The 72,089-nt window shown below is 40.1% G+C and overlaps 3 protein-coding genes across 3 annotated transcripts; 2 read left to right on the forward strand and 1 right to left on the reverse strand.

Moving 5' to 3' along the window:
- The first annotated feature begins 2,905 nt into the window (after nt 1-2,905).
- siah2.L (siah E3 ubiquitin protein ligase 2 L homeolog) lies at nt 2,906-6,259 on the forward strand. Its single transcript, NM_001085620.1, is given in 2 exon segments — nt 2,906-3,341; nt 5,192-6,259. Coding segments are annotated over 2 exon segments (942 nt in total). The 5' UTR covers nt 2,906-2,957; the 3' UTR covers nt 5,750-6,259.
- Nucleotides 6,260-12,733: 6,474 nt separating this feature from the next.
- On the forward strand, nt 12,734-54,145 carry erich6.L (glutamate rich 6 L homeolog). The gene is made up of 14 exons (XM_018263801.2): nt 12,734-12,961; nt 17,288-17,378; nt 18,620-18,729; nt 19,410-19,475; nt 19,549-19,607; nt 19,694-19,819; nt 25,093-25,194; nt 26,581-26,741; nt 30,805-30,872; nt 38,117-38,274; nt 40,495-40,577; nt 43,384-43,539; nt 47,156-47,396; nt 53,598-54,145. Exons 1-14 carry the CDS (start codon nt 12,928-12,930, stop codon nt 53,904-53,906), a joined length of 1,764 nt encoding a protein of 587 aa, XP_018119290.1. The 5' UTR covers nt 12,734-12,927; the 3' UTR covers nt 53,907-54,145.
- A 1,149-nt stretch (nt 54,146-55,294) lies between these two features.
- On the reverse strand, nt 55,295-56,395 carry LOC108717061 (glucose-dependent insulinotropic receptor). Its single transcript, XM_018263802.2, has one exon. The coding sequence runs from the start codon at nt 56,393-56,395 to the stop codon at nt 55,295-55,297; it is 1,101 nt and encodes a 366-aa protein (XP_018119291.1).
- Between the last annotated feature and the right edge of the window lie 15,694 nt (nt 56,396-72,089).

Below are 72,089 nucleotides of genomic sequence, written 5' to 3' on the forward strand. Positions count from 1 at the left end.
AAATAACCCCCAAATTCCTCAACTTAAATCATTCCTTAACCATCTGCATCTGCACCTCTAGTAGTGATGCTTCTTTGCCAACTTTACCTTTAGACTGACATTTTGTCTTCAAACCATCTCACAGTACCCTAGCAGAGGCTTCTCATCCACAATACTCTAAAAATAATGCCCATATATTAGATAGCTTTAACAAAGGGTTACAAGCCTTTTTAGCATGGGACATGTCCGATTGCGCTTTGGGAGTCAGGAAGGAATTTTTCCCCCTCTGAGGCAAATTGGCTCTGGCTGGGATTTTTCACCTTCCTGGATCAACTACTAAATAGGTTTCATTTACACTAAAATCATGTCCAAAGCCTGGAAGGACAATTTTAACACAAATGATTTATAGCATATATAAACATATTATTGGGGTAAGTCAATCCTTAGTTGGGTTTAGGAGATACTGATTTCTTAACATGTTATTACCCTTAGGACATTTTGGACCTAGCAGGGACATCCCATAAACACGAGACTGCCATTAGTATCCACTTCGAGAGACTGACCAATAAACATTTCTCTTAGTATACAGTCATTAGGCCTAGAATTCAGTGACCAAACATTTATCTGTGATTAATACATTTTAGGACTAGGAGACATTAACCCAAAAACATGTCATTGTCATTAAAATATTTTTGTTCTAGAAGAGACTCATAAATATTCCATAGCCATTAGTATTATTTGGGCATATGCATGAATTAAAATTGCTGCTTGCCTTACCAAAGTAGTAGCGCAAAAAGGTGACAGAAGGCATTTTTATGCAATTATGCAGCTATTTTTGCATGCACTTTATACAGGTGGAAAAGCATTTTTTGGCACTTTGTTGCCCTAAGAATAGGTGATTTCATGTGATTTCAAGCCTTAGGGAAGATTTTAGGAGCACTGAGCCAAAAGAAGAGTCAAAGGAAGAGTGTAATTTCTCTATTTTCTCTTGATATAAATATATAATACCCATCTTTGTGTTATTATTTATATGTTAGCTTTGTACCCTGCTCCCCAGGGATGCACAGCCCATCCGTGTTTATCTGGTAAAATAGAAAGAGGATCGCACCCCACCTGCGAAACCAGGGAGGATTGTTCTGTTAAAAGAGGTATGGAACCTTACCAATGTCTGTTGGACACGTGAAGCAAAAAAAAGCAGCCTTGTGCCCTAATATTAATCCATAAAATGTATGATTATTCCAGGTTTTACATGCCCTTTAAGGAGAGGCAGTGTGGGAGGGGAAGAGGCAGAGCTCCCATGCCACTTTGTTTTAACTGACCCCAGGTGTCCCTTGCACTGGTTTACACTGGGTGCAGTTGTAGTACAGTAAGCTCCCAAGATGTATTTTAGTGAGTTAGCGCAGCACAAGAGATACCTGGCACCAGGCCCGGACTGGCAATCTGTGGGTTCTGGCAAATGGGCTGCTATAAGGTGCCATAAAAAGTCTCTATTTAGTGGGCTGGTGGGGGCTGTTTGGGCCTCTGTGTGGGCTACTTGGGCCTCAGTGTAACTGAAATGCCAGGGCCTATTTTAATTCTCAGTCCAGGCCTTCCTGGCACCAGTGGACACATGATTGCACTGTGCTCTGGAGATAAGTACCCAGGCCTTTGAAAATAGCTGGGAACTATGAGAGCCACCGACCCAGGACCTAAATAATCCAAAAGATAGTGATGTGGGGCCGGCCCGATACCCGCGAGACCTGAGGGTTGCGTGGGTTCGGGCAGACCTCGCACGCTTCTTTGTGTCAAATGCCGGCTTCCGGGTTCGTCTTTTATAGACGCTGCGCCTGTTCGCCCCGACCCTTATGTGACATCATCAGTGGGGCAGCGCGGGTATATAAAAGCAACCCAAAAGTGTAGATGCGGGCGGGCCGGGGACTAAGGGAGGGCGGGTTAGGGTCGGGTCAGGTTGGGGAAATCCTGACTCGCATATCACTACCATAACAGCTTTCTGCATTGGAATCTGTAGGGTGGGAGTCAGTGACAGGGTCCTGTAGGGCAGGGGTCCCCAACCTCTTTTGGACCGAGGACCAGCGTGGTCGGGGGTTGGCAGCAAGTTTGGACGCACCGCTTCCAATTTGGGCACGCCTTGTTTCTGTGCGCTGAGCTCGGCGGCCCAGTGCAGGCGTGTCTGCGGCCCCGCAGTTGCTGTAGGGTTTCCAACTGGCCAGTATTTTACCACTAATAATGATGTTTGATGCCAATGTTATTGATAAGGAAAAAGGCAGTAATATAGGAAGGTTAGTATTTTTTTTCCAGAAAACGCGGCAACCATAGCTGCCCGTGCTGTGCTTTAACCCTTTCCCTGCCAGGGACCTTTAATTGACGTTGCTGGGTAGAAAGTAGATTCTGCATTAATTCAATAAAAGGACAAATATGTTGCTCAGCAGTGGCCTGTCCAGAAGTGTCACTAGCAGCTGCTAGAGAAAGGCTCAAACCCCTTCACACTCTATCGTATTCCATAACTGATATTTATAAGCGAATACTTGCTTTACTTCTCTTCATTCCTGCCGTTTGCTACGTACACATGAGTAGGTTCTATTTTATGGCGCCACCAGTGTGTATTTATAAGCATTACTCACACACACACAAAATCAACAAACCACGGTGCCAGTCTTGTTAAAAAGAAATCTACTGACATCATAAAGTTCCACGCAACATCCCCGAGCTCCAGCCTATGACCTTAGAAAATGCTTTCGAGCGGCCTAATGTGACGCATGTGCCAGGCCACGCCTCCTGTCAGTGTATGACGTAGCGCAATGTTCCAGAAGGTGGGCGGAGCTCCGGTTCTGAGGGCGCTGTGTTTAGGAACGCGGCGCTGGGAAGGGGCTACGTCATTGACACCGTGACTGCTGTATTCTTGAGCGGTTTCTCTGGGCCGGAGGAAGTTCCACCTCCCCGTGTCTCTCCTCGAAGTTCCATGGTTCAGCAGAAGCGCGATGAGCCGCCCGTCCTCTGCCGGACCCTGCGCTAGCAAACCCTGTGGCAAGCAAAAGCAGCCGCCGCCACCACCACCTCACGCTCCGTCGTTGCCCGCCACGATTTCCGGCGGACCTGGTGCGTCTGCCCCTCCAGCCCCGACGGCAGCAGCAATCACGGGCCCACTGTCCCAGCAGCACCAGGAGCTGACGTCGCTGTTTGAGTGTCCGGTCTGTTTCGACTATGTCCTGCCTCCTATCCTGCAGTGCCAGGCCGGACACCTGGTGTGTAATCAATGCCGCCAGAAGCTGAGCTGTTGCCCGACTTGCAGGGCCTCCCTCACCCCGAGTATTCGGAACCTGGCAATGGAGAAAGTGGCCTCCGCTGTCCTCTTCCCCTGCAAGGTACCTTCCTGCCTCTTGCTACTGTCACTTCCACCTCTGTCACTTCCCACCTCTGTCACTGTCACCTCTGTCACTTCCACCTCTGTTACTTCCACCTCTGTTACTTCCACCTCTTTTACTTCCACCTCTGTAACTTCCACCTCTGTCACTTCCCACCTCTGTTACTTCCTCCTCTGTTACTTCCCACCTCTGTCACCTCCACCTCTGTCACTTCCACTTCTGTCACTTCCCACCTCTGTAACTTCCACCTCAGTAACTTCCCACCTCTGTTACTTCCCACCTCTGCAATTTCCACATACATACAGTAGGACTATCCCAAAAGTCACTTGAATCTGTTAGGAGTGGGCTATAGACAGTAACACAGACTTATATGGGTCTATTCAGGAGCTACAGAACAGACCACTATTGAGAATTTTTAGTATTACCATGGATGAATTATGTCACTGTGATGTCACTTTGGAACTCAGTGCTCCACAGAGGGAAAGGCCAGATGGGTGACATTCCTGTGGTGTTTAATAACCTCTGGGGCTCATAGAAAATAGCCTGAATTCCTCTAATAGCTCATGGCTAGCAAACACACAATGTGTCTTTCAGATGATCGACTTATGTCGGACAAATATTTTTGCCCTAAGTGGAGAATACACAACTGCCGCTGAACCTTGAGACTCTTAGCAATGCCAGGAATGGCAACTGCCTGTGTGAACACTGCTCAGATTTTGGCCTGAAAACACTTGTGCATTTTAAGGCCAAAATCCATCCCATGTGCTCAGTTCCATTCCTGGCCAAGCCCCTATCAGCTATTTATCTGTGGACTACGTTTCCCCAGCTAAATTCCCCAAGACTGCATTCTCTACCTTTTTGTTTTTTTTGTATTCAAATCTCTAACATTATCTTGTCCTGTATGCTGTTGAGGGTTAGAGGTTTGACACCCCTGTTCTGTGGGGTGTAGGAATAATATTGGGAGTGTTCTGTGAATGCTGAGGATTTGTTGCAGACTCAAAATTTTAATTTAGCTCTACTGTTGTTGTGAGTTGCAACTTCCTGTGCAAAGAGCAGGTCCGCCCTAGTAATATAGTGCTATTACTTGTTCATAGCAAAATTGCAGACACCTACACTAATTTTACAGTTTGTATTAACAGCATTGTGAAACACTGATTTTTTTAGTCACCATGCTATTAGTGCATGAACTGCCAGTATGTTGGGGAACTGGTTTACTGGATCATTTTGTCAACAGTGACATTTTCGGGTTGACTCAGCATTAAATTAAAATTGCCTCATGGCTATTAAAGGGCACTTATAGTAAAAAACAGAGGCGTGGGCTAATAGAGACTGCACTTGGTTAGATGAAACATTATTATCATATAAAAAAGAAACTCCCCTTGTAAGTGCTGTGCAGCCCACGCTAAAGTTCCCTTTAATTGGTTTGCATGTTATCCACCCCCTTAAATTGTAAGCTCTAGTTCAACAGTAACTTCTAGTATGTTGCAAACTGAAGTAATTAATCATTTTAGAGTTGTTTTTTTTTTTTAATTTTTTACCCCCTCTTGCCAAAGTTAAAGTTAACATGCCATCTGGTTTCTGGGGTCAAAGATTTCAACAGCCAGAAAGCTGATTGATGGAGAAGCTCGATTTTTTTATCATCATTTTTATTGCTTTACTCTTAGGTTAAGCAATGGGCAAAGCTGTTTTTAAGAACAGTTGACATTCCAGTTGGGAGAGCTGCAGAATGGAAATTGGCTTACAAATATAAAAGAAGACCCAATAAAACATGACATAAAACATTATTGCCTGTAACTCTGATACTAAAAATGTAACTGTAAGCTCTAAAATGTGTTTGTTTTCAATTGTAGTATGCCTCTACTGGATGCTCCCTATCTCTCCATCACACTGAGAAGCCAGAGCACGAGGACATCTGTGAATACCGGCCATACTCCTGCCCTTGTCCTGGAGCCTCGTGTAAATGGCAGGGATCATTGGAAAATGTTATGCAGCACCTTACACACTCCCACAAGAGCATCACCACCCTTCAGGGAGAAGACATCGTTTTCCTTGCAACCGATATAAACCTGCCCGGTGCTGTTGACTGGGTGATGATGCAGTACTGTTTTAACCATCATTTTATGTTGGTGCTTGAGAAACAGGAGAAGTATGAGGGACACCAGCAGTTCTTTGCCATCGTCCTCCTAATCGGCACACGAAAGCAAGCCGAAAACTATGCCTACAGACTTGAACTTAATGGAAACCGGAGACGCTTGACATGGGAAGCCACCCCAAGGTCTATCCATGATGGGGTAGCTGCAGCAATCATGAACAGTGATTGCTTAGTTTTTGATACTGCAATTGCACACTTGTTTGCAGACAATGGAAACTTGGGCATCAATGTAACCATTTCCACATGTTGTCCATAAAGCCTGTTTTGTGATTTCTGTAAAAAAAAAAGTTAGTTATTTAAATGGCTGTATTTGAATATAGTACAGTTGGCTTTTTTTTTTTTTTTTTGTCTAAAAATTGATTTAAAGCATTGTTTTGTAAAGACCCTACATATTCCCTTCAATATATTTTTTAACTTTGGGAGTGCCAGATGGGTGTTCATTACCTTACCTTGCACACTCCTCTTGCACTTTAAGAGTTCAAGGCTCTATGAACGTGTGAAACATTGTAAGATGACATCATACAAATATTTGTTCTATTTTCTTATAAAATGGTTAATGACAGCTTTGATTGTGTAGCGCTGATGTATAGCATAGTCAGAAATCATAAGCTTCAAATATTGCTCATTGTCTTAAAACAATCAAAATTTGACAAATAAGCATTTTCGTGCTTTCTTCTTGCACTGACTAAAAATATTATTTTCCCCATAGACTGACTATGGGTAGAGCTCATTGTGTACACAGAGGTCTCCCTTTTTACTAATTGGCATCTCTGCATGGGCAGTGCGAGCTGCCATTTTGCTGGGGAGTAATCTGCACTTCTCCCATTGCCATATTTATTCAATAAAATTTAGGGATGCACCGAATCCACTATTTTTGGATTTCGGCCGAACCCCCGAATCTTTCACGAGAGATTTGGCCGAATACTGAACGGAATCTGAATCCTGATTTGCATATGCAGATTAGAGGTGGGATAGGGGAAAACGTTTTTTAATGCCTTGTTTTGTGACAAAAAGTCACGCGATTTCCCTACCCGACCCTAATTTGCATATGCGGATTCAGTTCGGCCGGGCAGAAGGATTTGGCCGAATCCTGCTTAAAAGGGCAGAATCCTGGATTTGGTGCATCCCTAATAAAATTTCAAGAACTTTCTTACCTCCAAAATAATCTATTGATTGTTGTAAGAATGATTGTTGTTTTTTAAACTATATGGACTTTAGTGCTAAATCTGACAGTTTACAGGGAGTTCTGGCAGGTTAGTTCTGGCCAATCTGGCAGGTTAGTGTACTTGGCAAATGCTTCTACCCACGCTGTTGCTTTAATTTAGTGGTGTGTGCTGTACACTTTCCAGGCTTGTATTCTCCATTGACACAATGAAACGGTGCCCATAACTGCCGTACAGGTATATACTGTAGATAATGGTGCTACTCTTTATGTCTATGGAGAGTCTTCCTTCAGAGACTTGCAACAATGCAGCTTTTAGGCAGTGTAAATACACAGTCCTTGTTGTAATGTACACTCCAGAAGATATGCATTTGTAATGCCTGGTTTTTATTGGAGCAGTAATTGTACAAAGTCACACCATTTCCACATTGATAAAATATCACATTTACATTGTGACAGACATTTCCAGTACATAAGGACATTGACGGCAATATGGCATAAATTATATAATCCTTATATCGGGAACCTATTGTTACCACTGTGTAATGCCTTTTTAAAGACTGATTAACCCTTTAGTTCTGTTACAAATGCTCTACAGCATATCTTTGCATGGAAAATAAGTCCTATTTATAATTTGTCCCTGTAAAGGGATGCTATCCTTAGCAGTGCTGTAAACCAAAAGTGAACCCCTGTGCTGTCCACTTAACCGTTTTGAACAATTTTTCAGCACTGTATTTACTGATGTTGCCTAAGGCAAATAATCTGTGCCATTTTAATTTGTTTCTTCATGTGGAACTCTGGTCTTGAGTTTCATGTGTTCTAACTTTCCGAAGAATTGCTACAGCATGTGTCTTTGCCAACAGATAAAAAAAAGTCTGTTTCTGATGCCTGCAGCTAGTCTTAAAGGAACAGTTCAGTATAGAAATAAAAACTGGGTAAATAGATAGGCTGTGCAAAATAAAAAAATGTTTTCAATATAGTTAATTAGCCAAAAATGTAATGTATAAAGGCTGAAGTGACTGTATGTCTAACATAATAGCCAGAACTTCCTGCATTTCAGCTCTCTAACTCTAAGTTAGTCAGTGATTTTAAGGGGGGCCACATGGGGCATAACTGTTCAGTGAGTTTGCAATTAATCAAATCAAAAGTAACAGTTATGACCCATGTGGCCCCCTCAACTCACAATTGGTTACTGCCTGGTAACCAGTGGAAACCAAGAGAGCTGCAAAGCAGGAAGTCTAACTAACTATATTAGAAACATTTTTTATTTTGCACAGCCTCTCACAGCATCTATTTACTCCGTTTTTAGTTTTACATCGAAGATTTCCTTTAATTGGTACTCATTCTTCTGGCTTCAGTGCCTCATAAAAACTAACAAAACACGTTTGTCACGCATGAGGAAAGCACCCCCTTTTATTTATTTGGTTTGGCCTAGTAAACATCCCATGTCACTAGTTCAGTGATATACCTGAGCTGATTTCTGCCGGGGTCTGAACTGATGGACAGAAAGTAATATATCACCTATGTTTCCAGTGGGTCATGGTGCTTTTTTTTTGTGGGGGAAACATGCTGTGGTGAGGCTCCATAGCAGATGCTCCTCTTGCTTTGTTTGTGATGCCAACGTTATAATGTTTTTACTGTTCTATATGTGAATAATATATATTTTATAATAATTTTACTGACGTTGAGTTATGCAGTTGCTACTTTATTTGCTTTGTGTAATTAAAAAAGGAACACACCCACATTGTAGGATGTTGTTTCCTAACATAATGGGTATGTTTCAAACCTTTCTTTAATTCGGAATACGGTACTAAGACGACATCTGCTTCCTCTGGTCAGCAATTCGAGCATGTGAATTTGTAGCTGGTCACGTACAAGCACACGTTTCATTAGTTACTGTCCATGACAGTATACACTGCATGACTGTTCCTTACCTCAGTGTCTACTCATGCTTGGAAGAAAGCAGCCATTCAGCCCAGTCATAGAGACGGCTGAAATCTTTTGCCTGTGCAATGTCAAATATAGTTGGAAAAAGGGGAAAGGGAAGCTTTATATTGTGTAACCATTAATTCACATTGAAAATATGAGCATAAACATTGTACAAACTTGACAGATGTTTTTATTGCCCAAAGTTTCTATTGCTATTTCTGAAATGGTATGACAATATCCACAGTGCATCTTTATCTAAATCAGTTATCTCAGATTATAATCACTGCCAACATAGAAGGTACCTCTGTAACATTACGTTGGCCTACAAATCTTTTGTACCAACCTGAAAAAAAAAATATTTCTAGGTTGAAAACTTGCCTTTTGTAGCTACTGAATCAAAAATGCTTATAAAAATATTTATAGATCAAACGTCTATATATAGGTCAAATGGATTATCCATATTATAATGGATGATTCATGGGATTATGCTCCCTCCTGTAATTTTGTATAGAAAGTATACGTCAATAAGTAGTATCGTTGGCATCTAAATGTAGGCCAAATGTTTTCATAATGCACATGGAATTCCTCTGTGACTTCTGAATCTTCATAATAATCTGTGATGGGAACATTATCGCCTGTGTCATCTGAAAATTACATTTGGTGCATTATTCCTTGTGATTTAGGGGCAGACTTATTATGTGGTGTAAAAAATGGCAGAATAATCATCTCCAGGCATCACCGTTTAAAAATGGCATCATTTTTTTTACGGGCTTTTTCTTTGAGCAACTTCCACCTGAACACAGGTCTGAAGCAGGGTAAAATAATGGCGGCAAATCTGGCGTTCCCGTGGCGGAAAATTAGGGATGCACCAAATCCAGGATTCGGCCATGGATTCTGCATTTTTCAGCAGGATTCGGCCGAATACTTCTGCCAGGGCGAATCTGAATCCTATGGGCAGGGAGGGAAATTGCGTGACTTTTTGTCAAGGAAGTAAAAAATGTTTTTCCCATCCCTAATTTGTATATGCAAATTAGGTTTCGGTTCGGTCTTCAGCTGAATCTTTCGCAAAGGATTCGGGGTTTCGGCTGAATCCAGAATAGTGGATTTGGTGCATTCTTAAGTAAAAAATTATAGTAGCATTATTGGACAGCCCATGATAAGAATATAAACTTGCATTAAGTCCTGTATTATTGCTGATATAAGAAAAGCATCAAATGTTAGAGTGTTATGTACAGTGCTACAGAAAGAGCAGATATGTAAGTATAGTGCAGTGTTCATGTTTAAAAAGAAATCTACGTGGCTTGTGACTTTCTGCAACACAGGTGAAGTGAGTGTAACACACATTTCACAAATTACACAAATGTGAATTACACAAATGTTATCATATGTCTCCCTCCCCTTGCAAAGAGGGTAATGCCTTTATCAATGTAATATATGGGCTCTTTTTTTATAAAGTGCAAATTAGGTTATGTTTAAAAAATCTTTGGCAGTTTATTCCTGTTATGACCATATTTTATCACCTTGTATTTTTTGGGGGTTGGGGCTCAATGAACAGAGCGTGGGTTACATTTGTGTATAGCGCATACAATATATAGACAGCTAGTATGGGGATTGGTATCTTTTTTGTTTTGTATGTGCATATACAGTGTGAGTTTCTAAATGTCAAGCAGATTTCACCCCAATCTGTAATGCCTTTTATTTATTTTTGTCTTAATTCTTTTAAGTTAATTGTTTCTGTTAACGTTGTCTGTAAAGATGAAACGGCCACACAAGTTCTAAAAAAAGGCAAAACGAATTGTATTAATGCTCACCAAATAAGTCTGTATAAGAATTTATGGTTGACATTTGTGCTGGAGTTTGGATCTGTCATCATCTGTTTATTTTGATCTCCTCCGAAGTCACACCCCTGTTAATATTATAAAGGACTTAAACAGGAAAAAAAAACCCCAGCAATTTGTCTGTCCTGTCAGTGCTGTTTTAATAATTGCCATATTTACTATAGTTTTTTAATAAAATCTTTGTCAAGAAAAAAGTGCATTCATTCTTTAATAAATATGTATTTATGTTTTTTATATGTATGTACAGGTATGGGACTTGTTATCCACAATGCTCAGGACCTGGGGTTTTCTGGATAAGGGGTATTTACATAATTTAGATCTCCATACTTTAAGGGGTTATTTATTAAGGTTCGAATTGTGTTTTTCACGAAAATTTAAGGTTAATATTTTGGTCTAAACTCACATTTTTTTTTTTTTTTTAAAAAGCTAAAATTTTAGATAACCCTAGAAATAGCTTGAATCCGAAAATACACCATCTAAAACCTGTCGAGGTTATGAAGGAGTCAAGGCAGAAGTCCTTTGAACCATTTGAAGATGTTAAAAGCCTGCATCATTTTTTTTTTTTTTTTTCAGAGGGTTTTGCCCAAAACCTTGATCAATTCAAGTGATTCGAGTTTTTGGGTTTCGCAACTTGAACTTTTTTTTTTCTTACATAAGAAACCATTCGAGTTCATTTAAGATATAAAAAAAACTGTAAACATTCGACCTTTGATAAATAACCCCCTAGGTCTACTAAAAAATTATTAAAACATTAAAGGGGTGGTTCACCTTAAAGTTAACTTTTAGTATGTTATAGAATGGCTAATTCTAAGCAACTTTTTAATAAGTCTTCATTATTTATATGTTCGAGATTTTGAATTCTTTCCTGCCTTCTGACTCTTTCCAGCTTTCAGATGGGGTTCACTGACCCCATCTAAAAACAAATGCTCTGTAAGGTTACAAATTTATTTTTATTGCTACTTTTTATTACTCCTCTTTCTATTCGGGCCTCTCCTATTCATATTTGAGTCTGTTATTCAATTTGATGCATGGTTGCTAGGGTAATTGGGGCCATAGCAACCAGAGTGCTGAACTTTGCAAACTGGAGCGTTGCTTAATTAAATACCTTATTAACCTACTGTAAGTACTATTACTCTTTTCCTCACTCAACCTCTATTCTTCTAGTCTCTATGCTTTACATATTATAAAATATTCATCTATTTAGCTTCATAGAAATAGGGAATGGCCATGAAATAGGCCAAATTTTTTACAGCATGAGCAGGACCGGAACTAGGGGTAGGCAGAGTAGGCACGTGCCTAGGGCGCAACGGTGGAGGGGCGCCAGGCACGTACTTACTCCTACCCCTAGTCCGGTCCCTTCTCTGCCGACCACCCATCTGTGCGCATACGCGAACGCATGCGTTGATTTGCGCATGCGCAGAATCGTCTCTGCGCTGAAGCGTCTCTTCGCGCATGCGCAGAAGCGCGCAACTAGCCGGCGCAGCAGCCAGGCAGGCTGCCTAGGGCGCCTGCCCGGCTTGGCCCGGCTCTGAGCATGAGGGTCCACTAGGAGTTTTCCTGGTATCCTGGTGGGCCAGTCCGACACTGCCCACAAAGTTGGCTGTGTTCTTAAAGAGGTGGTTTGCATTTAACTTAACTTTTAGCAACCTAAAATGGCCAATAACAAATTATCTCAGAATATCAGTTGCTACATCATACTAAAGGTTAACTCAAAGGCAAACAACCCTCTTAAGGGTCAGGCCACACTGGGCGTTTTGGGGACATTTGGTCGCCTGGCGACTAATCGCCTTCCCTCACTCTATGCGGGCTAAAATGAAAAAACACCGGCGCTAATCACACGCGGCGTTTCGTTTTTGAACGGGCGGCTTCGGAAAACGAATCCGATTTTTCATTTTAGCCGGCGCAGAGGCAGGGAAGGCATTTGGAGAGATTGATTGCCGCAAAAATGATTAGTCGCCAGGTGACCAAATCTGCCCAAAACGCACAGTGTGGCCTGAACTTAAAGGGGTAGTTCATCTTTGAGTGAACTTTTGTACGTTTTAGAATGGCTCATTCTAGGAACTTTTCAGTCTACTTTTTTTTTTATAGTTTGAAAATTGTTATAGAATTAGCCTTTCTATAACGTACAAAAATCAATTTAAAGGTGAACCACCCCTTTGAAGTAATTTTTCAATGGTTGCACTTTGGTAGGATCAACTTCTTGGAGCGATAGTTGCGCTTTACAGCTTTTCAGTATACACTGTGACTAACGTTGCGGTTAAATGAGGGAAGCGTGTAAAGCGCAACAAATTCCCACTAAATGCAAGCTAATGGCACAGCAGCGGCGGCCACTGTCCCACGCCGAAGCTGAATAGTTATTATAAGAAATAAGTTGCGTGTTTTCAGTCAGCGTCTCCTTTCCCAGGATGCACCGGTCTCTTCAGCCCCATCGCGTTACCCGGGAAACCAAGCACAACAACTAGAGCGGCCCGGGAGTCCCATGAAGTGAAAGCGGGAAAGCAGAACATGGAACAGCAGGGTGGGCACAGCGGGGAACGGGGTAAGCGGAACAGCAGTGACTGGAATCCACCGACTGTTACTAATGCAGCTCAAAATCAATATGCTGCAGAAAACAGGTTTTGCGGGAATAGTTGCACACTGTGTAACATGTGTTTTACTGTCTAACATGTGTCTTACTTATCATTTAGAGTTTTAAGCGTGAGTATTCTGTAAATTATGCCCTGTATTAAAACACTTTGCTTTTATTTTGCAAATTGGCGATGGAACTTGGCAGTGACTAATAATTTCCTTATAATTTACAACTGGGGGTACATTATTCACTGTAACAATATTATTTATTTTCTGGAGAAAAATACCGGGCTTTGTGTATTTTTAGCATTCTTCTATATCAGTGCTGTCCAAGTTCTGTGGTACCGAGGGACAAAATGTTACTGGCCTATGTGGAGGAGGGCCGATAATTCAAGTCAGTGTTGGCCACTCCCCCTTTTAAACCACACCCACTGTAAAACACACCCATATTACCACAAGAAATTTTAAGATCATATCCACATTAACAGTGGTACCATACCAAAAAACCAAATGGTTGGTGCTCACTGCAGGCAAATCCCTCATCACTCATATGTGAAAAATTGAAGTTGTGTTAAAAACATACCCTTAAATCCATATGCCTAATCCTCCTCTGTGGATAATACAACAACCCCCCAACACATGATTGAACACTTTAGGGGCCCTTAACAACTATTTCCAAATGCTAATAACCCCAAGAACAAACCCCTAACAGACTTACATTATACAGGTAGTGTAGGGCAAGCAGAGAATGGCACACACAGGGAGGCAGGGCCGGGCCAAGGTATTTTTGCACCCTAGACAAGGGCTTCAATCAGTGCCCCCCCCACCCAGTCCTGCGTTACCATTTCCCACCTTACCAGTCATATAGCCCCCTGTACCTGTGCCAGCACCTATCCTATTGCCTCCATTTGTACCTATGCCAAGATTGCCCCCAGGCCCCAATCTGTACCTGTGCCAGCATCAGGCACGTTTCAGGGGCTGCTGCCGCCTGAGGCAGCAGCCCCAATGCCGCCCCTCCTCCTGCTCCGCTCTTCTAACTACCAGCGTCGGAGCGGGTGGAGGAGGGGCCGCATCGCTAGTGCAGTGAGCGCTATTGCGCTCGCTGCGCTAGAAGAGCCGAATTTCCGTTTTAAAAAACGGAAATTCGGCTCTTAAAGTTACCAGAGGCGGCTTTTTGCCGCCCCTGGTAACTGGCCGCTCCGTGCCGCCTGAGGCAAGATTCTCACCTTGCCTCATGGCCGGAGCGGCCCTGGCCAGCATAAACCAAAACATCCATCATATTTTTACCCCCAATCTGTACCTATGCTAGCGGCAACCAAAAGAATCCATCATATTGCCCCAATTTGTATCTGTTCTAGCAGTAGCCAAACATCCATCATATTGCCCTCAAACATCTGTGTACCTGTGCCAGCAGCCACCATATTGCCCCATGTACCTGAGCCAGCAGCAGCCAATCCCTTATATTGCCCCAATCTGTACCTGTGCCAGCATCAGCCAAAAAATACACACTATTGCCTCTACATATGTACTTGTGCCAGCAGCAGCCAGATATCCATCATATCATCTGTTTACCTGTGCAAATAGCAGCCAAGATATTGCCCACAAATATGTACCTGTTCAAGCAGCTGCCAAAAGGTTTATAAAGTTGAAAAACTATTAAAGGCCAAGCAAATCAGGGTTTAAAAAAGGGAAAGAAAGGAAATTCCCCTTAAAAGTGTGCCCCCCCCATGATTGTACCCTAGGCGGGTGCCTACTCTGGTGTGAACAATGTGGGCAGTTTCAGTCTGGGTCTCAGGTGTGAACAGTACAGGGTTTTAGGATATAAACAATAGAGGTGTCACAAGTGTGAACAATGCAGGGGGATCACAGGTGTGAACAATACAAGGGGTTAGAGTCTGAATTTGAGGTTTAAACAATGCAGGGGCCAGTTTATCTCTGTAGTGATAATTTTTAAATCTTACATATGGTAAACAGATACAGCATCTGGGGGGCCACATAAGGGGGGGTCACGGGCCACCAGTTGGACAGCCCTGTTCTATATTAATAACAATGGCATTCCAAGTAGGGATGCACCAAATCCACTTTTTTGGATTCAGCCGAACCCCTGAATCCTTCATGAAAGATCCGGCCGAATACCTGCTGAAAAATGCTGAATGCCAAACCGAATCCAGGATTCGGTGCATCATTATTTCCAAGCATATTTATTAGGCACCGATTCGTTTTGGGATTCGTCCAGGATTCGTTCTTTTTCAGCAGGATTCGACCGAATCCTTCTGCCTGGCCGAACCTGAACCATAATTTGCATATGCAAATTAGGGACAGGGAGGGAAATCGTTACTTTTTGTCACAAAACAAGGAAGTAAAAAATTTTGCGTATTCAAATTAGGATTCGGTTCAGTATTTAGTCGAATCTTTCGCCAAGGATTTGGGGATTTGGCCAAATCCAAAATAGTGAATTTGGTGCATCCCTAATATTTATTTATTTATATATATATATATATATATATATATATATATATATATATATATATATATATATATATATATATAGGGATCACTTCCACAATACTTTTTGTATTTGTTTGTTTTTTTTTATTTGTTTTTTTTGCTACTGGCTAACACGGTACCACAGTTTTTGTTTTGTACAGAAGTCAATGGAAACTACAGAATGCTATAGACATGACTGGGCAATTCCAGCCAAAGTGGAGTAGAGGGAGGCTAAGGTTAAGGACCTCTTAGCAGCAGTTGTTTTTCTTGAAATAAAGAGAAACCGAACCTGGTTAGGGTGAGCTGGGCTCACATGCAAAGTGAAGCCTTCTGAAATCGGAAGGTATTTACTTGTCTCATGCCATACACATAGCACTGCCTAATAACTTAAAAAATTGAGTTTTAAATTCTCCCATAAGTCATCATGGGCAGAAACATTTAAATCCCTCCTTTATGTTCCTTTGGCAAATTATGCATCCAGAACCACTGCTTTTATAGCACAGATACAGCCGAGTGGTTTAGAGCCATATATCCAAACAGACAGCCTATTTCAATGTTGTTAGACCTCATCAGTGCAAGATATTGGAACATGGCTTCGTAGGGGGTAGGACTTGAAGAGTAGTGAAATAGAAAACTTAACCTGGTTAGGCTGAGATGGGCTAAAAGGAGTCAAAAATGCCCTTCACACGCATTTACATGCAAAGCGAAGACTTCTCAAATCAGAAGGTATTTAGTTGTCTCATGCCATACACATAGCACTGCCTAAATACCAAAAGTTAGAGTTTTTAAATTCTCCCATAAGGCATCATGGGCGGAGACATGCAAATCACTCCTTTATGTCCCTTTGGCCAACTATGCAGCCTAAGGGCTATTCCACACGGGGAGATAGCGACGCGTTTGCGGTCGCCGCGACAAAGCTTTTCAACAGTCGCCTGAAAATGCCTCGCCAGGCTTTTTCAGGCGACTGTTGAAAAGCGCATCGCCTCGTGTGGTTAGCACAGGCGTTTTTACATAGGCGCCCATACAAAACTGTCGCCTGCGCCGGTCGCGGCGACTGTCGCGGCGCTTTGTCGCCGCGACCGCAAACGCGTCGCTATCTCCCCGTGTGGACTAGCCCTAAAGAGGGCAGACCGGGAAACTAATGCTGCTCTACAGTATGTTTGGTTCTGGTAGAAAATTTGATTGCCAGTGCTAAACAGAAATCAGAAGTATATTCATCATAGGTCCTGTTCACTGATCTTATGTTGAACAAGGTGGTATACTGCTCCTTTAACAAATGGGACTGTATATTCAGGAAGAAAAACAGTTAATAGGGTTATAAATGTTGTCTTTATATATTGATTAGGGAAAAACACAATAAAACCAATGGCTTTTCTACCATACTTGTGTCTCTTAGTTATTTATTTGTTTATATTATAATAGAATTTCTTCATTCTACCCAGTGTATTTGAATGGAATACTACCTATAAATCCACCCTGATTACAGAATTTTGTAGTAAGCTTACTGGATCTGCCTTTCATTCGTGAGCAGTTACAAAAGATGCATTTTATAGACCAGCCGTGATTTGAATGGAAAGATCCACTTTAAGAGTAAAGGCTAATAGTGTAGTTTACAGCAGATTTAAAACAGTATCAAGTGCAGCCAGTTGCTTGAAAATTAAAAATAATTAGCAGATTCTACACTGAATCTGTTACTTTTCTCAGTTATAATAAATTGTATAACAAAGCCCCTTACTTGACAATGCAGATTAAACATGGATGTGTTTTTACAGTGCATCTAATACATGATTACACTGAATTATATTTTTAGGTGGTGCCTATTTTCCCAGGGCAATAATGGCAGTGAGACGAGAACAACAGTCAGATCCACATGACAAAACCACAGAAGAAAATCTACTCCAGTAAGATTTAGCCAATATTTGCCTTGTCATCTTGTTTATTCTTAAACTCTGTAGGGAAAATCTGAAGTGTTTTCTTTTCTTAATAGTATTAGAATGTTATCTGATTTAAAAAAAATGTCCTTATACCCCACAATTAACCTGCTACCCAGGCATATACATTTAGGACTTAAATGAGAAGGAAAGGCTATGGGCAGGGGCCCACAAAGCGACTGGGGGAGATTAGTTGCCAAGTGACAAATCAGTTCTTCTTCGGGCAACTAATCTCCCCGAAATGCCTCCCCACCGGTCTCACAAGGAAACTTCGGGCGACTTCAGGAAAACGAAATACTCCAAGTACCATCCCGCCGTCGATTTAGATTCTAGCAAGCGGCAAGGCAGTTTGGGGAGATTATAATATCGTTATATATAATATCAATCATAATTCGTTATAATATCAATCATAATTCGTTATAGTGTGAAGCCTGGCTTTAAAGGGGGTCTAAACTAAAACTAAAAAAGATGAGTTGAAGTTTATGTAGAGTTGCCCTCTTAGTAATTTTGCTTTTCACATTAATTTCTTGCTTTTACTGGTTTCTAAGATATTAACAGTTTTGCCAATAGCAGACAGTGACCTAACTGTCTCTGCACTTTCAATGCGCTTGCTGTATTCAGTCAACCTTAGGGTTGCTGACTTTCAGTTAATAACGGATAATCCTGGCATTGATAGGTTAAAATCTCAGAAACGGCTAAAACAGAATATTTATCTTAATTGCAGAAGTACACAAAGACAAGCCTGAGTGAGCTTACATCAGTGCAAATTTCGATCCCCACTAAAGGGAACCTATCATCCAAAACAATTGTTTTTCCCAAAAACAATGCCCCCCCTCCCCCTAGCGCTATGCCATCCACACCAAGAGGAAGCTCCTGATGCAGGCAGCCATATTGTGGCACTTAGAGTAACGCCACAGCTTTCGCTAGTCACGTCACACATATGCACATAAAGAGCCTCATTACATACATGTACTCACGCACCGGACAGTTAATTTTTTTTCCACAGTCTGGTTTACCAAAAGCAAACCACTCGGCAGGTTTTAGGTGGCAAACTTTTTTTTTTTTTTTTGAAAAATCCCGATCATGGGGAAAAAAATGTGCACAAATAAAAAGCAATTGATTACAGATAGTGCAGGCAAAAATTGTAATACATTTGTTCGGTAGTGTCTTAATGTATAATCATTGTAACATATTTAATTCTTTCCCATTAGGAAAGCAAACACAGCTACATCTTGTTCTTCTTCTAATGTGCCTCTAGGCATTTCAGTACAGTTACAGACTGATAACAGCTGGCTCCATGAGCAAACCCCAGAGATTGACAGTAAGATATTTGCTTTTATGCTATAGGTCATTTTTTATATCTGTATCTGTAGCAGAAATGTTCGCATGGAAATAACGGTTCCTATGTCTTGCAACAATCTTTCTAATGCAGCTTTACCTACCCTCTCATTTTTTTTACAACACATATATAAATATCCTACAAAGGAATCTACTTTAATGATCATTAAAGTAATAGCATTTACATGAGATGTTGCAACAGTAGAAGTTAGGAACAGCAAAGTAACAGCAGTGTCACCCAAGTAATTACCTAATGCAGAAGGACAGAGGCTTGTATTCCAGTGTCTAATAAGTTTCTACTATCCCCTATTTGACTATCTATACTTTGAACAGTTTGTTTTTGAGGGCCCTTAACATGGGTGTTTAAGTTGCTTTTTTATGTGTTTCACCACCACAAGTTAAAAGTTAATTGTATCCTATGATACTAGGAAAGGAATATTCTCTGTAAATATTGAGGTCTAAGGGCCCTCAGTAGTTCAAAAGCATGTAGCACCCATAAACCCTGGGATTGAAAGCTGATACAAATGCTTGTGAAGGAAATATACCAGTACGCATTAGCCACATAACCCATCCCATCTTTTGTTATTAAGCATGTTACATGGATGTTTTACAGTATGATGTCATTATTTTTAAAAAAATATTTTCTTTGTATTCCTGTTCCAGTAACAGAAACCCCAAAAAGTATCACTGCAACAGCGGAAGATTTTCTTACAATCACTAAACATGAAGGTAAAGAATCAAATTGAAGAGATCCAGCAACGTTGGGGTCATTACTGATAATCATAAATATCTGACTTTGCAGATTTGTGTTCGTCGTTATCTGAAGGCCTAAGCGAGCTGAGCATTCTGTGTGATTTGGAGGTAAAACTACAAGCATTGTTGTCCTTATCACTCCAGCAGGCAATCTGATTTTAATAAAGATTTCCTTCTTCATGTTCCTTTCACAGTTCGGCTTGCATTATAAGACTTTTTTTGAGGAGCCACTGAAAACTTTGCCTAGTATTGGGCCACCTACAATCTTGGCATACAAACGTGAATCTTCTGAAAATGACAGACTTCTGGCAATGATGCAGGTGGGATTTACACTTCTGCATATTATCATTACCCAGGCAGAGGGTACAGTGAGCACCCGAGGCTACAAAGAGATTATTTTACATTGTGTAGCAAACCCCAACTGATTCTACACTTCTGAATATGTTCAATTTGAATATTTTAGAAGATAACAGTCGTTCTGTCTTTCACCATAGACACACAGAATTTTTAACCAGAAATATTTTTGTACAATATTATCTGTGCCATCATAACTCTGGGCAGTACGTATGTACAGTATGTTTCTTTTTACACAGCACTGTCATGTTTCTATTTTTTATACACTTGGGAAAAAGGTAATTGGAGCTGTAAGCAAGAGATTACCATGTAGTCTAGGTCGATCTACTTCCACTTTAATGGGCACTTTTATCAAAGGTTGAATTTTGGATTTATGTGAATTTAAATTCGAATCTACTCACAACTCGAATGGGAGGTTATTTAAGAACAAATGTAAACATCTAATATTCGTTTGAATAGTTCCAACCCGAAAAATTCAAATCGATTTAGAATCGAGTTTTCCCTCCAAAAAAAGCTGGAATGTCAGGAAGGCAATTAACATATTCAAATGGTTCAACAGAGCTCTGCCATAAATGAACTCGGCATGTTTTAGGTGGCGAGTATTCGAATTAGAACTGTGTCCATGGTTGAGGTGTGATAAATCTCACATTCAAATTTACATTCGAATTGGGGTATCAAAATTTGAAGGTTTCTAAAAGCTCCCATAAACTCGAAATTCGGAAAAAAAAACTAAATTTATTTAAAATTTTAATTGTTAACATTCGGGTGAATAGGACCGACCTGCAAACTCCAATCGAATTAGATTCGAGTTTTTTTTATAAATAAATAAATATTTTTTTTCAAAAGTCCACCAAACGAACAACAAATTGATTGTAGGAGGCCTCATAGGCTAAAACACAAATTCATCAAGTTTTAGATGGCAAATAGTCAAATTCAAATTCTTAAAGTGACAGTACATGATAAATTCCAAAATTCTATTTTTTTTTTTTTTTTTAAACTCAAATCGAATTTGGACTATTCCCTAGTCAAATTACACTAGAATAAACTCGAAATTCAAGTTTTTTGGTAACTGGTTTAAGACTGCTCCACTTTATCTAAAGGAATTGTAAGAGTTGCAGGAATCAATTAAGATAGTCATACAATAACCAATTAGTCACAATTCAGTTGATCGAATATTATTCTGACAATTTTGGTCAGGCCAAGTATGCAAGTAGGCACGCAGAATGATCTGTTAGAACAGTCACCACAACTCCCCAGGGTCCCATACATGCCCTTTGTCATCTGATTTGCCCTTAGAATTACATCAATAGAAGAAGGTTAAGTGACTGAACACACAGACACAAACACATAAAGATTTTTGTCTAACTTATCTTCGTCTGTTGATCTGATTCTAAATGTATGCAGAGTGTTTGCACACTGCACCTGGAGGGGAGCAGCTGGACATTACCCTCTTGTTTGGAAGTAACAAATGGTTTTAAAGGACCAGTAATGTCAAAAAATTTTACAAAAAAATTCGTTAAAATACAACGAAAAAAAAACACCAACACAAATTAAAATCTAAAATAGCAAAGCCTTTAATAAGAAATAACTTACAGAAACTCCACTTCCTGTCCTCTTCAGAAACGGCGAAAGGGCGACCATCCATCCTGCAGCGCTCGATTTCTCCTCCTGGCTATTCACGGACAGCATGCAGCTGGGAGAGCGTGGGCTTCTTGCGGCTCTGTATGGATGGACATGGTGATCAGTGCAATTTACCAGTTGAGGGCTTCACCAACGTGCTCCTGCCGACCCTACCCGACCCCTTGTTCGGGTCTTTGGTGGAGGAGCAGCGCCTGTGCTTCTCTGCAGCTCCTGCTGGTGACCGCACAGCTCAGCGCACAGAACGATATCCGGGAGACAACGACCCCCTGTCTCATAGGCTGGGCCGCCTGACCCCCAACAAGTTCCAGTGCGAGTTCCCAGGAAGACAAGTACTCGCATCTGGGCGCCCGCAGCCCCTCCAGAGACCGAGTGAGGTTGCTGCTGCGCTATGACGGCCCCACACGCACCCTCATCGTCCCCTTCTGGCTCGAGGTGCTGTTGCACGCATTGCCGGCAGCTGTGCACAACTCAATGCGTGTTCTCAGTCCCTGCGCCTGGGGGCTCACACAGGCGCTATTTCCTCCTCCAGCTCTCGGTAATTGCGCTGCTCCTCCACCAAAAACCCGAACAAGGGGTCGGGTAGGGTCGGCAGGAGCACGTTGGTGAATCCCTCAACTGGTAAATTGCGCTGAACACCATGTCCATCCATACAGAGCCGCAAGAAGCCCGCTGCTTGACAAGGGGACCCACACTCTCCCAGCTGCATGCTGTCCGTGAATAGCCAGGAGGAGATATCGAGTGCTGCAGGATGGATGGTCGCCCTTTCTGAAGAGGACAGGAAGTGGAGTTTCAGTAAGTAATTTCTTAATAAAGGCTTTGCTATTTTAAACTTTAATTTGTGTTGGTGTTTTTTTTTTCCGTTGTATTCTAACGAATTTGATTAGGGGCTTATATAGCCTACAAGGTATGACTGAGAATTCTGGGAGTTGTAGTTCCTAACAGCTGGATGATGGTGAGTTTGCAGTTTCTTTTCCATATATAACTGACTGGCAATGGGCCCAGTATGAGTTCTGTTCATAGTGCTTATGGAATTTTAATCTTTGTTTAAGCAATATTTCCCCAAAACGCCAAACAATAAGATGATATCATTTTGGCAGCACATATCTATTAACATTCCTGCTTTACCGACACCATATTTGCAGTTCAGGTTTGTCTGTTGCTTGCTAGAGCTAAAATACAGTATTATTACAGCTAGCACTGTTCCATTCTTTGTAATAATTCCACTATTTTACTTAATGAGAAGTTCCTGAAAAAGTCTTCATATTGTACTATAAGATGCAGTTCCTGCACACGGTAAAATTGCAGTAGTGCACAATAAGCTCCCAGGAAGCTTGGCTGGGCATCAGTATACAGCACAATGTAAATGGAAACAGGATCCTTCCTGTTGTGTTTCACTGGTGGAACTTAAAGGGATTCTGTCATAATTTTTATGGTGTTGTTTTTATTTCTAAATTACACTCTTTACACTGCAAATAATTCACTCTACCATATAAAATTTCATTCCTGAACCAGCAAGTGTATTTTTTTAGTTGTAATATTGGTGTGTAGGCAGCCATCTCGGATCATTTTGCCTGGTCATGTGCTTTCAGAAAGAGCCAGCACTTTAGGATGGAACTGCTTTATGGCACTCTGAATGTGTTGCAGTGGGACCTGGATTTTACTATTGACTGCTGTTCTTAGATCTACCAGGCATCTTGCGTTAGGGAGCTGCTATCAGGTTACCTTCCCATTGTTCTGATGATGGGCTGGTGGGGGGGGGTGATAGCACTCCAACTTGCAGTACAGAGTGACTGAAGTTTATCAGAGCACAAGTCACATGACTGGGGGCAGCTGGGAAACTGGCAATATGTCTAGCGCCATATCAGATTTCAAAATTAAATATAGAAAAATCTGTTTGCTCTTTTGAGAATTGGATTTCAGTGCAGAATTCTGCTGGAGCAGCACTATTAACTGATGTGCTCTAGAAAAAAATGTTTTCCTATTACAGTATCCCTAAACTTTACCCCTAAAAATTAATACTTTAGCAACAGATACTTTGTATCATATTGAATGACATATTAAAGAATCTAACCAAACTGGAATATATATTTAAGTAAATCTTGCCCTTTTACATCTCTTGCCTTGAACCTCCATTTCGTGATGGTCTGTGTGCTGTCTCAGAGATCACCTGACCAGCAATACTGCAACTCTAACTGTAACAGGAAAAAGTGTTGAAGCAAAAGACAGAACTCTGTCTGTTAATTGGCTTATGTGACCTAACAAGTATGGTTTGTTTGGTATGTTTGTGTGCACAGTGAATCATACGATCCCAGGGAGCGGCCCTTATTTTTTAAAATGGCAATTTTCTATTTATGATTACCCAATGGCACATACTGTCTTAAAAAGTATATTATTATGAAAATGGTTTATTTACATGAAATAGGGTTTTACAGAGCTGTTTTATGCAATATCTTTTTATTGAGACTTATATTGTTCGCGGGGTATCATTTTCCTTTAAGACTTGATGTGAACAACATCACTGGGGACCTTTTTTTTTATTAGCATTTTTATCTATTTTCTTGCATCAGATAAAGTTGTCTATCCGACCTGGGCCTTTAAGCCCTTGAACAATTCTGTCATTTTACTAAGTAAGAAACCCTACACTCAAATTATGTTCATTATGACACTGATTTATATTAGTGGAGAAAGAGTAGTCAGCACATGGATTCTCTATATTATCTTTAGGGATGGTGCACGTTCTGCAATGGCCACTTCCCATTGGCAAACAATGTAATGCGAAATTGAACAGCACCATCGACTCTTGAAGTATTTAAAAAGCCTTTATTTATGCTTTTGTGGGCATCACCACAACGTTTCAGGCCATGCGGCCTTTTATCAAGCTTGATAAAAGGCCGCATGGCCTGAAACGTTGCGGTGATGCCTAAATAAAGGCTTTTTAAATGCTTCAAGAGTTGATGGTGCTGTTCAATTTCGCATTACACTGTTTTATATTAGGAAATATTCTTAAGAAAAATAAGAAAACTGAAATATGCTTTTTCCTTGACGTGCAGACTAAGTTTACACAACACAGCACAATAAACCAACAGCAGTGTATTATAAAGAGGCAGTGTACCCCTTGTCGAACACAAGTGCAATGAACAGGGCCAAACAGGTAAACTAAAGCTGCGTGTTTAGTCCTTGAGAGATAGGTAATTAGCTTTCCCTTCCACATATAATCCCACTGCATAATGGACTCCTGCTAAACTGTGCCCTGATAATCTAATTATCTATTCAAGATTCAAACATTGAGTAGTTTCAGTTTCCCCTGGTATAGAATGTTATAACTAGACTCTGGACACCATAAGAAAAAGTAACCCTTTAGGGGAATGTCACACTATGCTTTTCTCCACTGGCATACGCCCGTTCTCCCCATCTTCATTATGCACTGACAGGAATTGTATAAGCAAAAATGGAATTGATTTCATCACAAAAAATACATACTTTGCTTTTTGTGTGCTGTGTATCTACACCAGTGGAGCTTTCATGGTGAAATGCATCTAAATGTGCTTTGACAGGCTGATTCCGTGCCTGACACTGATAAAGTAATGTTTTTATTTAGATCTTGAATCAGCAGTCTGAAAAGGAGAGGTGTGAATTCTGTGGACAACCACTGCGGCCATTTCCTTTTGATTCTTTCATGGAGAAGCCATGTTCTGATTCGGTAATGTTTATTTTTTCAGTTTGGATTATCTTCCAGAACATGTGCTTGCCTGGCCCAGCAAGTATTCTGTCAGTGTCACGATCGGCTCCCTAAAGCCAGAACAAATTCTAGGCTCCCTGGCCACGGCTCTGTAGCAGCTTCTTTTGGCTTCGGGAAGAGCACTCAGCTACTCAGATGCCGCCAGGTCTCAATAAGAGAGGAACCAAGCAAGAGTTCTGGACAGGCAAAGGGGCACGGTCGTTACCAAGCGTAGTCAGGCGGGGTTCAAGCAAGGTCAATCAGGCCATGGTCAGTACAGGCAGCGTTCAGAGAATAGTCAGGCAGTCGAGTGTTAATACCAGTAGAATTCAGAAAAGGCAGGCAAGGGTCAGAATTGGAGTTCAGTATAGTCAGGCAGGCAAGGATCAAAACCAGAATCAGAACAGATATAAATCGCACCCAGATACTAAACATGTTATACCTAACAATGGGCAATGAGTTTGAGTTCAAAGCCCCTTTAAATATCGGATTTGCCGCGCACCGCCAGCGTCAGTCCGGAATAGAGGCAAGAGACCCTCTACTGTGACCAAAATACGTAACAGAAACCTACATACAAAGCATACATTTACATACCTATTTGTTAACATTAACGTTGATTAATGACTGACAAATAAACATTGGGCTCTTAGTTCCATAACATTACTGTTGTCTTATGACTTAAAGGAACAGTAACGTGTTTTAAAGTAATACAAATAAAATACAGTGTTGCCCTGCACTGGTAAAACTGGTGTGTTTGCTTCAGAAACACTACTATTGTTTATATAAATAAGCTGCTGTGTAGCCATGGGGGCAGCCATTCAAAGGAGAGAAGGCTCAGGTTACACAGCAGAAAAGCTCTGTAGAACATAATGGTGTTATCTGTTATCCACTATTTAACCTGTGCCATATAGCCTTTTTTCAATTCCTCCATTACTACACAGCAGCTTGTTTATATATACTATAGTAGTGTTTCTGAAGCAAACAGATCAGTTTTACCAGTGCAGGGCAACAGTACAGTTTCATTACTTTAAAACACTTTCAATTTTTACTGTTACTGTTCCTTTAATTCTCACGTTTGCTTTGCAGACATTTGTAGGAGGATTCATTGTATTGTGGTTAGACTATAGAAGTTGGCCAACCTATCAGAGCTCCCCACTCTTGTTATTTATTTATATGACCCCTTCAAAATGATGTATTGTTTTTTTCCTCCATAAATTATGTAATAGCCAATACTTCTCTGTACAGCCAGTTGAATAATGATTGTTTCTGTTCATAAGCAACTGATATACCAATTCTGTACAACTGCAATGGCTACAATGAGGCAAAAGTTTCTTTCAAACCTTGTAATTAAATGTTATTCAATTTCAGTTCTTTTGCTGCAATCAGTATAAAAATGTTTTCGAGTTTCTGTTCAATGAGCAAAACCAAATGCAGAGAAAAGAAAAGGTTGAGCCCATTTCAATTGCTCCTCACCCTCCTCATGGTAATGAAGCAGAGAGACAACAATCCAAGGAAAAAGCTGCAGAAAGGTAACATTTCTCATGGTTTTGTATTGTTGGGTGCTTCTAATTCCTGAGATGGAAGTACTGCCAGCATGTAAATACTGTCATCTGTAATATATATTCCTTCCAGGGTATATTTAAATAAAGGTCTGTTCTGGAATATTTCCTGGTGACAATGTATTTTTGCAGTCTCTATTTCCCACTAAAATAAAACACATCATTTTACAAATCCTTTGACCCATGTTTGATACTTTCAGGGACTGGGGTGCTCCACATGCATCAGGGCACGTTGGAGAAATCTGTCCTTTCGCTTGGGTATTTCTTTTGGACATTTCTTTACCTGTTGGTAGGGTTGCCACCTTTTTTAAAATACTTTACCGGCTGGTGGGGGGCGGGGACACAAAGGGACAGGGCGTGGCATCAAAATGGGCGGGTCATAATGTCAAAGTGGGCGTGGCTGCGCCACGGACGCTAAAAGGAACCAAAAGAAAAGCTAAGTTTAAGGGGATTGGGGGCAGGCCGAGGGCTCTTTTTAATCGTATTACAAATTTACCGGCAGCTACATTGCCGGTAAATTTGTAATACTGGCCCCAGCCTTGGCAGGTATTTTACAATGTTAGCTTAACATAACAAGCACATGTCGGATATCAGCTGTGGTCTATATGAGACCTACCTGAGGTACATGCCATCTCTGCAAATAGCAACTGGCCTCCCTTAGTACAGTAATAGGATTTTTAACCTGTTATCCAGAATACTCCAAAATGTTAGAATGTTATGTACTGTGAAGTCCAATTTAAGCAAATAATTACATTTTTTATTTTTCTTTGTAATAATAAAACAGTACCTTGTACTTGACGATAACAGCTGCATAACCCATATTTGTGGCAAAACAATCATGTGGACTTTTGCCAGTCTGACCAATAAGATTATGGTATTCCATAATTGTAAAGGAAATACCATATGATCAGGATTTGGATATCAGTGTATTTGTCTACAAACATAATTGGTTTACTAGACAATTCTTAGTATAGGCCCCCTTGGCCAGTGATATTGCGGAATTCAGTGGTGAACTGAGAATGTTTTTTTAAAAAGTTTATGAAAGTGTCATTTAGAGTATCTAGTAGTGATAGTGTAAAGTGTAAAACGCTGGTCTTTTTTAAGCAATCTTGAAAACGCTTCTGTTCAGCTGGTAGGGATTACTCCAGCACGTTAAACCCTTAAAGGAACAGTTCAGTGTAAAAATAAAAACTGGGTAAATATATAGCCTGTGCAAAATAAAAAATATTTATAATATAGTTAATTGGGCAAAAATTTAATGTATAAAGTCTGGAGTGACTGGACGTCTAACGTAAGATAACAGAAAACGACTTCCTGCTTTTCAGCTCTCTTAGCTGTCAGTCAGCCAGCGACTTGAAGGGGGGCCACATGGGACATAACTGTTCAGTGAGTTTGCAATTGATCCGCAGCATTCAGCTCAGATTCAAAAATAACAGTTATGACCCATATGAACCCCCTCAAGTCACTGATTGTTTACTGCCTGGTAACCAATCAGTGGAAACCAAGGGGTATATTTATCAAAGAGTGAAGTTAGAGGTCGCCACAGTCCTCTAGAGTGAAATTCCACCACTCTCCATTCATTTATATGGGATTTTTAAAGAGTATTTATCAACAGGTGAAAATGAAAGTTCATCCTTGGATAAACACGCCTTTCAAAATCCCATAGAAATGAATGGAGAGTTGATAAATATACCCCCAAGATAGCTGAAAATCAGGAAGTAGTGTTCTGGCTATTGTGTTAGACATCCAGTCACTCCAGCCTTTTTACATTACATTTTTGCCTAACTAACTATATTAGAAACATTTTTTATTTTGCACAGCCTGTCTATTCACCCAGTTTTTATTTTTACACTGAACAATTCCTTTAAAGGGGTGGTTCACCTTTAAGTTAACTTTTAGTATTATATAGAATGGCCAATTCTATGCAAATCTTCGATTTTTTTTTTTTATAGTTTTTTTTAAATATTTGCCTTCCTTCTTCTGACTCTCATCTAAACACAAATGCTCTGTAAGGCTACAAATGTATTGTTATTGCTACTTTTTTATTACTCATCTTTCAATTCCGGCCCTCTCCTATTCATATCCCAGTCTCTTATTCAAATCAAAGCATGGTTGCTAGGGTAATTTAGATCCTAGCAACCAGATTGCTGAATTTGCAAACTGGAGAGCTGCTGAATAAAAAGATAAATAACTCAGAAAACACAAATAATAAAAAATGAAAACCAATTGCAAATTGTCTCAGAATGTCACTCTCTACTAAAGAGACAGACGCTGGCGCTCATTCGCACTCTATCAGCAGGCGAATTTTTGCTTTGGCGATTGGACGTTACTCCGCAAATTCACTAAGATGCAGATTTTACTGAACGTTACCGCTTTCCCCAGACTTGCTTTCGCCAGCTCAGACCAGGCGAAGTGCAATGGAGTGCATAGATCTTTCTCAATCTTCTGTTACTTACATCATATTTTTAGTAGAAAAAGTATCTAAGTTCAAACAACGCTGGCGTATTTTCCGTGGACTTGTTGCGATGGCTGCAAAGCCATCACTGGAGAATTTTCGCCGCTTAGTAAATTTACCCCTAAGAGTTAATTTTACCCACAGACACACACATACACTATAAGCTTAACACAACAGATTGACACTCATCTGCCCTGGGAAAGAAGCTGCTTCATCAGGACATGATTCTCTCCTCACAGTTTAGGACAGGAAGTGACGGTCTCACAGAGGGAAGGGGCAGAGCTAAACCGGACTGCTTCTATGAGCAGTAGAATAGGCATTGGGATGGTCCATTATTTGAAGGGGTGCTGGCCATAATATTTAAGCCTTTTATAAACTTGTTGCAGGTTCTTAATGGTAATTTTAAGAAATATATTCATATAAAAAAAATAATATATATATTCATATGGCAAGAGAATATCCTTTATGATGAAGTACAAATCCGGGAGGGGTGGCAAGTGCCCTCCCCCCCCCCCTTGCCCCTTATTCTATCATTCTAAACATGCAAATTTCCCAGGCAATGCCAGGTACATTAGCTACCTAATTTAGATGTTGAAAAATATGCTGATTGACTAATTTTAGATTTATTCATATGGCTGTATCTATTTACTTAAAAGTAATGGTCTTGTCATATTTATGGTTGAGATTGTGACAGTCATCATAATAGTGTATTCAGTCACATTGGCTCTATATACATCAATGTATCCTTTAGAACAGAGTTTTCCTAGCTAGCTTGTAACACCTTAGTAGTGTGGCATATACATTTTTTTCATACATTTTTACATAGGGGACTTGAAATCTGAAAAATGCTGCTTATGATGCCTTATTAGATAATGTATTATAAGAAACTTACAAAAACTGTATATATATATTAATTTTTTTAAAACCCATAACTAGGGATGCACCGAATCCACTATTTTGGATTCGGCCGAACCCCTGAATCATTTGCGAAGGATTCGGCTGAATACCGAACTGAATCCGAACCCTAATTTGCATACGCTAATTAGGGGTGGGAAGGGGAAAACATTTTTTGCCTTGTTTTGTGACAAAAAGTCACGCGATTTCCATCCCTTCCCCTAATTTGCATATACAAATTCGGATTCAGTTCGGCTGGGCAGAAGGATTCGGCCGAATCCTGCTGAAAAAGACAGATTCCTGGCCAAATCCCGAACCGAATCCTGGATTCGGTGCATCCCTACCCATAAACCTTCCTAGAACATGTCTTCTGGCTAAGCTCTACTCACTTCCTTGGGTCAGCAACACATTTTGCTTTAACCTGTTTTTTAATTACCCATAAAGTGTAGTATATTACGGATTTCTTCTCTTGGAACTTGTCAGCTTGAAAGTTTGCACTACTTTGTACTGATTTTTCTTATCAATACTGTGGAGCACTAGAGATACCTCAGTAGACTTAAAACAGATTTTGCATCACATCACTGATTAGCAGCAGGTCATTTTTGTATTTTCTCTAACTGTTCAAAACATATTGTGCTTTTGTTACTATACACAATTAATACAGGTTAAACTGTTTTACTATAGGCTTCGAGAGAGACGGATTGCAAAATCCTTTGCTTCTATAGTTACCGAACCTACCACTTTCTCCGAATGTGAGTATGTGCAAGTGGTATTACTCAGAACAACATTTACTATATATAATGTTATCTTTTATAATGTAACTCACTTTATAGAATTGACATTAAATAAAAAATACATAAACCCTTTCTGTACCAGCTACGGATGCACTAAACCATTTGATTCTTGATTGCGCAGAATTCAAACCCATGTCACGGGTAGAAATCATTGATGCACACACGAAGCATGCCATTGAATTGACGCGTGTTTTGCAAATTTTAAAAGGGGTTTGGTTTTCCCAGGCTCTTGAATTTGGCCAAATCCTGCTGAAACAGGCTTGGATTCAGCTGAATCCTGGATTCGGCGCATTCCTTGTACAGGTACCAGCATTCCTGTGCATCTACTTGATGTGAGAGCAGTAGGCAGGAAAATGTTAAAGGGGCAATAATCAGTTTAGTTAATAGGACTTGTGATGATCCTACTAAAAAAATATGCAAAAAGTAAGAAAAGTGCATCGTTTTTGTTATTTCTTGAGCAAAACAGTGTAAACTAAGGAATTGTAATAACTTTCTGTGGTTCTTGTGAGCAACTGTTGACCATGGTTAAGGTGGGCATCTAGACTACCAGAGAAGATATAACCCCCCCCCTGCTTATCTGTCACCAAAAACAGACAAAACAAATTACCCTGCTGCCATTTTTGGAGACTAAGAAAACTGTTTAACCGCCGGTGATTCATATTCACATAAATACAAACATATTTTGTTGCCCGTACGGAAGGCAATTTAATGTGGGCAATAAATGTCCTTCCTGTTTCTAGTTGAAATTTCTTATGCAAATTATAATTATTATTAATAATAAACAATGCATTTAATTTTAGTCAAAGTTTTATAAATGTTTTTCACAAGTTGTTACTAATTGTTTTTGCAGTAGTTTAGATATCTTATACTTAATTTATAGTATTGTTTACACCAGTTTTTGTCTTGTGAATTGGACATGTAAAATCCCTGTTTTCTCTTTATGAATCTGATTTTGTTGATTTTACAAAAAATTTATTCTTGATCATTTTTCACAGATGCTATTTATAATTACAACTCTAAACAATTAAAATGTTGTAGTTAAACGGATCTGGTTGAGCTGTAAATTTTTGTTGCAGAAATGCATAGAACACAAACCATGACATTTTGTCATCCAGCTAAAATGTCCTAAAAAGAAAAACCTTGTACTAAAAAGACCTTAAGTTTTTTTAGGAGGAAAGTGTTATATATCATAGGTCTGTATAGAATTTAACTTACACACTTCTTTCACCAGTCTCCCATGGTGCTTTTGTTCCCTGGACGCCTGGCTAGGAGATACAGGGGATTAATGTGCCAGTGCAAAATGGCTGCAGGTCTCTGCACTTTATTCAGGAAGGGAGGCCTTCGACTGTCCCCTTAAATTTAGTGTTGCCTGCATTAGGACAGCAGGGGAAGGGCGGGCAAGGGGTGGCATGTAGGGATCCCTTCTCCTGTCCCCGAAATTGAGCATCCTTCACACAATTCAGAGAGCTGCAGGAGGCACAGGCTGCAGCTGGGCACTATCATTACCAACCCCTCCATTCGTCAGGAAAACTTTTTGTTACAGAAATAAGCATGCAAAGCTAAAGCCAGGACCAGCTCGACTTAAACTGCTCATGCTTCTATTTGGAGATCAGCTTATAGGAGAAGGAAAGGCTGTATTTATTTGGGGGTGCCAAAAGTTATGCACCCCAAGTGATTACATATACTTACCTGAAACCCCAGGCCTGTGCTCCTATCAGCAGAAAACTGCACCGGTCCGAGGCACAGGCCCAGGGTGTTAGGTAAGTATATATAATCACTTGGGGTTGCCCAACTTTTGGCACCCCCAAATTAATAGTCCTTCTCCCTTACAGGTTCCACGGACACAAAGTGGCATGGCCTTCAAGTTCCAAACCCTGCTGTGCTACTTTTCATTTTATAACCAGTCACAAGGGGAGCACATGTTGAGAAGTGTGTGTGGTGCATTTTAGGGGGTTGCATCTGCAGAGTCCCTGTGTGAAATACAAAGAACTTTCCTTCTCCTTTAATGCTGGCTTGAACTATACTGTCCTTGTGGTAGTTTGTTAAAATTCATTTGTCATGGGCAGTTGTAACTACTGTACATCAGGTACATCAGGTAGGATGCTTGCAACTGCAAGGCCCCTGGGAGTGAAGGGACTCAATATGTACATGAAATCTGAATGTGTAGTGTAGTTATTTCAGGTGATGAGATCATGGTCTCCTGTGTAAAGCTGGCCATAGATGTTGAGATTTTTAAAAGATCAGATCCTACGATCGTACGAATTTACCATCAACTAAAAAGACCAATTTACCAGGAAAACAAAGGGGAGCTGCCTGCTTGGCCCTGCACTGGGAGAGATTGCACTGAGACCGACAAAGATTTTTTGACCTGGCCGATCAATTTCCCGACAGATGTCGGGCGAAAAATCGTAAGATGTACGATCGTTCGAATACCAATAACCGCACGATAATTTCGAAGGATTGGTCGGGCTTCCCTAAAATCGGTCGTTCGGCAAGAAGAATCGCCGCGTCGATGGGGAGCTTTAGACTGTTTCATACACCCAAATCATGGGGAAATCAACTCAGTTAACTCACTTGGCAAAAGAAAAAACTCGCCTGCAGCCACTCTTATGTAGGATTTTCTTCACAGCCAAAACAACAAAATCTAAATCTGTCCAGCTGTATCTGATGCACTTATTCTTCCCACACATGCACTTAGAAGTGTGCAAGATTTCATACACTCTCTTGCCTTTCCCAAGGTTATCTCTCTCATACGCCGCTCATAGACACTTGGCTCTCTCACTTACTTCTTGGTTTCCTATCAGGTTTGCTCACAGGTACAGGCACAAGCCAGACCAATGTCTCTCCTTTTCATCTCATTAATTGTAAAAAGGAAGGTGGAGCTTGGTCAATAGGCAGTGGCCAAATTTTCCAACTGGCCTATAGTTACATCACTGCAAATTCATTCTAAACGGCTATATGTTTTAATTAGACATACAGCTCCATATATCCCTTTTGCCAGCATTATTTTATTTGTTCGGAACTATTGGTTAAATCAACAGCCTGTAGTTATTTGCTTTACTGTTTGCCATCCACCTGCATATGGTAAAAATTATTGTAGAGTCATCTTAGGCTGGAAAGTATATAGTGATATTTAATTGCATGAAAAGTACACTTGCAATTTGTGCTTAAATGCAAATATACTTGCTATAAATAGCGCATTTTCCATTTATATTAAAAGACAGTTCTATGTTTAGGCTTTTATACTCATATTTATAAGACAATTAAGACACTTAGTGCCACATTTACTAGTTGGACCAAATGTTTTTATTCCCCTGATGACGTTTTGTTAGGATTATACTCTTTTTCCTGTGCCGCTGTCAAGCTCATAGTTGCTGTATATTTTGCTATAGCCATGAAAACTAAAGATTGTTTGGACAGTAAGATAGCAGGTCATAACTCTGATTATGAGGAAACGTTGAATGTGTCTACATTTTGGAGATAATTCTAGGTAATTGCATTAATTCAGGATAATGTTTCAGTTTTTGTAATGTTTCCTGCACTTGTTAAAGGGGTTGTTCATCGTTAAATTAACATTTAGTATCATGTAGAGCACGGGTGCCCAAAAGTTAGATCGGGATCTACCAGTAGACCTTTAGCTGGTGATCAGTAGATCTCAAGACACTGTCAACAATCAGCTTGACTAAATTATCCTCCTGTTTCATGCTTCTCATTCAGATATTTTTTATGTTAAGGTTACATAAGAAATTGTTGTTTCTTAAATATAGCAATATACATTTTTTTCATAAATTAATATTTAAAATATTTAAGTAATATTTTCCATGGGACAGAATGCCAACAATGCTTTCATGGATGTAGAACATAATGGTACAACATCACTAAAAGTAGACCTGACATTAATAGAGAATGGGCACTCCTGATGTAGAGTGTGATATTCTGAGACAATTTGCAATTAGTTTTTATTATTTGTGGTTTTTGGGTTATTTAGCTTTTTATTCAGCGGCTCTCTCTAGTTAGCAATTTCAGCAATCTGGTTGCTAGGCCCGAAATGACCCTAGCAACCATGCATTGATTCGCATAGGTAACTGGAATATGAATAGGAGAGACTTGAACAGAAAGACGAGTAGTAAAAATAGCAATGACTATAAATTTGTAGCCTTACAGAGCATTTGTTTTTAGATGGAGTCAGTGACCCCCATTTGAAAGATGGAAAAAGTCAGGAGAGTGGTGGTTCAGCAGCCATTTAGATATGCCTGCTGTATCTGCTAAAAATACTGTATCTAATTAGTATCACAATATTATAAAATAAGTAGAGTTTGGGCCAAGGACATTAGTCACCAGTAGGACTTCTCTATTGCACATGTTTTCTCACCCAGCCGTAATACTGTTCCTCTTCATAAACCTGTGTCTCTCTTTCTATGAATATATCAAGAGTCTCTGTTCTTCTGCTGGGGACTTCCCCCCATATTTTTGCATTTGTCTTTGTTCCAATCTCAGTGGTCGGAATTTTATCTAAAACTTCAACAGGAATTAGTTGCAGTTCTTTCAGTTTTTTACATATGTTCTCTGATTTATACCCATATATATACCAATATACATTATTAATGAGGGGAAAAAAACAGATCATGACTTTTTTGATTCCATCAGACTGGGATAAATATCCTTTCTGAATTTAACATATAAAGATTATTTTAATGTATTTTCTAATTTTTCTAATCCCTCTGCTGTGGTGAAAAGATCTCTCATTTAAAGAATCAATATTTTTCAACAAGGGAAATTCCCTAGATCACTAATATAAGTAATTCTCAAATAAAATAAAAAAACCTGAACTGAAGAAGCTGCTCGGATGAGTGGTGAAATGTCTTAAATAATTACCCAGCAAGTCCAGTTGTTTTTTTTTTTTGTTTTTTTAACTATTACATTAGATATAATATGACCTGGATGAATGAAAATCTTCATAGTCATATCCCTAGATCACTCTGGGTCACTCTTGTTCATTCTCTGGATCTTCATTGTGACTCTAGTTTTCTCAAAAACTCGGCCAGTGAAAAGTGACTGTTAAGGTTATTCCCATGTGTAATTAACGGCAAAATGTTTCCTAAGATTTAACATAACAAAGTATTATTGCCAAGATGCAATGTAACAATAAGATACCCTACTCATTTTAGCGAGGTGTATACTGGTCCTGTGAGAGAATATCTTAGGTCACTATTGGGAGAATGTAATGTTTTATCAGTGAAAAATACGTTTGCAAAGACCATTGAGAACATTAGAAACCTTTGCTTTATTTTTATTTATTTTTTTACTGATTTCAGACCTTAACGACTTCCTTGTAAAGTATCCGAACAAATGGCTTTTTGCGAACATACTCAGTACATGTGATAATATTTCGCAATCGCAAAACATTTATTGCAACAAAATATTTAACAAAAATCCAGAGCAGGTGTTAAGCTAACCCGCCCACTCAAAATTTAGGGGGTTATTTACTTTTACTCCGAATGCAAAAATAATGAAAAATCTTGATTTTTTTTTTTATAAAATCTGACTTTTAAAAAATCACAAATTTTTCTGGAATTTATTACACCATACGAATTTTCGATCTAGCGAATGGACGTAAGTCCGCTAATTCACTAAGATGTGCATTTTGCTGAAAGTTACCTGTTCAGCCAGACTTGCCTTCGCCAGCTCAGACCAGGCAAAGTACAATGGAGTGTATAGGACTTCCTCAATTTTTTGTCTGGCGTCTTTTTCCGGGTGAAAGGCTGCAAAAGTCCGTAAAAAATTTTTTGGGTACCCGGCTCCCACCATACATTCTCTTCCATATGGCACATAAACTATACACTGGGCTTGTGTGTAGGGCATTATAAGAACTTTATTTTATTAAGGTTTCCTGGACTTGTGTAATGTAAAGTATTTGCTGCAACATATACGTGCTTTGTACTTTCACTTCCCGGCTTACCCAGCACTAGCGCAACTTCGCTTTGCTTGCCAAAGTAACGCTAGCGAAAATTCATCAGCGTTCGGCGCCCTGGACGCAACTTTGCGTTTTAGTAAATTTGCGTTATCCTAGCAAATTTACGTCTGGCAAAGGGTTGCGATAGCTGCAAAGCCGTTGCTGGCTACTTTTCGCCGCTTAGTAAATTTGCCCCAGAGAATATAAATGTCACAATATAAGGCTGATTAATAATTAATATAGATAATTACCACATGGAAGAAACCAGTACAATTAGCATTAGAATGTAGTAATCAGCCTTGTAGAATCAGCTTATATTACAGGCCAGCCTAATTTTTTGCTTGATAATTAGTGACAACCCCTAAGTTTAGCTTCTCAACAGCTGCTCAGAGCCCACTGAGCATGTGAGTGTCACAGACACTTTCCAAGATGGTGACCCCCTGTGACAAGTTTGAAGTCCTGGATCATTGCTGCTATTAAGAAGCTGAAACTTTAGGCTGGTGCAATAAGTGCAGTATATAAAATATGACATTTTTAGACATATTCATTTTTAGGGTTTAGTTTTCCTTTAACTCCAGCAACTGTAACAGTACCGACTACAGATGCATGTTCATAACCAAAGTAATATATTATACATCAATTGGGAGTTCACATCTGATTCTCATTTAGTTAAGCCTAAGGGACTCGCCCCAGTTCTCAGGCGATAACGTATAAGAAAATCCTTTATCCAAAGATAACTGTCCCAAGGCTTTTTTTCATAAAAAATGTTATTTTATTAAATTAGCATTAAAATTCAGTTACAAACAACCCCACCAGGCCCACCTTATGCGTTTCGCACACTCCGGCGCTTAGTCATAGGTGTATCTGTGAACAGCATATCCTCTGCGGGATTTATACCCTATATTAAAGAAAATGGGAGGGATTGATAGGGTATAAATCCCGCAGAGGATATGCTGTTCACAGATACACCTATGACTAAGCGCCGGAGGATGCGAAACGCGTAAGGTGGGCCTGGTGGGGTTGTTTGTAACTGAATTTTAATGCTAATTTAATAAAATAACATTTTTTATGAAAAAAAGCCTTGGGACAGTTATCTTTGGATAAAGGATTTTCTTATACATAACCAAAGTAACCCATGGGGAAGAGCTGCCACTTTCTTTTTAGTATACATTTTTGTTTTTATGCTTCACCTTGTAGCTTATTGTTAAGCCTCTGTTATTTTATATTACATTTTTATTGTATATGGTAGATGGGAAACCAATGAAAACCATTTCTTACCAACACTCAAATGCCCCACCGGCTGGAGAAAGCTGCCCTGCAATGCCTGACGTTTTACCATCAACAATGGACGCAGAGAAACTGGATGATGAGTGTACATCCTATGATTTTATTTTAACTAGTGAACAGGTAATGTTTATTTCCTTGTATAATGATTCCATTGTAAAATCATTTATTCAGACAGAAATATTATTTATTATCTTTGAATATATTATACCGGAATATACAATATATATCATTCCATCCCATATAACATCTCATGTAGCTGCATACCTCTTGGATGCCTAGTGCTGTTACCAAAGTAGTTCTCTTTGATTCTTTTTGCACCTTTCATTCTCTGTGAACTTATCCATTTCATTAATGATTGGTTTCATGTAACAGTTTCCAAGTTATCTAACCTTACATTTGATTGAAATTCGCTGCTCATCTGAGCACATATGTGTCTCCAATTTATCTGCTACCAGTTGTATCTGGCAATAATTTATATAATTTTTTTAACAGGTTCCAGGCAATTTATACTTTGTCAGAACCCTATAATGTTAACAAATGTCAGCATTTTGTAGTTGCATTTCGTCAGCAAAATAATAGTGACATGAAGGGGCTTATTTACTTAAACTCAAAATAATCCATTTTTTTTATGAAAACAAAGCCGACCAAACTCCCACAAATTGAACTTGTTTATCAATAATTTTTCTCAAAAAAAATCAGAGCCACAAAATCGAGCGTTATTCATATCGTATGATTGACAATCCAAAAACACATTTTTAGCAAATTCTGATGAAAGCGCAGACTTTTTTGGATTATCCAGCACAGATCATGATGTCAAGAAACAACTTCAGGGACATTTGCCATTGACTTCTTCATGACCTTGACAGGTTTCAGATGGCATATTTTCAGATTTTTATGATAAATCTCTAAAAATTTCGTTTTTTTCCAAGAAGAATGACAGTTTTCCCCCTAAAATTCCCGACCAGAAAAAATCAAGGTTTAATAAATGGGCAACCAAAATGTCTTTACCAGTTTGTCAGGCTTGTCTCCATTTTTACTCTTTAACTGTCTTGTTATGACGTTCAATAAAGAACAGATTCATCGAGGATGTTAATACAGGTAGGTCACAAATGAGAAATCCATACATACATCTTGTTCAATTTTTCCATGATAACAAGAGGAAATCAGGCGCAACAGATTAAGTAGTTATGAATGGATTTTGAAAGCAGCTATTTAAGGAAAATTAGTGGCTGGATGGGTGCAAAGGAACCCAAATCTGTATTTTACCTGAAGAGAATTCCTCTCTGCAGAGAATCTCCTCCAAATGGATGCAATAGGATGGGAGTCTGCTCAGTTTATTGGTAAAAATGTAGCATGCAGCATTACGAACAGCTGAAATATAACATGTACATCTCTTGATGAATTGAATAAACAGACCTTTGCATGGCAGCAGGGTTCAAACAATGACCGGCAGATCGGAGGTGCACACACAAGTCTTTCCTGGAAAAATACGAGATCAGACCTTTGATCCCATTGATTGTAATGTGTTCTTGTTTTCTTTCATGGCTGTACACTGCATTGCACATTAAACTCCCCTGGGTTCAGCAGCCTTTTCACCTTTCTGTATTCTGTGGGTCAGCTACATGCTTTGTACTCTTACTAGAAACAGAATTTTGTTCAAAAAAATCCATGGGCTATATTGAAAAGCAGTGTCAAAATATGGAACCAAACTGTTCTGTATAACCACAAATTACTCAGATTTTAACACAAATTAAAAGAGGAAAATGTCTATTAATAGAAATGTCCAGCATGCAATGTTGGTCAGTACAGTGTGGCTTATATTTTTAGCTGGTTTTCACTTTTTTGGCTTCTTTTTTTCTCTTTCCAGCTTGCAGATTAAAAAGTCACTATTGACTGCAATGTGACTTCGACAGGTTTGAGATGGTGTATTTTCGGATTCAGATTTTTAGCAGCTTTGGGGTCTAATAAATCTCTAAAATCCAATAAATCCAATTTTTTTCCTCTAATAATGTTTCCACTAAAAATTCTGGTTTTCACCCATTAAAACCTCGACTAGGAAAAAATTGAGGTTTAATATATGGACCCCTAAAAGTTAATTTTGGTTATATACTGGGCCCATTTGCTTATATTGGCTACATTTGGTTGTATATAATGGCCCCATTACCACCACATATCTGTGTGACCCGCCTCTGAATGTATACCTAAATTTTATTTTTCTTTCACCACAATAGAAGAAGATGCTCAACTTCAGTTTATTGTTTAATCCTGTTTTGTTGCATATGTTGAACACTTTTTTATGTAGTGGCTAAGAATTATAAAAGGGTTCATTGTATATTTCAGATGACCTCTCAGTTTGTAGAAAAATTCTATAGAACTGGCCAGAGATTCCTCATCGGTTTCCCAGATGGAACGGCGCAAATATTGTATCCTTTAGCCCAGTTTAAACAGATGGCAGCTCTTTGGCGATTTTTCTTGTCAGCTTAAAGAGCTTTTAAAATTGTAAAAAATGTATATGAAAAAGTTACATGGGAAATATACCGTATTTATTAGAAAGTTTTACCTTACATTTAAATGCCTTTAAGAACATGAAAAAATAGCTTCATTATGTGTGCTGTGCAGATTCCAGCACAAGATGCACAGAACTGTACTTAAGTCTTCAAAAGGCTGGCCTTTTTTTTTGCATTTTGCACCCTTGCTTTCAGCTCTATAATTGACATCATCACATATAAGAATTTGTATTTTGAACATTACAGGAAAGACTCTGCCACAAAGCATCTGGAAGCTTGCATAAAACCAAACATGTATCCATATAGTTACATATTTAAATCGGGTTGGAAGAAGACAAAGTCCATCAAGTTCAACCCCTCCCAATGAAAACCCAGCATCCATACACACACATAATACCTTGTACTTGATCTAAACTAAGATATAATTCATCCTTATTGGAAGCAAAACCAGCCTATTGGGTTTAATTAATGTTTACATGATTTTCTAGTAGACTTAATGTATGAAGAGCCAGATTACAGAAAGATCTGTTAAAGGTCCTGGGCATTCTGGAAAACAGGTCCCATACCAGTACCATCAAGTAGATCTTTCTGTGTAAGCATCTTTAGGGAGACTCACGATGAGATGGAAATGATTTAGCTCCAGTCTCCCTTCTAGTATACTATAGCTAATCATGTTGCTCTGTAGTATTCTAGAATATTATACACAAAGTTTAGCCCATCTAAGCAAATGCTTTTTTTTAACAAGACACTTCATTAGTGTATATGATGTTTGTATGTTTGTTTCCCTTTCTCAAGGGAAACCAACAAACATATTGCATATTTCGGTGAAAATGAGAAACTTCTCTTTCTCTGAGGACCAAGTTATGGATAAAACTTCTGCAGAGAAGGGGTGTTGTCAAACAAATCCCTCAAGGGATGAAACTTGTGTCATGGCAGAATTTCACTGCAAGCAGCCAATCAGCAATGACATTGCTGCCAACTGATTTCATATGTGTGTTTTTCCATTATACTTTGAAAAATATTAACGCCAATACCTTTTCTGCTACAAATGAGGGGTTCCCAATCTTTATTCCATGGTGCTCATGACACTTCACAGTGAGCACTGTGAAGTGTCATGAGCACCATGGAATAAAGATTGGGAACCCCCATTTGTAGCAGACAAGGTATTGGCGTTAATATTTTTCAAATTGTATATTACTGGCGAGTGGCTAGGCCAGGGCCTCTACCTAATCCCCTAATTGGACGCTTATTTTCCATTATACTTACCTGTATTCCTGGGCCTTGAAACTGAAATGTTGGTCAGTACATGTGCTTTCTATCATAGTAATAAATGGTAACTGTCTGTCACCAGCAGAAATATGTCAGTGGAGCAAAAGCTACATCAGTCATTATCCTTAGAAGTTATTCATAATGGTTTAGATAACTTTCCTCAGACCACTGATATGACTTTTATGACTATTCTCTTATTTTGGGGGGATTTTTTCTCATTTGACTTCAGATCAAGAACACTGGGCCATATCTACTAAAGGGCAAAATGAGAGCCATCTCTCTGTATTACTAGCCTTTGAGACGTGCAGTTTCTGCGATGGAAATCTTCCAAGAGTAGAGATACATCAATATGCGTCACCCAATGATTTATCTTTGTCACCATGTTATGAGTTAGCTTAGTATTGACTGCTTTAGATAGAATAGGTTATATCTCTTCACCTGTTCATATTGTTGTTAGTATCATGTATAGATAACATTTTTATGTTTGCCATCATCTGTGCGTCTTTTAATAACTTCCAGGCATTTCCTTTACTGTTTATTAAAGCAACAAGCTTCAAAGACAAACTTACCGCTAGTTAATTAGATCCTTGTTTTTCTCAGAATGAATTCATTTCATCTGCGTGATTCCCTTTGTTTTTAGTGAGTTATTGAAAATCTATACAATACAGTGGCTTTCCGGTTTTTAAAGCAGGGAGTTTATAATTAGCTATACAGCTAACATTATTAAATCAACTGTGTTTAGTAATTACAGCATCCAGCTGAAAAGGGTTTATTTCACCCTAAACACTGATTAGGTTTATTGACCCTTTCTGTGTGCGTGGTTCGTGAAATTTATCATGTACTGGACCTTTAAGAATTCTAATTTTACTATTCGCCACCTAAACCTGCCGAATTGCTGTTTTAGCCTATGGGGGACGTCCTGGGATTAATTTGAAGTTGTTTGCAGCCTTCGTGAAAATCAAGTTTTTTTCTGAGGAAAAACTCGAATTCAGATATATAGTTTGCGGGTCGATCCCGTTCAACGGAGTTTGAAAAATTAGAATCTTTTTATAAATTTCGATTGGTAAACTCAGGTCACCTGCTCCCATTGGGATAACTAATACATGAGTAATGTTTCCAGTCTTTTGCTTTCTGTATTTCATCTCAATATGTTACCTAAATATTGATTTGCTTTATTTTTCCACTGTTTCACCAACAGTAACTGAATTATGTGCTGCCACAATCTGGAGCAGAGAGCAGAAAGACCCCAGATAGAAGTGTTTGTTGAATGAGCGCTAAAGGGGATGGCTTTCAGCCTCTTAATGTATTAATGTATTCTCTCAGTAATAGTGCAAGAGAAGTAATGAATTGCAATGCCCTTGCACATTTCAGTGAACTGAAAAGCTTATGGATCTCTCTTTATGTATATGAATACATACTGTAAGTGGTTGAGGTTTTTCTTATCTGGAGGCAGCTACCCTTCAGGCAATTTGGCGGTTGTAGCAATAACAAACAACAGAAAAGATTCTGTCTACATAGTTCAAGAAGACAAAGATGCCAATGCAGACATTATAGCTGTGTTTGGTTACAGTGGAAAAGCTACCTGTTATCACCCGAATGGAAACGTGTGGTAAGTGTAAATGCTTATATGTATTGTCACTTCACCCTTTGTCCCAGCTTAATAATGAAGCCATAAGAACAGTTGAGGTGACCATACAAGGGCAGATAAAAGCTACTTATCGGTCAGATGTTGGGCTGGCCCAACCGATATCTGGCCAAAAATTCATCCAGTATTTTACTCCAGCTGCAGATAGTACAGGGCTTCATTGCTTCATCAAGTTAAAGGACCAGTAAGGGCAAAACATTTCTAAAAAAAATTTGTTAGTATGCTACGAAAAAAAGATGCCAACAGATATTAAACTTTAAAATCGCTAAGTCTTTATTACGAAATAACTTACCGAAACTCTGCTTGCGCTCCTCTTCAGAAAAGGCGACAGGGCGACGATCCATCGTGCAGCGCTCATTTCTCCTCCCTGGCTATCTTCTATAAGGAATTGAGCACTGCACAATGGATCACCTTTTCTGAAGAGCAAGTGGAATTTCGGTAAGTTATTTCTGAATAAAGACTTAGCGACTTTAAGTTTAACATGTGTTGGTGTCTTTATTTCGTAGCATCCTGTTACTGGTCCTTTAATACACTGTCCATGTAAGTACTATATCAACTAATCCTGGATTTAGTCAAGAGAGTAGCCAGGTTGGGACCCATAATTGTAACAAGCAAGTACTGCATGAAGCCTAAAATATAATGGCTCTGCCATAGTAAATGAGCCCTAGTGAGTCTCTCTTTTTTTAAGGCTTTGTGGTGGGGAGGGGGGGTTCTGCCCAATGATAGTATTCAAAACAGCATGTGTGCCATTTTTCCCCAACACTGTTTAACTGGATGTGTACAGGCAACTATTAAATCTATTTACAGGATATTGTATAATTATTGTTCAATGGACTTTAAGGGGCAGCTTTATCAAGGTTCAAAGTGAAAATTCTAAATCGAATTTTTGAGTTTATTTTATGGCCAAAACTGTTAAAAAAAACAATAAACAAAAATTTTTTTTAGAAATGTGAATTTGAGATTTATCATACACTGGCCCTTTAAGAACTCTGATTCGACTATTCAACTTAAACCTGCCGAATTGCTGTTTTAGCCTATGGAAGACGTCCTGGAATCTATTTGGAATTGATTGTTTCGAATCGAGTTTTTAAAATTCGATTCTAGTTTGCGGGTCGATCCTATTCGCCTCACTTTGTAAAATTAGATTTTTTAAATAAATTTCGATTGGTTGAATTTTGAGTTCATGGGAGTTTATGGCACTTTTTAATAACTCCCATGAACTCAAAATTCGACCCTTGATAAATCTGCCCCGTAAATGTTTTATCCAGTTCTTACACCTCGGATTTCTGTAATTTAAAAAATTAGCATGTACTCACATACGAGAATATGCTGCAAGATGATGAAATGTCGCTGAATGGGGCTTCCTGTAGTATAGTTCTGTTTATTACATGTTTATTTATCCGGCTAAGTGCGTAACAATTGGCTGAAGGCCTTACTGTCTCTAGGCAACAGTAGGACACAATCTACCCCATATTAGATTTTATTAGCTGCTTTATGCTGGTACTAAGCAGGTCTTTCATTGCATCTGACACACAGCTGCTGTATATTCAATTCCATTCATAGATAACATTGTAGACTTGCATGTTTTGGCCTCTTCAGGGTCATTTAAGTGAGTAATTATGTCTAACAACAGCAATTATACAAGACACTACTTTAATCATTTGTGCTGCTACTGAAAAGTCATTACTTGCAATGCATGATAGATTATTTCTAATTTGGTAGCTCAACAATGCCTAGAATATTAAGAGAAACATAACTGCTGTACTAATCAGACTATGAAAAGAAACTGCAAATCTAATAAAACATGTTTAAATACAAGGAAACACATACAATGGTCAGAAACAGATTTTATTATGGTCATACAGGATTCAATTCTATTAGATTTGAACTTTTCTTGACATTTATGGATTCAAAAAGTATAGTGCCTGCACCCCAACAGTCTTATTGTCTGGGGAGCGAATATAAATTGATTCAACTGTAGGACCTCATCTGCAATTGTAAAGCTTTCAGACATGGATGAGACGTATTTTGGGATACACTTGTTGTAATGGCAAGAATGTTTTTAATGGCCGAAAAGCCTTCTGGGAATTCTGTAGGAGATCATTAGTAAGTACCCCGTCCTGTCCCTGACATCAGTTATTGTTTATTTTCTCGTATGCCTCCTTACTAACATGGAAATGTCAGGGGCCTATATCACAGATACAAATATTCGTTTAGTGTCGTTCCTCTGCAGTCTGAATAAAAAAAGGGGAATGTCTGCAAGAAGTTTGTTTGTTCTCCCTCGTGTGTGTAGGTATCCTAGGGACTCTCCATTTACCTTCCACACTCCAAAAACATACAGGTGGGCTAATTGGCTTCTGATGGGTTAAGTGGCTCCTGATAGATTTGACCATAGTGTGTGAATGTGATCATAACCTTAGACTGTTAGCTTAACTGTAGTGACGTGAGAGCCAACCTGATATTCGCGGGTCAGCGGGTTCAGGTTGACTTCTACATACAATTGTCGGGTCGCAGGTGGGTTCAAGTTGAGCTTTTCCTTCCGTTCTCCCCGCCCGCATCCGCCTCCAGTGGGCTTTCTTAAGAGATTTGCGCCTCCATAGCCCCTTCTGTGACGTCATTGTGGGGCGGGTGCAGGTCTATAACTTTTGGAGGGGCACAGGGTTAGGGTCGAGTGCAGGTGATGGATGGGCAAGTCAGGGTTGGGTCTGGGTCAAATTTCTCTAGACCCGTACATCACTACTTCACTGGGACAAGGACTGGTGTATAATCTCTCTTAAAGGAGAAATTAACCTGTGGGGAAAAACCCTGTACCCCCCACCCCAAGTAGACCTCCCTCCCTCCTCCCTTTAGGCTAACTACTAACCCCTCTGTTCAGATTCTTCCAGCGAAGTTCCACGCGTCCATCTTCCGCGGAATTACACGGAAATTAGTACTCGATAGTAATCTTACCGAGGAGCCGGAAGATGGACACGTGAGTATGGGGCATTTCCCCGGGGGGGTAGTTAGCCTGGGGGGAGGAGGGAGGGGGGTCTACTTGGGATGGGGGGTATGGGGTTTTTCCCCCACAAGTTGATTTCTCCTTTAAGTGCTGTGGAATATGTTGACGCTACATCTAAGGCAAGCAGCAGACTAGACATGGTTAATGAGATACTGACACAAGAAATTAAACTTTTGCCTGATGCTTTTACATTACCTGATTTGATCCCCTGTGTTCCTCTATGATGGTTTTACCATATTTGTGCAGCAGTTTCACACACCCCCCATACAAGGAGTATACTATATGTAGCATTTATTCATCAAAAATAAACCTCGCAAATATAAGGTGTTTATATCCACACTTCCCTGATAAAGTCTGGTAAGCAGGGCTATAAATTATACAGGGATCCCAGCCATATATTTCTAATGATAATGACTTAGTTTTGGATATAAATAGAAGCAGCATTGTGGTGATGTTCTTACAAAAGTTCACATTGCTTGTTCTGAGAGTAAATCATTGTAGTGGGACTGGTCTTTGTGGTATATAGGTAAATGGTCTTTAGTTTTTCTTATTCTTATTTTCTCTTTTTTCTCCGATATCCAGGCTAAATTTAAATCCTGTAGGAGGAGAATACTTTGACCACACAGGTACACGGTTAAGGAGATGGATATGGAAGAGCACTGATTCAAGTGAACCTTGTGTTTCGTTCAAACCAGTGTTTATATCCTTGAACCAGCAGGTTGGCATAAGGATATGTTCCCAAAAACAAATCTCTATATCATTCTTATCTATGGGGAAGCAAGCAAAAATCAAAATTTGGAGAGGACTCCAGATGAAAACACAGGTAGGAGCCAATATGTTAAACTAAAACAAAAGGTTTTTAGGTGTTGTGCTGTCCTGTTTATTGTCAAAAATTGTTTGTAGTCCAAGAACTGTTAAAAAAAAAGTTTGTTGATCTCCCGCCATCACAAGTGGAGTACAATTTAGATGTTTTGTGTTTGATAGGAAAGTTTATATAAAATAAGAAATGTTGGCCAGCCATTATGTACAGTGCTACGGATATTTTAATACATGACTTAAAAGTAGGTGGCATGCATATGGAAACCATGATCTACTTACTGTTCATAGTAGACTCATGCTGAGCTTGACAGTGCTAGATTTTATCTCAGTGGGCAGCACTTCCGAATTGCAGCACTAGGGATCTGAGTTCCATTCCATGGGTTTCCCCTCAAGTAATCTAGGGGAATGCAGTCATTGTAGTAAAATTCCAATAGTTAGTTAATAATAGTTAATCGCCGCCAAATGTACTGAGAAATATGTTGGAGCTAAATAGAACAGAGATCATTCAAAAGTGGGAATTAGTTGGTACAGTTGGGAAAAATGCATGGTGAATTGCACCAGTTTTTGCAGCTTAGTAAATCTTCCCTTATAATTATAGCTGTATGATAGAAACATAGATAGACAGCTTTTCACAATTCCACCTCCTAGCAGAACAAAACAGGAGTTTTTAGATGTTCTCCTCTCCACTGAAACTGCATCATCTGGGTACAAAACTGAGGAACCATTTTCTGTGAACCTGTACTGAGAGTACACATATATGGTAGATTTGAGGAACAGGGTCAGGTGTTGTATTTGCTGAGTAAAAACCCTTAAATCAGACTTTTGCCTTTATTGTTCTTACTGAAGCTGGTCAGAGTTCACTTCTGACTGGTTGTTATGGGCTACATCAGTTTTGTAAATTCAGCGTCATTTCTACGTCTGTTATATGGTATAAATATAAGCAGAATCTATACTGTATTTTGTAGCCAGAGGTTGGCTGGAATGTTGCTTTCTATCAGTTTAGACTGGATTAACTTAATCTTTAGTTTACTAATGTTCTCATGCTTTGAGCTCAGGTAATTGAACTGCACTTAGAAATAGTTAATCTGTTTACGAAGGTACCTGTGCACCTTATTGCAGAGGATTGGCGCTGGATGGCACAGATACTTTTATACCATATATATTTCTTATTTGTCTGCTACGATACGTGATTGAACAATCAAGTGCACATCCAAAAATGGATGCCAAATTATGTCCATCAAAAAGGTATTTGCAAAAGTGCAACTTGTACTTGCATTAATATCCCATATACTTGCACCTTGTTATAAAATGCCAGGTGCCTCAACTTTGCCATATCCAGGTCAAGTGGCAAAGAACTGCGCACATGGATGCAAAGGATCATTGGAATTACCACCTGCCTTAAAGGAGAAGGAAAGCTACCAAGACAGTTTATTGCCAATAGATTAGCCACAACAATGCAAGCTAGAATGCCATTTTTATTCTTTTCAATGCTTTTCCATACCTGAGTAACCAGCTCTAGATACTGTCTGTTTGTTTAGGATAGCAGATGCCATATTAGCTTGCTGTGACATTACTGCCTGAGTCTCTCCCTGCTCACTCATAGCTCTGGGCTCAGATTACAGGAGAGAGGGGAAGAGGAGCAAACTGAGCATGCTCAAGCCCAAGCCCTGGAGGTTTAAGCTGAAAACAGGAAGTCTGATACAGAAGTCGATGTATACACAATAGAAGGAAAGAAATGTGGTGTTTCTTTTGACAGAGGACTCAGAGCAGCATTTCTTTGAGGATTTACTGGTGTATTAATATAGACCTTTCTGATAAAGCTTACTTAATTTTAACCTTTCCTTCTCCTTTAAAGAAATATTACTTGCAGGGCACCTAGACAGACAATTGTCTTGCACCTAATGAATAGAAGGAATAGCCCTATATAACGGTTTTCAGCATCACTACAGCAAAAATGATGCAATTCACCACACCAATGCAATAAAAACATAGGATAAAAATGTGCATATCATTTATACAGAGTGTGTGTGTGAATTTTTCACATTCTTTGTTAATGAGCAGTAAGATTCTTATTTTGTTCCGAGTTTTCTTTTATATATTCCATGCTGATACCACATTCAGTTTAGGAAATAAATGACATAAATACAGACTACATTGAACTACGCTATTATATTGTAGGTGTATTGTACCCCCACTGCTTTCCACTTACAGTCATGGGGATTTTACTGTAGTGTAGTAATATATGATGAAAGACACATCTTTGCCACAGCAAGCCCCCCCCCCCCTCCATGAACTGATTCCAGATCTTCTCTCACATGGACCGGAACATGGGAAATAGCTACATACATCCCCACAGCTTTAAACAACTGCTGAATGTTCCATGTAATACAAAAAGGAAGAAATCCTGATACAACAAAGATATGCAGCCTCTAGTGATCTGGGATGTGTCTCCCCTCAGCTGTCACAGGAGTTGTAGATGTGCTATGTGCTTTGCAGCTGTAAGTAGCTTGTCCTTCCGTCAGGTCAGAGGAGCCTCTTCACTGATAGGATCTCTAAACTTCCTATAAATACTTACAGATCATCTTTCATGAAGTGTACAACCTACACCACACTTCTGTGTATATACTGTTTCCCCTCCTTTAACCCTTGATATCACACTCCATGTCTATCACTTTTCACATATATAAGCCTTTACATTATTATGCCCTGTTGCAATGGGAAATTATACAGATAAATGGCCTGGATCAGTGGGCAAAAACATGAGCAACCAGCGGAGGACATGTACTAAGTAATGCCTCATCCCAAGGTAGACTTAAAGGAGAAGGAAAGTCATCTTGCTCTTGGGGGTGTCAAATGTTACGCAACCCCCAAGTGATTGTATTGACTTACTTGAAAGCACGGGCTGGTGTTGCTATCAGCAGAAAACTGCACCGGCCTGGGATTCTTCCAGTGAGCACCACGGAGCGATCCTCTTCCGTCTTCTTCTTTATTCAAATTTCCCGGGGCAGACGCATGCGCAGTGAACAAAATAGCTGACTTTTTAGTTAAAGTTTGGCTTTTCATTCTACTGTGCATGCACGGCCGCGCAGAGAAAGAGGATGCTGGAAGAGGATCGCTCCGTGGTGCTCACTGGAAGAACCCCGGGCTGGTGCAGTTTTCTGCTGATAGGAGCACTGACCCAGGGTTTCAGGTAAGTCAATACAATCGCTTGGGTGCCTAACATTTGGCATCTCCGAGTGCACAAAGACTTTCCTTCTCCTTTAATCCACTTTTACTTTTTTATTGTAGTTCCTAATTGTTTTTATACCATAATGGTGTCTATTTACTAAAGAATGATAAGGGCATGATGTCTGCCTAAAATTTGATAAAATCAGTATTTGAAATATCTCAATTTAGCAAAACCATAACCTGATAAGTTGTTTACAAGACATATTAACTCTAATAAAATAAGGATTTGAAAAGTATTAGCACCTAAAATGTTTTCATCAACTGGTTAATAAAGCCTACGGCCGTGACAGATGCTACTGATGTGATGTTGGGACAGTCTCCTGAGTGGTCCCCACTTGGCATTGCCAGTTCTGCCATAGACAGCACTTTTACACTTTGTTTGAATGGGAAGTGAGGGTTTTATTATTGCTGATCCAAGGGTTGCAGTTGTCAAAACACCTGCTTTCAGGTATTATCTCCTGCCTTTAGAGTATGCCAGATGGGACAGCACTGAAGATTTGTCACGTGATTGCCCGCGAGTGCAAAAGTGCTTGCAGGCAATTGTCATATAAGGGAGGAACCAAGTGTTTAGTTTCCCATCTGTGGAGCTAAGATTGGCCAGTTGATTAAATGCTTGGCAAAACCCCATGTGCCATTGCTGTTACCACTTATTTGAAATGTGATAATATACACGAGCCGTACACATCAATATTCGTTAGGTCGTCAGAGAGTGGATCATTGCCCGATCAATGTGCTGATGCTCCCCCGCCCAAACTGGATTTTTTAAATTTTATTTAATAATGTTAAAATCTGCCCAATTTTCAGGGAGGCAGTTAAAGGGGTGGTTCACCTTTAAGGTAACTTTTATAATTTTGTAGAACTGCCAATTCTAAGCAAAGGTTGGTATTTATTATTTATAGTTACCGTATATACTCGTGTATAAGCCGACCCGTGTATAAGCCGAGGTACCTAATTTACCTAAGAAAACTGGAAAAATTTATTGACTCGTGTATAAGCCTAGGGGCTGATTGAAAATCAATCTGTACCTGCACCCACTGAATAACAATGAAAGGTAGGCCTGCCCACAGTTTAAAAAAAAAAATTGTAAGCACACCAGTCACAGTAAAATAACTTATAACTCAACCAGGGGCAGAGAGATGGAGAGATGCAGCAACTACATACGAGGCTCCTTCTGCGGCCCCAACAGTGTGCAGGACACATGTAAATGTTTACAGTCCGCAGCAAGAGCTTTGAAATTCCTCTGCATATTTTGGTCACAAACTCTTCTAGGAGAATATGGCCTGGATGGGGGAAGGGGGTCCAATAATCCCATTATTATAAATAAGCCCCTGTTTAGCAGTTGGTGCTGCCATGCTGGTTCCTGTAGGGAGAAGATAATCCATATAGAATACAGGGCTAGCAGTGGGTGCTGGGAAATAACACAACACTTTATACAAAAGGGCCCTGGTCCTGCTACCTCCATGCCTGAATATGGTCAGGACTCTGTGACTGACTGTCACGATCGCCGCCCGGAGCAGGTCCAGGAGCTCCGGGCGGCGCGTCCTTCCCTGCCGGCGTCGCTCCCAAAATGGCGGCGCCCATGGCCGCCACGTGGGTAGCGGTGCCGGCGCCTCTACCCACGTGGCGGCCATGGGCGCCGCCATTTTGGAAGGACGCCGGCAGGGAAGGACGCGCCGCCCGGAGCTCCTGGACCTGCTCCGGGCGGCGATCGTGACAGTCAGTCACAGAGTCCTGATGCGCTATGGGAGAGGGAGGTGTGTTGGGGCCGCAGAAGGAGCCTCGTATCCGGTGAGGGATTGGCTACAGTATCCGGTGAGGGATTGGCTACAGTATGTGCGTATGACCCGCGTATAAGCCGAGGTCGAGTTTTTCAGCACATTTTGGGTGCTGAAAAACTCGGCTTATACGCGAGTATATACGGTATTTGCCTTTTTCTTCTGACTCTTTGCAGCTTTCAATTGGGCGTCGCCTTCTAAAATTCAAATACTCTGTAAGGCTACAAATGTATTGTTATTGCTACTTTTAATTACTGATCTGTCTATTCAGCCCTTCTCCTATTCATATTCCAGTCTCTTATTCAAATCAATTCATGGTTGCTAGGGTAATTTGGACCCTAGTTACCAGATTGGTGAAGAATAAAAAGCTAAATAACTCAAAAACCTTCAATAACAAAAAAATTAAACAAATTGCAAATTGTGTCAGAATATTACACTCTATATCATATTAAAAGTTATCTCAAAGGTGAACAATCATTTCAATGAGGATAGATAAGAGCGGGTTAGCTGCCGGCTAAATGGGCAGCTTTACTGGATACTCAACCTGGGACAATATACCTGACACTGCAGATATAAACATAATACCTCATATTTTCATGGAGTTCCAAAGGATTCTGTGCTAGGAGTGATCTGTGGGAAGGCTCATAGAATATTTATCTTAAAGGAGTGGTTTACCTTAAAGTTAACTTTTATTAGATTACAGAATGCTAAATTCTAAGAAACTTTTCAACTGGTCTTTATTATTTATTTTTTGTATACCTTCTGACTCTTCCAAGTTTAAAAAAAGGGGTCAGTGATCCCATCTAAAAACAAATGCTCTGTAAATCTACACATTTATTGTTACTGCTACTTTTTATTACTCATCTTTCTATTCAGGCCTTCTATTCATATTCCAGTCAACGCATGTTTGCTAGGGTAAATTGGGCCCTAGCAACCAGACTGTTGAATTTGCAATCTGGAGAGCTGCTGAATAAAAAGCAAAATAACTAAAAAAAAAACACGGATAATCAAAAATGAAAACGTATTGTCTCAGAATATTACTCTCTACATCATATTAAAAGTTAATTCAAGGTGAACAACAACTTCAATACCAATAAAAGCAGCAGCAACACAACACCTAAATATTTAACCTAAGCCACAAGTCATACATTTTGCTGTTTGGTTATGACATTTGACTTTCACCCCTATTTTTGCTTTTAAAGGTGGATGGTCTGGAAACATATATTCAAATGAAAAGGGAAATACCAGAAGAAGAACTGATTCTATTTGCCTGCAAGATCAAAATCCTCAGCATGTTAAATAAATTGGAAGGATTTGTGAAGTTCCCTACGAATGAGCAGTGGGACAAACTTAAACCCCCTTCTTTTCTGGTCGCTCAGACACAGAGGCTTGTGTTCCTGTGCAATAGGGGCAGTGTCAGTAAAGAGGCACAATCTTCAATAAGAGAAATCTTACTAAGCAGCCACATGGAGGCACCTAACATCATGCCGCAGCCAGGCATAAATAACTAAGACCTGCCATGAATATGGAGCTCATTGAAGCTTTCCTCTGTTTATCAGAACATAAAACCTTGAATACTGCAGTGAAGGATAATGGAGAAATCCTATAAATAGTGATGAAATCCGCCTGATGAAGACAGCTACAGTGGGTGGTTAACTATTTATGACATTGTATTTTGAATAGATACACTACTGTGGAAATTCCCTTTAAGGAACAGTAACACCAAAAAATGTAAGTGTTTTAAAGTAATGAAAATATCAAGTAATGTTGCCCTGCACTGGTAAAACTGATGTGTTTGCTTCAGAAACACTACTATAGTTCATATAAACTGCTGTGGAGCAATGGCAGAAATTGAAAAACGACTATATCGTAACCTGCACCTTTTCTCCTTTGAATGGCTGCCCCCATTGCTACACAGCATCTTATTTATATAATCAATAGTAGTGTTTCTGAAGCAAACACAGCAGTTTTACCAGTGCAGGGCAACACTGCATTATATTTTTATTACTTTAAAACACTTTTATTTTTTGACGTTACAGTTCCTTTAACATATGTGATTAGTAGTCTGGATTCTGTAAATGAAAGGAGACTCCTGTGCTTCCTGCACACTTTGTCTGAAGACTGATTTTACAAGCAGAGCAATGATAATCCTTCCATGATTATTTAGGAGTCTTTTGAATCCTGCTTCCTTTTCCAGAGCTTACATGGAGGAAAACTAACCTGAAACCTTTTAATTAAACCTGTTCTTTAAAATGTTGGGTGTGCTGCATAAATCTATAGGAGAAATTTCATGCAAGTCACCTTTAGCTACAAATAACCATTATCTCTGGTATGTAATAAATGAGGCTGCACAGAGCATGAAATCAGTTGCCTAGCATAGACTCTTTACTGGATAATAAGCAATTCCCAGCAATTGGCTCCGCTACAGACACAAACAGAGCTCAGCGGGTGTGTTTTTTTTTAGAGAATAAAGAGGGCAGGAGAACAGGATACAATTTAATAAATATCTTTTGAAAAATAACCAGAATAACCCTGCCCACATATCAGCATAGCACTTAAAAATCACTGATTCACAGCAGTGTAACACAAATATTTGCAAATCCACACAGGAAAAAGAGCAAACAAATTCTGAGTGTATCATTAACAATGGGAAATACCTACTGGTATGGTGGGAGCTGTTTCCTGAGAAAAATGCCAACTATCAAAATGAGGGAAACAGGCAGTGATGGTGTGCCTGGAGTAAGAACAGGACATGTTGTTACACCTATGGACATCAGCGCCGTTTGCAAGTACTGCCATTGGTCTCTGCTACATGCATATAAATATATATATCTAAACCAGTGCAGATTCATCAGGGCATAGAGGTAGAGTGAATAAGCAGGGACTGGTGGCTTCTTCTTTACAGTATCTTGTACAATGGCCGATCGTGCAAAGAAGAGCCATTACTGTCTACAAAACTGCCTGATGCTTCCATCCGATAATCACTGGCACCCAAGAAGATAGCTACTCCAGGACCTGGATCTTCACAGCCCTGGGAAGCAATCGCTTCATCATCCAAGTCCTGCCTGATATTAGTGAAATGGACAATGGCTAAAGTTTGGGGCTTCACCTTCCTTCTTTTGCACACAAGGTATTTGTACAAGTAGCTTCTGATCTCAGTGCAGTAGAAGGTGTAAATGATGGGATTGAGGAGAGAGTTGAATTCCCCTAAGGCAAACAGAATGTCTTTCATGAGATCCACCAGTTTGCAGCTTTGACAAGTGGCTTGGATGATCCCTGTGATGTAGTAGGGGCCCCACGACATGATGAAGCAGATGATGACTATGAGAACAGTCCTGGCTGCTTTAAAGTGGTTTGAGTGGGCTGCTGGGTTGGTTGGAAGCCCACCTACCACCTGGGTCCTCTGGATGCGAATGTGATGCAGGTAGGCAATTCTCCCTACGGCAGTGTGCAGGCAGATCATGGTGAGGAGAGCAGGCAGGAACACAATGAAGCACAGGATGTACAGGTATTCGTTTTTGGCAGCATAGAAGAGTCCACAAATGCCCTTGTAATCGTTTTGTTGCAAGGAAGGCGACATCAGGGGCATGTAGCCGACGAAGAAAGAAACTACCCAAATCAGGGTAATAAGTGCGCAAATAGATTTGTTGCTCATGATATTGGCGTAGTACAGTGGTAACTTGACTGCCAAGTAGCGATCGAGTGAAATCAAGAGCAGGGTGAGCATGGAGCCAATGCATGGGGTGATGGTGAAGCACAAGCGCAAGAGGCAGAAGAATAGGTTGCTATCAAAGTCCCCATCCAGCAGATCATCCAGCGCCTCCAGGATGCACATGAGACCCACCAGCAGGTCGGCGGCGGCCAGGTTCAGGATGAACACGTAGCTCTTGCAGCACTTCTTTTTGATCATCTTTGATAAGATCACTATGACCACAATGTTGGCCACAGGAATCAGAATGCCCAGAATGACATGGAGGACAGCGTAGAAGACGCTGGACATCTTTTGAAGAGATTTAGCAGTCAGCAGGTAGGACCCCACGCTGATACTGAGTCATCTCCTTATCCATTAGCGCAGCTGGAGGCATGCCAGACCCTTTCTGGCTGGATTAGGAGCACTCTGGCTGAAGGGATTGTGGTGGAGCTCACGGACGTCCCAACCTGGCAGAAGATTGGTTTCAACTTTCCCTATTTATATTAGGTGCTTTCTTCCCCGCACCCAGGTGTTGTCTCCTCTCTCTGTCCCATGCTGATATTCCCTAGGCATAGTGCAAAAATATCCCCAGCATATAGCCTGTAGGGGCGTGGCCTCCCAGGTCTGAGCAAGGTGGAGAGAAGAGACACTGCAGAGTGTTTCAGAGCTTTGGAGGAGCAAGCAGAGAGAAAAAGCAGAGCTTCAGCACAGCACCCACAGTGACAGCAGTCTGGACTCTTTGCAAGAAGCAGTGCCGATCCTAACAGTCATCTGTCAAGCACAGGATCCCTGCTCACACAATGGCTGCACCCATAGCTTTCAACACCAGGTACAGCAGCACTGAATCCATGCTGTTGTTATCTAAGGGTAGGCAACTTTCTCATTAGCCTTATTATCTTATAATTACCTCTAACCGGCAACTTGTCCATTACTCATTAGCTTTTAATCCCATTGCCATCATTATCTATGTATTGCTAAAGCCAGGCAAGCTACAGTTTGCTACGGTTATCTTTACTCAGAAAGGGAGCAAAATGTCCTTCTTCCTTACATGCATATTCTCCACCATAATATTACTTACATATACAGCTTGATGGGTCTTGGCAAGTGCAAGGAATGTGTCATTCACCCGCAGTTAAAGGGCACCTTGCTGAGATCCCTGGCATTCAGAATCACAGTATTTTTGTTAACAACGGAGGTGCTTACTCTGCCTTGCCAAAGTTCTTATTGTAATAACTATGTGAATCATTCCATATATATGTAGTGATTCCCAAACAGGGGGGCTGACTCCCTGAAGGGTCTTGGAGCTGTAGTGGGAGACTCATCCTGAATGACAAATAGGTAAGGTTAAATGCCTGTTTGAGATTTGGGGTTAAAAATTTATTTTCTGTCCTCAATATCCTTGGAGCTATGACTAAATGTCTGAGGTAAGTACTACATTGTCAGTATTGAAGGGTCAGTAATTCTTTGTACAAATGAAGCACCACAATTTTTTTGTACAAACCTGCCCCTAAATTGCACCTAAGTCAGTGGCAAATATATTGTAGTCAAGGTAATTTTTCCTACCGCACACCTGTGGTTCACCAGTCCTGCAATGGTGGTGTGTTCTTCCGTTGACCCGGCAGGGTCCCCTAGCAACGCATACGTATAGAAACAGATCCGCACACACACAAGTTAATTCAGTTGTGGAGTATCCCCTTTTATTTAGCCACCAAACATTCAACGTTTTGGCGGGGGGGAACACCCTCCCTTCATCAGGATACAATTCTTAGTGCAGTAGACCGTTTAAACCCAACTTCCCACACCTTCTTTTCCCATCATGCAACGTTCCCAGACATTTAACCCTTTTGTGGAATACAGGAATACTTATTCGTCCAATTCAAAATCAATTTGAGAAACAGTTTACAAAATAGTCATCTTCAATAACAAAGTGTCCAAGTGCAGTCCATATTAAGATAACAAATATTGTGTATAAAACTTTTTACAAATTCACATCCATTATTACATTATTATACAAACATTTTAATACCTTACTGCCCTTTGAATTTCTAGTTACCCTTAATATTCTACGTTATCACTCGGCAGTTCTTATCTGTAAAAAATAGAAACATGCAAGAAGGTTAAAAAGTTATCTCTCATAAGAAACACATATAACTAAAATTCTCATTAAGGCCTTTTGGTGTAAGTGTTTTTAACTGGCAAATCCAAAAGGCCTCCCGTCTTAATAAAGACCTTTTATCTATCTCACCTTTCTGCCTGTGTATTACCTCCAATATTTGCCACCTGAGTTGTGCGATGTGTTTTGCCTCAAAAAAGTGTTTCGCCAATAGGGTTTCCATTTTAAATTTCTCTTTTTCTTTCTCTTTTTTTCTGACCTATAGTGACTCCTTTCCCTTTCTCTTCAGGTTTGTAATTTCTTATTCTTCTCTTATGTTCGTTCATCCGAGTTTTGAACGCTCTGGAAGTCTGACCCACGTAACATAGGCCGCACAACCCTTTCCGTATCACATGTTGCAAATTGTTTTAATTTAATATCATGGCCCAGGGTAGGGTGTTCACCCCACCCTGGTTCATGATATTAAATTAAAACAATTCATGAGCACCACCAAACCTCCTCGCTGCCACACATGGCGTATCTTACACGTACTACAGTTCTTCCAACTGAAGAAGTGGACCTGGGTTGGTAAGAGTCATGGGGCCAATGGGTTTTTTCTAGGTGTCCCAAAAGTGCAGTTGACTCTGTGTATAGCCCTCAAGTCATTAGCTCTGCCTTAAGATGGGGTTTCCTTGCTTGCACATTTTATTATTGCTTTTGCACTAGATGCCGGCAATCCTAATGCATTTTTATAAGTACTCTTATAGAGGGGCTAAGGATTTATCACTATAGGCACACTATGGTCCTAGCTCCCTTCCCAGAGCTTTGGACCCCAATTTGGCAAAAAGAATAGCCAGCCCCTTCTCAGCCTTTTTTTATTTTGTGTGAAAGGTGCCCCCAATTTGCCACTCTAGAAATGCTTACAGTTGAGACGTCCAGTCACAGTTAATGAACCTTGCCACAACTCAGAGACTGTCTGGAGACCTCCAGGTTATACTTCACTCTAATATGTTCCTTTCATAGACTATTCACACCACAGTAAGAAAGCCACACAAATATGGATGCTAAAACATTAACACTAAAACCCTAACTAGTCCGAAAAGTGCAGCCAGCCCCCCCCCCTTTAACCTTAAATTCTGTTGGGCCCGGGTCGACTGTCGGGGGGGCAACAAAGGAACTATACAGTTCCTAGGGTCAGGAAGAGATATGTCGCCCACCCAACAGTCAGGAATCTTAGATGAGGCTAAATGAAATTATGGGCAGGTTCACCCCATTCTTAGGCCTTAGATTAACACTGATTTAGTCTAAGATTATGTTTGATATCAGTCCTATGTAGCTATCAGAACAGCCCTAAAATTGCTACATCCCTTCACTGACAATCCTGGGAATATGCTATGGCAATTAAAAATACTTTATGTTTCTAGTATGGAAATTTAAAGGAGGCTTTGTTTTTATTATGATTACAATATTTTCTGTGATGGCCCTTTGGTACTGCTTGTGGAAATGCATATGTGGCTGTAAATGGATGCTTATGACCAGGTGTTGCGTTATAACTCCCAGCATCTTGCAAATATCAAACTGGACCTGGAGGATTCTATCCATGGTAATCTGCATATAGAGCTTTATAAGCAGAAAAAGATAACCGTGGGCAAGCATGGTATTTAAACAGCTGTGAAAGCTATAATATTAATAAAAGGCCTCATGCATGTGTGTGTGAACATAATATTTATAATGGCAGTAAAACCAAAGTAGAAGATGTCATACAAATATACATCTGAAAAGGATGTTTCATTTTGCCCTATTGCCCCCAATAGGTACTTACAATATACACTAGAACGGCAAGACCAGTGCATCACACTTAAGCCAGTGTCTTTCATTTAGCAAAGGGATGTGAGGCTCCCAATATGCATGTGCTCAGCTTAAATGCACCCGTTTCAAACTGAAGCAGTTGGAATCCAGAGAAACTGACCACAAGGTCTCCTGAATATTTGTGTAAGCTCACAGGGGAACAAAGTGTTTGGATTAAATTACCTACTTTTTATCAATCTGTTTTAGTTTACAAGTGAAGTCTCCCATTCCCAGTTGAGAGGAGACCCACTTGCATTGTACCTTAAAGCTCAGCGCAAGCTGCAGAATTCTCAGTAGAGGCCAGATGCCATTCTCACACCAGGTTCTGGTCACAGCTCACACTTCCGCCTATAACAGCTGGCTTCCTCTTCGGGAGGAGCCCTCCGCTACTCGAATGCCGCCAGGTCTTAAAGTGAGAGAACCAAGAAGAGAGCACACAAGGGAACTGTAATGTGTGACAGGAGGAATGGGTGAGAGAAAAGCATAGTCGTAGAACACAGCAGTATGGAATCAGGAACCAGAAGTGTAGTCAAGGACAGAGGCAGAAGTCAAACCAATCAGTAAACACAGTACAAAGTCAGGATCCTGAAGAATAGTCAGTAACAGACTAAACTCAGTACAGGCAGCAAATCAGCAGAGGCAGGCCCGGATTTGTGGCTAGGCCACATAGGCCTAGGGCGGCATGCCGCCCAGCCGCTCTGTGGGGAGCCTGTGCTCCGGTGCTCGCACGCTGGCACAAAAGCCCAAGCGTGAGGTAGTGCACGGCCTAGGGGCGCCCGCCCAGCGAATCCGGCGCTGAGCAGAGGTCAGGGACAGGCAAGGGTCAAACACAGGAAACCAGACAATAAGTGCACCCAGGAACTATCTCACAATACACCTACAATGGGCAATGGGAAGTAGTTGGCATCTTTAAATATTTTAATTTAGTGCCAAGTGCAATGACGTTACACGTGCCAGGAAGAAAAAATGCACGCATATAAAGGCCAGCGTCATATCCGCACATGTCAAACCCAGAAGCAGTGCACTCCCAAAGAAGTCATGGTCAGGAGAGGAGGCTGCTGGCGTCCCCGCCTCCTCCCAGGTATTGTTACAGGTCTGTCATTGGTCCTTTGCTTTTGAACTTGTTTATGAATGCATAAAAAAGGGCATCAAGGGATGAAATCATCATTTTGCCTCTTAATAGGTCCCTGGTAAGACCTCATCTGGAGTATGCAGTGCAGTTTTCGCTCCAGTCCTTAAGAAGGATATAAATGAGCTGGAGAGAGTGCAGAGACATTCTACTATACTGGTAAAAGGGATGGATTTTTGGAAGATTTAAACTATGACGAAATACTCAAGATCGGGGTTGTTTTATTATTGAACTTGCAACAGAACATGATTACTCTTTACAAGTAAATTGGACGGCATTATAGAAAGATAGTGGTAGGACTAATGGTGGCCATACACGGGCAGATAAAGCTGCCGATATTGGTCGTTTGGACCGATTTGACAGCTTATCTGCCCCTGCATGGGGACTTCCGACGGGTCTTCCCGATCGATATCTGGCCACGATATCGATCGGGAAGGTTGGATTTTTACCCGACCGACCCGTCGGAGCCCCTTGGTGCATCGTAATTCGATCGTTCGACCATACGGCCGAACGTTCGAATTACCCCCCCCCCGATATAGCCCTGCAGTTAGTGGCATATCGGGGAAAGATCCGCTCGTTTGGCGATGTCGCCAAACGAGCGGATCTTTGAGTCTATGGCCAGCTTAAGAGGCCAACCCCTTCAGACTAGAGGAACAGAACTTTCATTTGAAGCAACGTTGGTGGTTCTTCACAGTCAGGACAGTGAGGTTGTGGAATGCACTGCATCGTGATGTTGTGATGGCTGATTCCATTAATCTGGATGTATATAAGAGTAAAATGATAGCCGGAAGGTACTGACACAAATTACATGAAATGTTACATGAAAGGCAAATTACATGAAATGAGAACAGTGGCGGAACATTAGGGTTTGGATGCATATCTAGCGTCAGTGCACAGAGACCTGCAGCCACCTCTCCCAAAAAAATGTAGCACTGCCCATGTTGAGAATTGCCGCCTGAATTAAAACTAAGGGCCACAATCAAACACCTCTTAGTGCTCTTGCTCTTGGGTCTTTGTAAATTACCCTTTATATCTATCTATAACTATATTATCATAAGAAAATAGGTAAGTCAATTTACAGGGGCTGCAAGGAACCTTTAGACTGCAAACAAAAATCTCACAGATACAAGTGTTGGATAAATCAGAGGTCCTTGGGTTCTGCCGTGCTGGAGCGGCTTACCCAGAATCTAACTAAGGTACAGATTGCCAAGGATTTAATTAAATGTTAAACAGTCCTGCTGGGTTGGTGATCACTGAGTTATATTGAACTCCACTGAACTGTATGATGAACTGTGGACTAATATTGATACCGTGCAAGGTAATCATTGTGCAGGGAGGCAATACTCTTTTCTGTATATTGCTTTATATTCCTGCCTATCTTAATGTTATCTCTTACCTACTATATTGTATATTGTTTTCTCAGCACAGGCAGTGACTGTAAACACTAGGTTCGTACTCGTAGGCACCTCCTATCTCACAATATATATAATATACAGTTATGTTACTGCTTCCATAGCTTGGAGCGCTAACATGAAGGCACTGTTACAGTTTTATATAGGTCACATTATTGCATGTGCTTGCTTAGAGAGGGAATTTAGCTATTCCCTTAGCTTGACAACGTTATCCTTTCAGTTATAAATGGTGTGTACAGAGTTTTTTCCAAACCATAGAGTTTGGAAAATGAAAAATTGCAGGAGCAAATTGGTCCATGTCCCTTATGCCATGTTTGAGCTTACTCACCTATACAATCTTCCTACAGATCTTGCTTGACCTGCTGCTACCGCTTTTCTTACCAGAAGGCAGACACGGCTGCACGGTTGGCTCCTGTAGCCAAATGGATTAGCAGCTGCTAATTCTGGCAGATCCATCTGTGAGACATCACTGAAGTGAAGCAGTGCACCCATATAATACATAGCAGTTGATGGAGGAGCTCCATTAGAAGGAATTTAGGAGGAGTGACTTGGAAACATTTCATCACAGACCCAATGAAGGCAGGTGTTATTAGCTCACATTTCTGAGCTGTGGAACCTGGACAGGACTGTGTAGTGTATTTACAAGAGGAAAGAAAATAGATTGTAAAGTAAATTATTGTTAAAAGGATAGTCTGTGCAAAATAAAACATGTTTCTAATATAGTTACTTAGCCAAAAAATGTAATGTATAAAGGTTGGAGTGACGGGATTTCTAACAGAACAGAACACTACTTCCTGCTTTTCAGCTCTCTAACTCTGAGTTAGTCAGTTACTTGAAGGGGGACCACATGGGACATAACTGTTTAGTGAGTTTGCAATTGATCCTTAGCATTCAGCTCATATTCAAAAGCAACAGTTATGACCCATGTGCCCCCCCCTCAAGTCTCTGTTTGGTTACTGCCTGGTAACCAATCAGTGGAAACCAAAAGCAGGAAGTAGTGTTCTGTTATGTTAGACATACAGTCACTCCAGCCTTTATAGATTACATTTTTGTCTAATTAACTATATTGGAAACATTTTTTATATTGCACAGCCTATCTATTTACCCAGTTTTTATTTTTATACTGAACAATTCCTTTAAACTAAATACGTTTTTAGTATGATGTAAAGAGTGATATTCTGAGACAATTTTCAATTGGTTTTTCAAGTTTGCAATTTCAGCAATCTAGTTGTTAGGGCCCAAAGTCCCCTAGCAACCATGCACTGATTGGAATATGAAAAGGAGAGTCCTGGATAGAAAGATGACTAATAAAAAGCATCAATAACAGTAAAGTTGTAGCCTTACTGAGCATTTGTTTTTTAGATGGGGTCAGTGACCCCCATTTGAAAACTAAAAAGAGTCAGAAGAAGAAGGCAAATAATCAAAAACTATAAAAAAGAAAATATGAAGTCCAAATAAAATGTTGCTCAGAATTAGTCATTTTATGTCACTAAAATTTTAATTAAAGTTGAACCATCCCATTGAACCGTTTTGGTCTTATAAATAAATAAAAGAATCCAAAGCAGAGACCATCAGATTATTTTCTTTCATCCGAAGAGTCAACAGGATTTATAAGTTATCAAGCCGTGTGCTATAAAATTCTGATTTATTCCTTCCCATCTCCTGTGTAACTGACAGCATGATGATTTACAATGAAAGGAAAATGCCATAGTTCCTTTTGAACATCAGTGTTATTGGGATTCAAGTAGATGACGTTAGATAGAAGATTGAAACCTCTCCCTGGGAATTTATCGAGGATCTCCTTTGACTCTCTTTATTTTTAATTGACAAGACTAATAGTGGCCATTATTCTTTACAAATAACACCTCTTCAGCAAGAGTGAGGAATGACCCTGATGTGTTTAAAGCAATGAGCAGGAAATAAACAGAACAATTGCCTGTATCTAATAAAGCTTGAAGTGGATGCCTGGCAGCTATATAATAATAGCAATGCACTCTTATAAAGCTTTTCCATACATTTCTCTAACAGGCTTTGAGGATCCATAAACTACAACATGGTATATTTATCAGGCAAGAGAACATAGAGGTCAGAAATATGATTTTCTAGTAATTGTATTCAGCAATTAGCACAAGATGTTGATTCTATTTTAAGACATAGTGGTCGGGCTGAACTGTGCCATCTGCCGCCCGAGACCTTCTGCCTCCAGCATTGTGTATTTATAGGCTTGTGCCTGCTCCACCCTGTCCCTTTTGGTGACGATTGGGCGATTATGCCTCCATGTTGCACAAATCAAGTGGGGCAGAGGGATCCATTAGAGTCCAAAGGGCATTACTGGGAGGAATTTTGGTCTCCAGACCCCCCTCATTAGTGAAAAATACTTATTTAAAGGGGTTGTTTTGTGAGTAATGACTAATAAAAAAGTAGCAATAACAATAAATGCCTTACAGAGCATTTGCTTTTTAGATGGGGTCAGTGACCTCCATTTGAAAGCTGGAAAGAGTCAGAAGAAAAATGCAAGTAGTTCAAAAACTATAAAAAAAGAAAAAATGAAGGCCAATTGAAAAATTGAAAAGTTTCTTAGCCATTAACTATTCTATAACATACTAAAAGTTAATTTAAAGGTGAACTACCACTTTAAAATCCAACAATCTGGTTCTGGAGATATTGTCCCAGTTGTGTCCCAGTTTTCTCTCTCTGCTAACAAACCCAAATCTTAGAATTTCTGCTCTCAGAAATAGGAAACTATTTGTTTCTAATCCCCATTCTGGGCTCTATGGGTGAAGCAACCGTCACGGTATGGACAAGAAACACAACTTACATACATAGAGTTAAATGTATTACATAAAAATCATTCCAGTTATATTCATTTATATTCTTGTATTAAATGGTGATGGCTACAGTAACAAGGTAAGGGTGGATTAGGCTCATGTCACTTTGTTACCATAGCGACAATACACAAAATGTCATTATCTAAAACAAACTAATTAAACAAATTACAACTACTTGCTGCCTCTCATATTTGTAGGAGCAAAGCTTGGATCCCCCATGTTACACTTGGACCTTTTTCTAGAAGTTGCTGGCTGGCTGTCAGTTTAGCCACATGAGTCATGCTAGATTTATCTACTTTGCTATATATATATATATATATATATATATATATATAGATAGATATAGATATATATATATATATATATATATAATAAAACACAATAAACTGCAGCTCATCCCTTTTTACTGGGTGCACGTGGGTGAGGCTTGATAAACAAATTACACAAAGTTTGACCCCAGCACTCCAATATAAAACCCCAAGAGAAACCTATTTTTGCACAGCTGAACTGTAACTAGTAAAAAAGACACTTTTAGTTACAAAGTTTGTACAAAATATGCATAAGCTGACGCGCCCCGTCAAGGCAGTGTCCATGCGTCAGTCCTACCTAAGTGAAAAAAGTGTTATTTTTGGGGGGAGAAAGACCATACCTGCTTTTCTCTTTATTTAGCATGATCTCTTCCAAAAACACCATTGAATGGGGGTTGGGAGAGCAAGCATTAAGGAGAGAGCCACCTCCCCATACTATAAAATAAAACACAATAAACTGCAGCTCATCCCTTTTTGACATCTATACTATATATTTATTAAACTTCAAATTTTTCTGGTTACGTTTTTAAAGGAGAAAACTCAAATTTTTACAGTAAAAAAAAACTTGAATTTTTTAGAGATTTATCATACCTCAAAGCTGCTTTAGTAAATAACCCCTTAAGTGGCCCTTATTTTTCACATTATCTGGTACTTTTACCCCTACGACACATTATAGACACGGATTCTTGGCCTTTGTTTCTGCATAGGCCTAGATCCGCTACATCTGGCACTGTCTAGAATTCTGTTTATCCGCTGGCTCCTTGGGGGATGATCTTGATTGTTCTCTTTCTCAGACTATTGTTCCAGTGGTGGAGAGGTAGTATCAAGCCAAAGATGTGGTATTGCCTCCCTGCCTGTCAGCCTTTCCGCTAGATCCTTCTCTGATTTGGGTAAGTGAACATTCTGAGATACCATGCTAAAGATTGCCCATGTGATCATGGGTCTGTTATTGTTTTCCAGTAGGTACTAACTTCTTCCAAAAATCTTGTAAGGATCACTGAACTTTGCCACAGTCAGAGAATGAATCTATTAAAATACCAGTTCATCTAATCCTCCAGATGACTGGTTTTAGCCCATCGGATCCCATCTAGTGGCACATCATAGAAGGCATTAGGTTTCAATATTTCCTGGCATTTCAATGTTCCTTGCCACAAGTCATCACCTGTACTGAAATGTCTTCAACAAGTTGCTGCTCGGCTGTTATGTTTTCCAATATGACTTCACATTTATGATCCACTCTATAAGACTAGTTATATCTAATAATTGGTTGGAATCAACTTGGACCAATTTTTTAATTGTCATTGCCCAGAGGCATTTGTGGGAACAAACATCCTAAATATTGGATTGATATTTATAGAACCAATCCAACTGGCTTATTGAATAAATTAGTTTTACTGATTCTTATAAATGCCAGGTCTGCAGGATTCTCAGAGCCTCTCGCCTCTAATAGGTTTGTGTTGTTTATTTTAATGCAGATTATTCTGGGGGTTGGCTCTTCCTGGAGTTGTTTGTTCAGGTGACCATTGGCAGGAGAAGTCTATGTACTGTTGGGGGGGGAGGCTGTTAAGAGGGAGCAGGTCATTGCGAACCTCATAAACCCCACAGAGGAATAACCACTTGATATGCAACATTTTCTAGTTTTTAAACCAAATCTAACTTTGTTGCCATTGTTCCCTGGTCACATATGATACTATAGACTGCGCCAGCATTTTGATGCATAACCTTAGCTGAAGGCCAAGTTTGTGAGGGGACAGTGCCGTTTGGGATGAGGCAGTGTTCCCCAATGTGTGAGTACATAGAACATATGTGATCCGCTCACATTAGCTTTTGTCAGTGTCTCCAAAAACTTCCTCCAGTTATCTCAGCAGCTGCTCTGTTCTTCTTACAAAGCTGTAGTCCAAATCTATTGAGGCCTAATATTTGACCAGGATCCCTTAAGTTCACAACAAGGTTATAGATATACAACACTCCTGTACTAGACATTCTGCCCAGCAGCGTAACGACCTGGCACTGCTCCCCCTACCTGAGGAAAAAATCTTTGGTGGGGCCCACCACACACACACAGCTTCCCTTACCTGGCCATCACTTCCCGACCCCTGCCCGCGTCACCTGATTCCACCACCTGCTCAAGTAGGAGAGCAGCTATTGAAAAGTTGCTTAGAACTGGCCATTCTATAACATAATGATAGTAAACTTATAGGTGAACCACCCCTTTAACTACAGTTATGTTCAGTGCTGGTACGTAATTACCTATAGAAGCACATACCTACTCCTGCAATGTGAGAGGTGCTAACAAGATCTATGAAAGTTTATTGTGAGAGCCACATTGAATATGTGTGTGCTGACCTGCTGCAGTACAATTACCAGCGGCTGAATATTAATGTAGCAGCAAGCACTACTCCCATATAGTGTAAACTCCGACGGGGTACAACTGCAACCAAGCTGAGTCCAGTATCGCTATAAAGAGAAATAGAATCCTTTGGTGTTACATTTAGGAATAATAAATAATAAGGAATAACCACGGCGGAGCTCACCAGTCTGTGTATCTTGCGTCTCCTCCAGGCGGCTGCACTTGTGAGACTTCAATAACTTCATACTTCACCCCTGAGAATCCTAAACTTCAACTCTCCAATGTTGTGTTAATCCAGAGACTTCACAGAGATCACTGAGTACATGAAGATTTGGTTTTATTCAGGCACACACACTAATATTGTTACAATACTATACAATGTAATACAATACTATACAAGTGGCTGTGCAATAATGATTGTATTACAGTCACTGCCTCTTAATATCACTATGTATGCCTGAATAAATCCAAATCTTCATGTACTCATCTCCGTCAAGTCTCTAGCGCAATATGGGAGAGTTACTGGTTACATTTAGGCCTCAGTGTATATAAAACAGCTGCCATGAATGTTGTTTTTCCAAAATGAGTCTCCCAGCACCCACTGGATGAGATACATTATCAGTTACAACAGGTGCACACTTTCCCCTGCAGTGGAATTAGCAACTGCACCTGGTCTTGACAAAACCCCCTCTATTACATTAAGGATAGGACTACATGGACGTTTTCTGCGTGATCTGACGCGTTGCAACAAAACGCAAATCACATGCAACGGAAATAAGGTAAGTGAATGCATTGTCGGGTTGGTGTAGCAGCGTTGATCGGACGCTGCACACTGCATCTGCATCTGACAGTCGTGTCACGTCGGATCAATGCTGCAACTTCATCCAACATTTCCATTACTTACCTTATTTGACGCCGGCGTTTTGTTGCAGCGCGTCGGATCGCATTGAAAACGTCCATGTAGTCCTATACTTACCGTCACATACATTACAGTGTGAGCCGTGTCCCAGCCAATGTAATAACAATGTCTTTCTCTAGCGACACAAGCGCCAGGAAATCTCGATGCTCATGCTAACACAGAAATAAACATTTGCTTTTTTTCAGAGGTAAGTAATTAAACTACTTTTATGTGGCAAAAAGTACAGACTTTGCTGCACTGATGAAAGAACACGAGTAGCAGGAATCCACATGCAAGCAAATCACTGACAGTCATACTAAGTATAATTAAATTCCTATTTTCCCAGAACTAAACTGCTTACATGGCTTTCAGCTACAATTAAACAACAGTTTACCCATAAAGCATAAATAATTATGTGAAGTGATGGCACCAAACAATAACAATGAAGGAAAATAAAAGGGGCAAATATGGCTTGTCATTTAGGAAAACATAAACCTCCATCTATAAGTGGGTAAGTCACAGTCTGGGTTGACGCCTCTGTTATTCTGTAACTATTCCTCACACTTTAACTGGACTGAGCATGTGCAGGCCCCAGCCTTTGCATTTATTATGCAAAAAGAAACATTTTTAGTGTTATGGTTTGTTGGGTGCCTAACATTAACATTGCCTTGTCCTTTAAATTTTCTCCTAGGCTTGGACATGACTTAAAACAGAAAAATTGCCACAGACATAAATGGGATACAGGCCAGGACTGGCAATCTGTTTGATCAGGCAAACGCCCGTGGGCTGATTCATCTATAGTTAAGTGGGCGGGGGAAGCCTAATGGGAGCCTTAAGTTGGCCCTACACGAAGAAATCCACTCACATGACGACATCGCCAAACGAGCGGCTATTTCCGCAATATGCCCACCAACAGCAGGGCTATATTAGGGTATCTGAACATTCAGCCTAAGGGCCGAACAATCGGATTACAACGAGGAGCAATGGGCTCCGACTGGTTGGTCGATGGAAAAATTAAGCCTTCCCGATCAATATCGTGGCCAGATATCGATCACGAATACCCGTCGGAAGCCCCCATACACGGGCAGATAAGCTGCCGAATTGGCTTTATCTGCCGGTGTATGGCCACCTAAAGCCGCTGAAAAAAAGCCGCAGAGGAGAACAAAGAAGCTGATGTTGCCTGGAAGGAAGAAAGGCAGACGGACACCAAATTTTAAAGGTTCGGTTTCCACTGATCACCAATGGTCGTTTTTTATCCCTGACACCAACAAATTGCCCAACAAATTTTCTTTAATGGGGGGCGGCCACCAATGTCATAGATTTATATGTGGGCTGCTTAGATTTTTTTGCCAGGGCTGATTTTTACTCCCAGTCCGGCAAAAAGTGTGTTATTAAATATTGCAAAAGTTGAGTTTTTGGTTCTAATGCAAAGTTATCAACAGGGTCGGACTGGAGCATTGGGGGCCCACTGGGACTGCAACACAAAGGACTCTCCTGGCAGTCACCAGGGCCCCCTCCCGATTTTTACACTATGCCCCCCTCGAATGAGCAGAGTCTTGCTAATAAGGGGAACAGATGGGGGTGGGGCCCACTGTGTCTTTTACTGTTTTTTACTCCAAAGGTGATACACAGCCTCAATCAGTATGAAAAACATTGTCACTTCCAAGCACCCATGCCAGTGATCTAATGAGGCAGAATCTGACAGCATTAAATGCTGATAAAAACCCTTCCCATGGACTTCTGTGCCTCCTTGGCTCATATGCAGGATCTGTTCTGGGCACGTCATTGTGTACAGGCAGCAATGGATGTGCAAAGAAGGGAATGGTGGGGCCTTACCCTGACAGGAATGGAGAATAAACCAGCGCTCCACTGCTAATAAATATATGAGCTACCATATATATGACTTTTCCTCCTTCTCTGCTTCATTCAAAACTTTGGAAATGGGAATTCATCATTTCATTATCCCAATGAATCTGAATCTGTTTGTATGTGATAAGGACCTGTTGTATATGTTTCTATATTCTATTAATTGCACATTAGATAATCTGCATATATATATATACATATACACATTCTAGAGTCCTGCGCAGATCCATTTTTTGGAACCCGTACCCGACCTGTACCCGCAACCTGCAATCCGCAACCCGGCCCCCTGATTCTTACCCGCGTGGACCGCTACCCGACCCGCAAGTACCTTATCCGCAACCCGGACCCGCGACCCGCTGACCATCAAGAATCAGAAAGTGCTGTCATTGTAAACCTGGAAGTGACATCATTGGAAGTAGGCATGGTTAGAAAAAAAGGAGTAAAACAGGAAGTGCTGTCATTGTAACCGGAAGTGACATTATCAGAAGTAGCTATGGTTAGAAAAAAGGAGTAAAACAGGAAGTGCTGTCATTGTATACTGGAAGTGACATCATCTGGAGTAGGCATGGTTAGAAAAAAAAGGAGTAAAACAGGAAGTGCTGTTATTGTAAACCAGAAGTTACATCATCTGAAGTAGACATGATCAATAAAAAAGGAGTAAAAATCGATATTGAGAAGATCCGCACACAGAACTTCAACCCGCAACCCACAGGGTACCGCGGGTTTTTGGTACCGGACCCGCTGCAGGAATCTAACAAATTCTACGGACTAATGGAAGTGGGTGAGCATTTAGGGAATAGTGATCATAACATGGTCTCCTTTGAGATTCTGTTGCAGAAGCAATTCTATAAGGGAGTAACTAAAACACTACATTTCAGACGTGCAAACTTTGACAGTATAAGGGCATCTCTGCAACATATTAGGTGGGAAATGCTTTTCACAGGGTTAAACACAGAACAAAAATGGGAAGTCTTTAAAATGCTGCTTAATAAATATACTTGTCAGTATATTCCACTTGTAAGCAAGGAACGTCGTTGCAAAGCAAAACCTTTTTGGTTGAATAGAAGCGTTGGTGTTGAGGTGGGTAAGAAAAGACGTGCTTTTAAGGCTTTCAAGTTAGCTGGGACAGCCAAATCATTTATAAGGTACAAGGAGGCCAATAAATCATGCAAAGAAGCTATAAGGCAAGCTAAAATTGCTATAGAAAAGGATATTGCAGCAAGCAGTACAAAAAATCCAAAATTATTTTTTAAATATGTTAATAGTAAAAAA

The sequence above is a fragment of the Xenopus laevis genome, chromosome 5L (genome assembly GCF_017654675.1).
Source record: "Xenopus laevis strain J_2021 chromosome 5L, Xenopus_laevis_v10.1, whole genome shotgun sequence".
NCBI classification, from domain to species: Eukaryota; Metazoa; Chordata; class Amphibia; order Anura; family Pipidae; genus Xenopus; species Xenopus laevis.

Bases quoted from the DNA above. Each gene is read 5' to 3' on its own strand.
- erich6.L (XM_018263801.2), top strand. From the start codon at position 12,928: ATGGAACAGCAGGGTGGGCACAGCGGGGAACGGG. The intron at 19,476-19,548 runs GTAAAGAATCAA...CTGACTTTGCAG, and splicing joins TACAATCACTAAACATGAAG to ATTTGTGTTCGTCGTTATCT. The intron at 30,873-38,116 runs GTGAGTATGTGC...TGTATATGGTAG, and splicing joins ACCTACCACTTTCTCCGAAT to ATGGGAAACCAATGAAAACC.
- LOC108717061 (XM_018263802.2), bottom strand. From the start codon at position 56,395: ATGTCCAGCGTCTTCTACGCTGTCCTCCATGTCATTCTGGGCATTCTG.